The 72,089-nt window shown below is 39.8% G+C and overlaps 1 protein-coding gene across 6 annotated transcripts; it reads left to right on the forward strand.

The window, feature by feature from the left end:
- The first annotated feature begins 12,506 nt into the window (after positions 1-12,506).
- Positions 12,507-52,333, forward strand: LOC117828974 (RNA-binding Raly-like protein). Of its 6 annotated transcripts, none has more exons than XM_034706406.1 (9): positions 12,511-12,711; positions 31,651-31,726; positions 32,750-32,797; positions 33,249-33,350; positions 35,558-35,736; positions 44,621-44,734; positions 46,962-47,131; positions 49,449-49,487; positions 52,009-52,333. In XM_034706406.1, the coding sequence occupies exons 1-8, from the start codon at positions 12,675-12,677 to the stop codon at positions 49,479-49,481; spliced, it is 759 nt and encodes a 252-aa protein (XP_034562297.1). In that variant the 5' UTR covers positions 12,511-12,674; the 3' UTR covers positions 49,482-49,487; positions 52,009-52,333. The 6 variants fall into 6 exon arrangements, with proteins under 6 accessions (XP_034562302.1, XP_034562297.1, XP_034562301.1 ...); XM_034706405.1 differs by having other exon boundaries at positions 12,514-12,711; positions 44,618-44,734; XM_034706411.1 differs by lacking the exon at positions 33,249-33,350 and having other exon boundaries at positions 12,507-12,711; positions 46,965-47,131.
- The last annotated feature ends 19,756 nt before the right edge of the window (positions 52,334-72,089 follow it).

The following is a 72,089-nucleotide window of genomic DNA, read 5'->3' on the forward strand; positions in this document are numbered from 1 at the left end:
TCACACCTATGGGCAATTTAGAATGACCAATTAACCTGGTAAGCATGTTTTTGGACTGTGGGAGGAAGCTGGAGTACCCAGGGAGAACCCACGCATGCACAGGGAGAACATGCAAACTCCACACAGAAAGGCACCTGCCCGGCCGGGGATTCGAACCAGGAACCTTTTAGCTGTGAGGCAACAGCGCTACCCACTGCACCACCGTGCCACCCTACAATGTGGAAAATAATTTAAATAAATAAAAAACATTGAATGAGAAGGTGTGTCCAAACTTTTGACTGGTAGTGTATATGGATAAAAAAAATGTATGGAGAGTATATGGATATTCTAGAGTAAATTTTGTATGTCAGAGTTAATGATAAATACATTATGTAGAAATGATATTTCCTCTGTACTCAGTGGAACCTTAAGTTGCAGACCCGTCATGCTAAGGTGCTATGCATGTTGGAGAGAGGACTGAGGAGAGAGGAGGGAAATCGAAGATGGGATAAGCAAGGATGCACAAGGACAGCCTTTGCAGAAGTCTTTTAACTGGCAGGCACACCCCTGTTTCAAATAATATTCACTGGATTGGACGCTGCAACATGACAAGACCATCATCATCTACTAAAACTTCACAATAGACAGCATGGACAGATCAGAGGGCTTTACTCTACTCTCTCACATGTCCACTACTCCAAATCTGCAGACATTCACTCATTCACATTCATGCCAATGCTGCTAGACAGCTATATAACAAAATAAACATTTTGAAAAGGCAAATATATTTTCATTAACATAATAAATATAGCAATACATCCCAACCAAATTAAAAAGTAAATATAAAAATGATCATGCTGGTTTCTCCTAAGAGGGTTCTGCTCATAATGCTGGTCTGTGCTGCTTAGTGGCTTATTGTAGCTTATCCAACTAACAAGTTGTGCCGAAGTCAGAGAGAGGTTTTCATCAAACTTGACTCTGCACCACAAATGCTATTGTTGTAAAATATTTACACACTTACAAATCCTTTAACTTCAATTGTTGATGACAAGAATGAAGGTTAAAGTTAGGAGCCAGGGTATGAGAAGCTAGTTTAAAGTTCAACACACTGGGGAACAAGAGAGCACCAAACCATAAGCGATATTGTCATTGTAATTATATATACAGGTTTTAAGAGTATTTTATCATTTAGATTAACCTGTGTTTTGCTACACAGCGTTCAAAACGTGATAAATAGAAAAAGCCCAGCTGATTATATCCCAAATGTGAATGCAAGTGTTGAAGCATTTTCATTACATCTCTGAGAATATTTTGACCGATAGTGACCCCCTGAGGAGCCCAAAGGAAATGCAACACATCATCTACAGACACTAACAGCTGTGTAATCACACAATGTCCCATGATGTACCATAAAAAGTGGATTTTTTCAGCGCACTAATTTGGATTTTAAATTGCTGCTTCCATTACTTATTGAATGAAACTTTTGTATGCGGTCTAAACGCTTCCCAGGTGACTATAAAATATGGATCTATTGTTAGTTTTATGACTTACATAAGTATACTTGATATGAAATAACTAGTTGAAGTAGACTTCAGAGTGGGGCATAATGGATGTGAAGATGAGCTGGAGTCCCACTGTGGTGTTGTTTAGTGTTCTACAAACTCTGCTTTTGTTCCCACACGCAGATAGACGGTGCCTATTCTTAAGTTTGTATCAAGATCAATGGAAGATAAAGTTTGTCTGGAACAAGTCAACAAAAGTTCAAACTTGGAGGTGTTAGATATGATTCGACTTTCTAAATTTGCCTCTTTCTGTTGGGAAGCTTGGAAAGTATCTCCGAGATGTTGTTAGAGTTTGTCAGAGTGCTGAAAACAGATCTATGTTGTCTATATAAAGAATGGAGAAACTGAATAAGTGACAGTGTGAACATTCAGTCACATTCACAGTCATCGACCATTTCTTATAGCATGTATCGAGCTGAAATCCTCCAGTTACAACATTTTAATACAACAATCTAAAGTATTTGTCTCTTAAAGCAAAGCTGGCACTAGAGCTGGGCGATATTTAAAAATATGTTATCACCATTACCTTTTTCATATCAGTCGATATCGATAATTATCACGATAAATATGAAATCATTATTTCATTTAAATTTAAAGGCAGATTTTTGGTCCTGAGTAAAAGTTGGAGAAACCAAATGGTTTGTTAGCTTGTATCTGGATTTAGTTCTCTGATAAACTTCTTGAATCCATCATTTTTTACAGTGCAAACAGGAAGCAGGTCTTTAGTGTAAGATGAGATTTTTGTGAAGTTTTAGTTAGTAGTGCATTGAATGCATCACTGTTATTCAGTGTTCAGCTGTACTACAGCCACAGTGGACATTGAACATGTTCAAAATACACAGCAGAAGTTGTTTCTAAACCCTTCCTTTACCCACATCCTGAAAGTAGCTTGTATTAAGTGTATTAATTCAGTAGTTAATGCTGAGTCAGCACAGTGTCAGATAAACGACTCTGCTTTGAGCTGGTAGGTTTTGAGTTTTCTTCAGTGTCACTGTTGCTTGTTACATTCTGCTGCAAACGTCTTTAAGCCTTCCCACCTCTCATGCTGCAAAATGATTGGCTGTTAAATGCTGTCAATTAGTGTTTAAGGCACATAAGCGCCCCATCCCTTTCCAGTGGTAAGGGGCTGTAATTAGAGACATGAATGTATCAAATTTGTATCACACATTTGTTATATTTATATTCAGAAAAAATATATCACGATGATTATCGTTATCAAATTATCACCCATCCCTAGCTGGCACCCTGCCAATCTTCATTCTCAGTGCATAAATCACTCTATTGTTTATTCATCACAAGGTCCACGTTCCAGCTGAGGGCAGAAAAGGTCACAGCATTTGAAATCTCAGAAGCAGTTTGTGATCAAAAATGAGGTCAAATCCATCTTTCAGTTCTCCCCTGTATGGGTAAAATCATGGTGCAGTTGGGGGGACAGCTCAGTCATAACATCCAGGAGACATTCCTGTGTCGGTATTGGGTTTTTTTGTGGTTTGTATTATCTCTGCCGGCTGGGTGAACAGCCGTGGCACTGATAGCGTCTGAGCTGAATTAGATTTGGCAGCCTTTAATGCCTGTATGAATAGCAATTGCAACCAGTTCAACATCTGAATGCTCCTTAATGTGTTTTTTTGCACTGGTGACCCTGGCAGATGGAGAGAGAGAGAGAAAGAGGGAGAGGGGAGCAGAAAGAGAAAGAAAACAGAGTGAGTGATAGACGTAGGAGGAGAGAGGGGAAATTAAGGGAAGGGAAAGGAAGTAAACAGGAGGGAGGGATAACGCAGATTAGGGCTTAAATGAGGTTTTACTAGAGAGGATGTACGTTGGATAAAAGTAACTCATGTGTAAAAACCTGATTAAATCCACGTACAAGGAGAGGTGATGGTTTTGTGTTTTCACTCTTCAGCCTTTGAAAGTTATCCCTTAATCAAATAAAAGACCAATTATCTGTCTATTTAAAGGGGATTTGTACATGTTTTAGTGGCACGGTCGTGTTTTTCACCTAAATATGAACAACTATTATTCAGCTGCCCTTAACTGATGATTGAACACCAATAAAATAGCACTCTTCACTATTTAATTGCATTTTACTGAAAAAATCTGGGTGTCACTGATAAGTTGTTAATGCACCAGTGTGTTTATTTAACTATTAAATTAACTTATATTTATTTATTTGTTTTAATCTGTTTCAATTTATAGATATAACCTTTCTTTTTGACAGTATACAATCTGTATTGACTTGGTTATTTGGTCATTTTTTATTATTTTAATTTAGTGTGTATATGTTTTAAAAATAGGTATGGATGCATGTATGTACAAATACATGATTCAAAGCATACATACAATTCTTTTTTTGCTGCTGCTACTGCTTCTGCTGTTTCTTATTTTTGTTTTTTATTTTCTAAAATTTGTTTTTCTTATTTATTTTATTTTTTGTTTTTTAAATTATGTTCCTATTTTCCTTGTTAAGGTAAACAGTTAGAACTAAATGGGCCCATCTGTGCAGAAATGTGCCTCTAAGACCCTTAAAAAGGTATGGTGCATCAAATGTCAGCATTTATCAGATCAGACTTGGTAAAAATGGGATATGATATTTATCAAGTATGTTTCAGTTATTGTATAATCACCTGAAAGTTTTGTTTTTGTGAAGTTAGAATGAGTCTTTTATATCTAGATAGGAGCAGGTCCCCTCCCATGGAGGCTGCCATGTTTCTACAATAACACAGAGCAGCAAATAGTAACACGAGTTCCTTTTTTTTTTTTTTTGGTGAGTGGCCATGTGAAATGCACCCATTGGAAGATGAAGAAGAAGAGTGTTTGTGCAAAATACTTTGTACTGATATACATTCTAGATGGTAAAAACTTGGGATACTTTTAATCACATTTAAAGCACAACATGGACTCGCCCCTCAAGACATTTCTGGGTTTTTATCCCCCTATGAACCAGGACGCAGTCTGAGATCTGCTGGCACTGCTCCGCTTGTGGATCCACGATCTAAACTGAAAACTAAAGGCGACAGGGTCTTCGCTGTCAGAGCCCCCTAACTGTGTAACAGCCTGCCGGAGGAGATCAGATATGCAGAGCCTGTCCCTAATTTTATTCCACTACTCAAGACACACCTTTATCATAAAAGACATTATTTTGTGAATTTATTCTGATTTTTAAAGTTTTACCTCTGATTTTATTGTTTTTGTGAAGCACTTTGTTACTTGTATTAAAAAGTGCTATACAAATAAAATTATTGTTATTATTATTATTATTATTATTATAATTATATGGAGAATCAACTTATCATGCATCTCAGGTGCTTCTTCTCCTCAAAGGCTGCCGTCAACTCACAGACAGAGGGGTGAGCCAGGGAGCATTTCAGGCTACAATCTAACCACTAGATATAACTAAATATTCCCATTTCTACACACCATCTTTAATGTGCATCAACATTTTCATATAAAAGTTAAAAAAGAAAGCTCATCACAAAAGTTCTAGATACAAATTAAGTATATGATTTTGGAGAAAAAAAAGTCAAATATAAAAATGTGTTTGTAGGAAGGCTTGGATTGATGTGATAAAAGAGCATTTCATCTAGGTACATTTACCTGACAGCAAACAGGACAGCAACTGAATTCACCTGCGCTTCTGCAGGATTTACGGTAAAACGAAGTTAACTAACAGCAGATGAGCTGACTGTGGAAAGGTTTACCTGTATTGACCACACAGGACTACTTGCAGCTCAGGTAGGCTACACCCAGACAACATTCCCTTAATGAAGTCCTGTGTTCTAACGCGTGCAAGTTACACATATTTCACTGCCCACTGTACCTGCGTGTTTCACCTGTTCGAGGGTCCTTGTTGGTCCTCTGTCAGTCTCTCTCCTCTGGAACCAGCATGCTGTTCCTGTTCATGTGTCCCGGGTACAGATAGGATACTAATTTCATCCTCCTCTTCTTCACCTGTCTCCTGTCCACGTTTTATGGTTTCACAAACATAACTTTGCGTGGCACTAGAATCCTTCACGGTAACACTGTTACACTTTTCAGGTGTTTTATATACAGTCTGTGGTGTTTTCCAATTAACTCCTCTCTGTTTTGATTATCTCCCGTTTGACCACCTGGATTAAAACACGGACCGAACCATTTAAATAAGAGGAGGGGTGTTGTGCTGTGAGAGTGCGAGACCCGCTGCATCTTCCAAACTGTGCGTAGAGGTGGCTGAGCTGTGTCACCCCCACAGTGTTAGACTATTCCAGCAACAGGTGAACACGGCTGCTTTTAATTTCTTCCGCCAACATTTCTGCTGATAGAGAGATAGATAGAGAGATATCTCTCTATCTATCTATCTCTCTATCTCTCTAGAGAGATAGAGAGATAGATAGATAGATAGATAGATAGATAGATAGATAGATAGATAGATAGATAGATAGATAGATAAAATGAATAGCCTCGAGGCCCTGTTGCTGCACTGGTAAATCTGTAATTAGCCTAAAGAAATTGCCCAAATATTGTCAATAGAACTGTCACCTAAAATAGATAATTTGTATTCATTATTTTTTGTTTCATTTGTCATTTTACCTGAAGTGCATTTGGATACTTATTGTTGGCAGTTAATTTTAGCAGGTCAAATAAAGCACGCTCAGGGTTGCCAGGTCTGCAGTTCTCCTGTGGAATTAGGCGAGGTGCTGCTATGGGTAGATTTTTTTTGTCTGTTGTTTGAGTGAACCTATTTTTTAATGTCAAGTAAATTAATAATAGTTTTGAGCTGGTTTTGATTGGCCATTGTGCTTAGTTTAACAAAAAGCATAAGGAACCCACACCAGGAAGCTTAATTGTTTTGGATCCTGTGCCGGGGAATGTGCGTCTCTGAATTTGATTTTCTATATCCTATATATCCTCTATATCTCTATATTGTGCTGGTTTTGTGTCACAGACCTGGCAACCCAGCACAGCAGTAAAATAATAGTGAATAATCCCAAACATAATATTGTGTTGTGACTTTAATTTTTGACTATGAAGTATTTTCAGTACCTATAAACTATTTGAACTGTTAGTTGGAGCTGGACATAAATTGACAAGTTTGCTTAGTGACAGTTCACTCGTACAAATTGCATACAGGTTCAAACAGAGCTCAATCCTGACTCAAACAGAAGTGTCATCCTTCTTGACTATTAATTTATGATTTGCCAACACAAACAATTATCTTCTTAAAGTTAAAGTTAAAGTTAGAACAACACATCCAGTGAGTTGGCCCACTAACCCTGATTACTGAGAGGCATGATATCTGTGGGAGGTCTATTCCTGTGAAGGGCCTAATCAGCTGAAAAGGAGAATGCATCCATGCATTTAAATCACTGCGGCTGCTCTCGTCTCTTTCATTATTCACCGTCTATGGAGCAGTAAGGGTTTCGTATACAATGCCGTCTCAACAGTCTGGCTCCATGATTTCCTGCATAAATTGAACATCTATATATTTAGCAGACAATATACAAGTATGAAGTGAAGCTGGATTTTATGTTCCCTTTTGTTCTTTTAGTTGTCATGCTATTTGTTCTCCACTAGAGTGTGCAACTCCTCTTCCTAGATTTGGCTTGTGTCCACAGCTGCTCCTGTGAGGACGTTTCCTCTGGTTTTAGCTTTCAGTGCAGATGCTCAGAAACTAGTTGCGACATGTTTTTGGAGGATAGGTCACATCCTTCCCATCAAAAATGTTGTTAATCTCTGTTTAAACCAGGGGGTTGTTGTTTCTCCTTCCTGTATAAGGTCCTGTTAGAGCATTGAGCTCCTTGGGGTAATTGGGGGTAATTTGCATGCATGACCATGAAGAAGCAAAGTGTGAAGCTATAAACTGTATGCAAAAATACTGCTAACAAGACAATAATGTGGCACTGGGTTATTATAGGGAGCATCAGCAAGTTCTCACTGTGAATGCAGATACTATAAGTGTCATCATATAGCAGTTCATCAGAGAAATAACTTGAGTGTCTGTTTTTTCTGTGGTTTTAGTTTTTTATACCATGAACCTGACTCTGGTATGTTAGTGGTTCTGGCTCTGTAGGACCAGCATCAGCAAAGAGAGGCAGTTTTGTGTCACAGACTGCTAAGCAGTTGCAGCGGATATGTTTGCAATTACTCAATGCCAAAAGCATCCCCAGTCTAATGAGCTAAGAGAGGCTGTAAGTCATTGGCCAATGAGATGTGATGGCTTGAGCAGATTTATATCCATCATGTAGAAAATCTTCCCCCTGGGCATCCGCAGCATCCCTCCATCTCTTAGCTTTAAATGAGGGTCATTTGTTAGCAGGGAGCGTGTTTCAAATGCCAGCGGAGAACGCAGAGCACTTTAGATTAAGTGCACGCACATCTTCCAGGAGTTCTAGGTATCTTAAAGGGTAATGATGTGCTTAGTGGTTTGAGGGTTTATGAGGTTCCATGGAAACAGAGTAGACTCTCCTTAAGGCATCCCCAAAATCTAAGTTAACACAGGTTGTTAATTTCTCTTTAGTCTTCCCTTCTTATGAAGAAAAAATGAGCACCTAGACTAATATGTGAAATCAGTTTAACTAGCCCCGAGGTGGAAATAGCAGTGACTGCTAAAGGGAGGCTATAAAAAAGATTAATTTTCACCGTGGAAATCTGACAATGTTGTGGCCTTTTGGAAAGATTTTTCAACCCCATATTCCAAAAAAACACAGTTTTTATAACCTTATGCAAGAGAAAGTATATAATTCACTCTTCTTTTATCTCTGTTTTTGGTCTCCACCACCACGGATAAGAAAAATATGTCTATGTAGCTGCTTAGTGCGACACTGGCTGTATCCAAAACCAAAATCCTTTCCACTATATGACTTCATCTAACACATATTTACAGTCATAAGTTACAATGGCTAAGCTAGCTAACCCTCAGGCTGTATGCAACAGTAATATACAATCATTCGTTATGCAGCTACATTAGCATGGCATTGCCGCACTAATTCACCTTGGGGTTAGTTCATTTCTTTTTTCCAGGGGAATTAGCAACAGCTGCATGCAGGAGGGATTCTGGACCAATCAGAGCAACTAAGAGAGTGACATAGTGCTGAGTGGCAGAAAATGTAGTGTTAATGCAGTTATTTTTTCTTGTTTTAATGAAAATATATCATCCAATTTGTTCAAATCAGCTGCAAAATGAGATTTAACTGACCAACTAGTGGCAGAAGCTGCTTTCTTGGTTGTTTAGAAAAAGGCTGAAATGACACTCCATTGTTGCCATCTTATAAAGCCCGCCTATTACTAAATAAAGGGCTATGATTGGTCCAGTTTATCTGAGGTTGGAGGGAAATTGGTTAAAATGGCAGCAGCTGTGGTGAAAATGAAAATGAGTTGGCTGATGGGTCTGGAAATGCCACGCTACAACTATAGTTATTTGAATGTACGTATCTTTAACTACATATAAATCATACTAGTTAAGTTGAACACCAGATGTAGCTGGCTAGGGAGCAATTGTATAGTATGAGATGTCCCTCTGCATTTTGGGGCAGCTGAGCTCCAGTCTTATAATTCTTGTCACTCTATATACTGTAAATCCAGACATTTCTAATAACTTGCTTGCTGTTATGATGGTATGAGACATAGCCACTATTTCACCAACCAGTTACTGTTTTTCTGCAGGGTCCTTGGACTTCTTCTGGTGACAGAAATTGGCTTTTAGGTTTGAAAATGACATTGATGAGAGCGATAAGAGTGAACATAATGGTATATCAGATAAAAATTAGCTCAAGATTCAAATAAAACTCTTGTGCTGCAATATTGTGTCATCAATCTCTGAGTTTATCCTCCACTTTACCATTGCACGTTGAATCACTGAATCTATTGTTGAATATTTAAATGGATGCCATAAAAGCTTTGTTGACATCACAGAAGGTTATTTTCAAGCTGATATACTATATCTCCAAGCGTCTTCTTTGAGTTGGTCTTAATTGAGGCATTAAAGTACATTTGAAGCCCTTTGATCCTCAGTAGTTTTCAGTTATTCATTATTAAACTTAAGGAAATGTACGTTTTCTCAAGCATGAATACCGTGCTGTTAAATGTCACATGTAATTGGAAACCTTGTAAGGATTCTGAGAAAAGAAGTGCTGCTTTTCCGAGAACCACAAGGCCCCTCAAAGAAACATTTCATTTAAATAAAAAAAAAATGTCTTACAAGTTAAAAGAAAAATCATATGCAGAGCCTTGCTTTGCTCGGGCGCTTATTCTGTTGATTCTCATTATAAAGTCCTTTAATCAGATAGAAATTACACTTGCTCTGCTTCATTTTTAAAGAGTCACTGTATGAGGTGAAATTAAGGGTTAAAATGTTCTCATTTTGTGCTTGTCGATGCCTCCAATTGTGTTCTTAAGGTTAGTTGTATAAATCTATTACAGACAGCAGATGTCCCTACTTTACTTTTGTATAAAGACTGGATTTATTTGCTGGTTTCTGATTTTATACTGTCTTTTACAAATCCCTCATCCCCAAAGAAATCCCATCCCATGTGAAGAGATACATTTTTTGAGGCATCAAAAATCAAAATTTCCTCCAAATAACTTTGACCTATCTCCCATATTTCATAATGTTGTATTGATTCATTTGGTTTTTCACAAAGTTCACTTGGAGAGGATCCGTTGTTTTCTAGTTTTCAAAGAGCAAACAAAAAGGCAACCATTAGTCATTCTGGGCCATCTGAGCAGCAGCAGTTTCAGAGGAGAGCAGTATGGATTAAATTCTGCAATCAGCTCTCAGAGTTGTTTGTTTCCACTGCACACTTCATCCTGGGCCAAACAAAAAAAGTGTTGTTATTCAACCCACATAACAATAATGTAATATAGTGGGATGAATCGCATAAAATCAGCATCCAAGCCACTTCCCTATCCCTGTCTCCTTAGCAACGCAATCCCCTTTGCAAGTAAGATGAGATGCACCTTTTCTCAAGTGTGCCCAGAGGTTGTAGAGGGAATGGATTATTATTTTTTATGCCAATGTCACTGTATGCCTATATGGAGTAAGATTTTAATCAGGGTATTACAGTGGAGAGTGGCTGGCTGCAGGATGCTGTCTCCGTCTCGTCTTGTTCCAGAAAAAAACTGAAGTTGCTTTTTAACGTGATCAGTGTCACCTTGAAGGTCAGACAGTCCTTGATGTCAGGGTTTGGTCCTCTTTGGCAGAAACTGGTAAGAAAAGGGAGTACACTTTGAATTACTCTCAATTGAATTACTGCAGCAGTAACTCTGAATAAATGTGAAGCCTTTTCCAGGAATGGTAAGCAGCAAAGAAAGGAAGAAACAATCAGAGCCAACTCATTTTGCATTTAAGCCATGCTCGCAGTATGGATAGCAATGCAAGTCTAAGTCCTGGATGGATCACAATGGGAATCTAAGAAGACATTTATTGCCCCCATTGGAGGAACACTGACTTGAGTAAACTTCTTTCCTCAAAGGGTTCCTTGAAGTTTTTTGCCAGCTAGCTAGACACAAGTCCAAAAACCAAATGGTTAGAGGGGGGCCTAAGACCAGGGACCAGATGTTCAGAAGTAATCTGACTGGTTTAGAATTGTCAGATTGAAACAAATTGGAAAAGCTGGTTGTTTACCAAAAAAAAAAAAAGGATAAAAAAACAAAGTATTTATAAATCAGGTAATTTACAATTGTTTTTTTGTCAGGATAAAACCTCCAGTTTGTGTTGTTTAAAGCTTTTCAGCAGGATTAGGACAACATGGATCCAATCCATGAGGATTACCCTGATCCCAGCTGAGAGGTGGATTCAGGCTGAGTTATAGGAAAATATATAATTGTGAATAAAAGGTGAAAACAAAGGCTCTTTCTTGTTTATAAATGGTCATTGCACTTGTACTTATTTAGCACTTTTCGAGTTTTTCCAACCACTCAAAGCGCTTCTACGCCACTTGTCACATTTCCCCACACAACGTACACAGTCAGGTTGCTTTAGTAGGGGATCCACAGTGTTAATTAATCTCATTCATATGCATTCAACACCACTGCCTATGTCAACAGGAGCAAGTTGCGGTTCAGTGTCTTACCCAAGGACACTGTATGTGACCTCAAGAGCTGGTATCAATCTGTCTATCTTCTAATTGGGAAACAACCCCCTCTACCACTGAGCCACAGCCTCCTAGCCTCTCTGTTGATACATTAGACTGTTTTAGTATTTCACTATTGAATTGCTGCACCGAATATTAACCATAGAGCATAAATACTTCTTTAAAACTCTGGGCAACTTTTTGTTTGTGTGGGTTTTAGTGACCTCTGTTGGGGAAAAAATGAGGTAGTCCGAGTCAAGGCAGTCTGGTTTTCCAGATTTGGTAATCTTCTAGTCTGTTTCAGGATCTGGTAGAGTAACCAGGATCCTGGTATACTCAGACTGAATCCACAATAAAATTGATTGTTTGAGTCTGCATAGGGAAAACATGGATTTAAAAATGTGTATAAACCAGATACAGAAAAGATAAGACAAAAAAATAGAGTATTGACTACAGATTATTGTCGTGTACCTGATTTTATTTCTATTGTTTGTTGTGTTATTTTAAATGTTAACTCCTTTACCATGCTGCTATTGTGAAGAGCTACTTAACTGCCTTTCATAGTTTCACAATGACAAAAATGATCTGTTCTATTCTGAAGCTGCGATTGAAAGGTGCCACAGAGACTAAGTGGGCTCGTGTTTGTGACGCGTCTTGCCATAAATCAAAATCAATCACTCCTCTTAAATCCAGTGAATCCATTTTACAGTCGCGATTATATATTGAGGGTACACATGATTATTATTATTAATAAACATTGAAGAACTGTTCGGTTATTTGTTCAGATATGTATATAGATTGCTCATTTTCTGATATTTCCCCCATGATAAAGTTGATATATGTTGATCACCCCTCACATCTGTGCATGGATGAGCCGCTCCGTCGCCCGGCCCCCCGCCCCCTCTCCCCTCTCTAACATTGGTATGATCCTCGCTCAAGCAGCGCCTCTCATTCCTTGTCTGAGGAGCTAAATTACATCCAGTCATAAAGTCTCCCAGCAGCACGCTCAAGTCTTGTCGCTCCGTGTCTCTGTGGTCTGGTTGCCTGAAAGCGGATCTGAAAGAGCGCAAAGCTGGACCCATACATAATGACCATGTACAAGGGGAAGCGTCGCAACCATCGATGTGAGTTTACACAGCCTCTAAAAGCCTTAATGACACACAGCTGATGTTATCTGTATGCAAATGTTGCTTGAGGATACAAGTTGAGATTACTGAGCCGTGATTCATGTGTGGATAAAACGCATTAGGATTGCTTTTAGGCCTTTTTAACTTTGGATTATTTGCATTATATTTGGTTTTACGCAGACGCAGTTCCAGTGTGCCAAAGTTAAAAAACGCGTGCTGATGAAATCTTTTTTTATTTGACTGTAAATGTATGTAAATTGATTTCCATATCCTCATAGGCTGTTTACCCGTCTCATAAGAAGTCATGTCACCTGCTGCACGCTGCCTGATCACTGTTTGCACAAAGTGAAGCCCATCCAGCCTGCACCTGCTCTGTTGTCTGCTGTAATGCATTCATTCTGCCCAAGTTAGCATACATTACCAAGAAATATGTCGACTCATCAAGGCTACGAGGTCGCTATAAATAATGAAAACAGTAATTTTAGGTTCAGTTCACGTTCATCCATCACTTTTATATTTAGAAATGGGAGCCTACATTTTTTAGATAAACAGCAGCTGTGTGCTCCAAAGTGCTGCTTCATGTGAATCATGGACTGCTGCTCTGCTTCAATGGTGTTTTATAGTTAATGCACATTTTGGTCTCAATGAAGAACGTCACTGTAATGCCAAGAGAGAAAAATGTGGTGATGATGTTTAACAGTTACCATGGGGAAGTGGTAGCTGAAAGGAGATTTTTTTAAACAATTAAATCACTCTTATTTTTGTCATTTTGGTTTAAGCCTCTTGATTGTGAGATTTTGTTAATTTAAATTATCTTTAGGTTATTGATTGCGAATCAGCCAAACCCACTTTTTCATGAGGCCATCTTGTGCTTCAACCAATTATTCCAATGAGAAAATTCTGATAATTTTTTATATTTGATGACAGTTTGAGCCAAATGTTGATATAATTCATGAGTTATTTAAAAAAGTTGTGAGAAAATGTATTGACTGTCATTGTAGCTGAATAAAAAGGATGGTACGACTCCAATTCCCCAAAAATTGGGACACAGTGTTCAATATTTGAACAAAATGTGATGCTTTATAAATCTTTAAACAGCATATTTAATTGAAAATGGTGGAAAAACAACATCTAAAATGCTAACACTGCAAAATTGTATTGTTACATGAAAGATATTCTCATTTAAGGGACAATTAAACACTGAAAAAGCTGTTTAATGCTAAAAATGAAAGGCTACGTTTTCTAGATCAAAGTACTGCCAAACCGTTTGGCACGAAAAGATGTGATTAGTCATATGTGCTTGTTTACATCCGGGTAGTAGAGCATTACAGCAACATGGCATTTGCCAATAACAAGAGCTGCAGCCCCATCTAGTGGTGGCTGGCTGCAATACAGCTTAGACACAACATATGGCTGAGATTTCAGGCCTACTGGCAAAAACATTAGGTAAGTCGTTCATCCGTACATAACTGTCTGATTATTTTAAAAGCGACAAATGTACATATATTTATATTTTTATGTACAGTAATATTTTAAGTACCTTTTTTTTTTTTTAAATCAGATTGAAATGCTGCCGAACAAAGTTTCATTGTATTTCTTTTTTACAATGACAATAAAGTGCAACCCTATTCAACCGACTAGATCTGATGCCCAGGTTATGACATTTTAACATTTAGTCCTTTATGTGGACACGCCCATACTCTCAACTCTTTAAGTTACTTAACACTAGGTTAGTCACATGACTTTGTATAAAACAGGCATTCAAGAGAAGCTTAGTCTCTCAGAGATGAGAGGGAAAGAGGTTCAACACTGTGAGAGACTGCGTGAGCAAATAGTTCAACAATTCTAAATAGTAGGGAGTTCATCATACACAGCATCCTGACTTTTTTGGCATTGGGGTCAAGCATTTGGGTTGTTGTCTTTCACTAATGGTGAACTTTAGACTGCTCCATAAACCCTTGACTTCCATCTTTGTGTGACTGATGTCTGCAGAGTGTGATACAGGATTCAGAGAGCTAGTTTGTTGTCTGCTCGGAGCTTTAATATTCTAAACAGTGCTTTGTACTTTGAGGAGGTACAGCTTGTTATGTAAAAGATGAGGCGAGGCAGAACCCAAATGCAGAGAGTGCAGAGAAATCAAGAGTTCTTGAGTCAAAGAAGCAGAAAATGGTGAGTCCAATGGATCTGATTAGGGGTCTTAAATTGGTGAGGATGCTGGAGGTGTTCAGGAGTTCATCTGTTGGGTCTTAGAACAAGACTGCAAGATAAAGCCAGTGGTTACAGAGTGAAGGTCCAAGCACTTAGTTGTTGGACCAGCTTATGGATGCATGAAATATGGTAATGCTATGTTCCTACAATGATAACCTGCAGTCATGGGTGCATATTAACACCCTGAATTCAACATCTAATATAGTGTAAGCATGCTGTTGAGCTCATGTGTAATGTACTGCTTTAAACAAAGCACACTTGAAAATTTGGGGATTAGGATTCTTTTTATGCAACAATTGGGACTCACTAAACTGCAGATTCTTGTTCTCAGTGGGTGAGATGGTGTTCGAAGGAGGTAGTCTCAAAACTGGTTAAGACTGCAGCATCTTAAAGTTGAAATTTCACTCCCACTAAAGGTCTTATACTTCTTTTTGCCGCAAGTTAGAGTGGGATTTCTGCAGCATATACATGCTAGAAAGATGGATGTAAGAGTGACATATAGCTGTGAAGAGGTGTGTGTAGGTGTGACTTTTTGGATGGGTTAGTTTGAGACTAAAGCAGTTTCATTATTTCTTTCTTGGCACTGGCAGCTCTTATTTTGAAGGGTGCTCTCTCGCAGTGCTGCATAGGTGTGATAAAAATGTAGCACATGAGAAGATTACACACATTTTGGTGGTTTATAATTGGTTAGTAGTAATGATCCAGGGAAGATGTTTTCTTTGTTGTTGAGAGTGATGAGCAAAACCCATCCCAGCTCTGTAATACCAATCGAAGAAATTCATCTTTGTTCTGTTCGCTTTGTTCCTCATCAAAAGGTGAACTCTGTGCCTGAGAGCTTGTTTATGATGTTGTCTTTTGTGATTAATTTAATTAGAGGAAGACAACCCTTCAGCCTCTTTTCCTGTGAGTATACGCACAAGTATTTGAGTTGAAGTCCATAAATATTTTACGATTTTGCGGCTCAGGAATCTTCGGAGATCAAATAGGGTTCCAGCCCTCTGCACCACAGAGATTTGTTTTTGTGTGTGTGTGTGTGTGTGTGTGTGTGTGTGTGTGTGTGTGTGTGTGTGTGTGTGTGTCATATCTTTGTCTGTGTGCGGTATGCAGTTATGAGATTTCATCTTCAGGCTAAAGGAAGACTTTGAAGTCTGATACGTGACATTAAGATTGTTCATACTGAGAAACTTCCTGTCGACACACTCTTTAGGCTTGTCTCTGCAGATTTTTTTTTTTAAGGCCTGTGCTCTTCTTGTTGTCGTGATTGAAGGATGCAGCACATGACAAATGAACGTGTGTGTTTGTATGTGTGTGTGCTGCAGATGTTGGTTTGTGTGTGCTGTGCCACTGATGTTGCAAGAAGGGGAGGGGGGGGGGGGGGGCACAAGAGGCAGGCTGTTACATCTTCTGTCAGATGTCCTCCATGTTCCTCAAAGCATGTGTCAAGGGCGGTTGGGGTTTTGTGTGTTTGTGTGTGCGTTTCTGCTTTCCAGACTTTTCTGCTTAGCTCCATTTTGCTCCGAAATTTCCGTTTGCATGTTCATGGGAAGGAATACAAATTATGCACAACACAGTCCATTGTTGAACTGTTCCTGCTCCGCTTCTCTTCTTTAAAAGAAACCCACTTTGAATCCTCTCTTTGCCGCTTGAAATGCTCCAGCTTCAGTTTTTTCCTCCTGATCTTGACCCACACCAGCACCCCCCCCCCTCCACTCCATCCTGAAAATGTGATTCTTATCTGTCAGAAAAGGGACCTAATGAGACTTCTCCGTCGATGTTCGATGATGAAATAATGTGACAGAGTTGTCACAAGATGTCGCCCCCCCCTTCCTCCTCTCCCCTGAGTCCACCTCATCCGCCTCATCCTCCTTCACTCTACCACTAGCAAAAGCAGCTCGGCTCACATTTTAGTGGAGCAAAGGCTCTTTGGACTGCTGCCGAGTGAAAAGCCAATCAGTGTGAAATAAAGACGTGCATTCAGTGACACATCTGCACAGAAAAAATACTCACACTCACAAGTAAATGACACCTCATTATCCATGTTCCGTTGTGCAGTGAGAGACAAAATGTTGCAAAAAAAGGCTGATCTTGTTTGTCTTATCATGAAGAAGCAGAATATTTAGAGCAACAGGCTTTGGTGAATGGCGTTTTTCCATATTGGATGTAATGTGCACAGTTGACAGATGTGAGAGCAGCAGTGTTAGGATGAAAACGAATTTCTGTCATGTCTCATGACGAGTAAACGGAAATAATTAGAGAACTTGCGACATCTTCCTTATCATCACTCATCTCTCACACCTCAGCTAGGATGTGTGAGCTACATTACATCCCATATTCGTGCATGTAGGCCAGTCAGTTGAATCTGAAATTCCTCTCAATAAGTCATTCTCTTTATTTCATGCTTTAAATAAAATATAAATGTCTGAATGGGAATTTTTGGAGCAGCATGATGTTCAAACATCTGAGATATCCATCGTGGGTTCAGGCTAAAGAGCTCAAAAGGGGCCTATTTTTAGAAAAGAGGAACGTCAATGGCAATAAACTGATTTGCAATGCTTGTCATGATTGTTTCTCAGAGGAGATACTCGTGTTTGTGTGTTTTGGTGTTTGTTTCATGCCTCAATCCCCGCTGCTAAGCCTCTCCCGCCGCGCTGTGTTCAACCGTCCAGCGGCGCGAATCGTCCGCTTTTTGAAGTGCACCGTTGTTGACTGGCGTGAGACGGCTTGCCGGGTTTTACAGGTCACACAGAGGGATGTGATCTCAAAGCAATGCTATGCCTTTATCTGTTCCGCCGGTGCCTGAAGGGGCCAGGGATTATGAGCTGATCCCCTCCGACTTTGGTCCGTGCAGACGCAGAGAGGCGGCGAGGCGGGACAGCAGACAGAAAGTCACACTCGAGTGTTTACAGTGGGGGGAGATGCTTCAGTGTCGTAACAGGATGTTCACTGAGATGTCGTAGTCGCATATAATGAAATGGCTGTTTAGTGAACTCTGGTCTGTGTGGAGGGATGGAAGGAGGGATGTGATTTTTGAGGCAGATGTCATCTTTAATAAAGAAGGGGAGAGGTGTTTCTGAAAAATCCCTCAAAAGTAGAACTCGGAGAAGTTTTCAGCAACTGTTTTTAGAATCAATTATTCATCATGTCAATTTCTAAAGCAGAATATTAAAACATTTACTCTTAACAGCCACAAGAAATGCAACATTTACTAGTAGCTGCAGTTTTCTGAGAAAATAAACCAAATATATTCAGGCTTTAAATTGCTGGTTAAAAAGTAAAGGCATTTTAAAGTCATCCTACAGTTTGAAATACTTTGGACAGACAAAATAATTATGTTTCTGAACCCTTAAATATGAGACAATGCTACTTTTTGCTTTATGTTATTGAGAATCAAAGCTCCTTCTCAGGTTTTGAAAACATTTTTGGTCATAAAGAAATATTTTGAATGCCTAACCTTGGGATTTGGAAGCTTGTAATTAGAAATGTTTTTCTCTTCTTGAAAGGAAGTTAAATAGAAAAAATTGTCATCATCACACTTTTATCAGGTAGACCAAAAAATAAGAAAATACTTGCCCTCTGGTAAGAGTGGCCTTGGTCTCTTAGGAAATGGTGAAGGATATTTAGGAACCAGAAAAAAATTCACTGATATTTTAGAGCCTGTGTCACCTTGAGCATTAATATATTTTAACACGTATTCATATTTGGGATATTCAATCCACCATTCATGAGCTACAAAACAGACAAAGAGGTAGCTGTTTCCATCAAAACAAAGTAAAAACACTGAGTATGATTGTATTACAATTTAGAATTTCATTCATCAGACACTTTTGTCTAAAGCATCGTACATGGATGAGAGTGAACTGAGACAAAGACTGTTTCATTATTAATGAGTGTCAACCTCTTCTCATCTGGTCTAATGTCTGCTCAGCTGTGATGTTGATGTGCTGCAGACAGTGCTGAGAGTATTCTATGCAATCTGTGCACTCTACTGGACAGAAACCTCATGATGAGACCATTCCCAAGCTACCAAGGCATTAATATTTATGCACTTAAACAATAGCTTTCACACCAGCGAAAAACATATACAGCTCCAGGAAAAAAAAGGGACCATACTATAGTTTTCTGAAATCAGCATATCTACATGCTTGGAAGCAGATCTATTCCAGTGTATGTTTGATTTCAACACAGGCACACTTCATTCTAAGTAATGAGGTGCTGATTTGGCAATCACCAGTGAACGAAGCTCGGCTCCTTGAATCACACAAACACCATAGACTGTATAATAAATGGACATAGTATCCGTGACATCATCCATCTGTTTCTGAAGCGCTGTTTTGAAGCCAATCATCAGCGGGAGCCATATTGAAAATGCCGAACTCAACCTAACTGCTGTCAAGCTAGCGTGAAGTAAAAAGGTGGGATTTGAGCCTCCTCGCCAACAGCTACAGTGTTCCCACCTGTCAGTCAAGTTAGCTCTGCCTCTTATTATTGAAAACTTGTAATCTCAATATCTTCAAAATTGCCGCGTTATGAAAAAATTCACCCCCCATACAGTGTGTGCCGATCGAAAAATGAGCTATCCAGACTACATTCGTTTTTTGTACCAGGCTGTAAACATGTTTATTTCTGCTGTAAAGATCGTCTTTTTTGAATTGGTGTGTATGTGGTTTCCGGTACTTCTGGAGCCAGCATCAAGTGGACACTCGGGGAACTGCAGTTTTTAACATTTCTGCATCGGCTTCAATTCTCACAACTCCATTGTTTCACCAAATATTTGTTCCTGGACTCTTAAAGATGAATATTTTCTTTGCATTATTTGCAGCGTAAAAACCGGTTTATGTTTTTGTCAGTTGACTTTATGACCTGAATGAGAGTGCTTTATAAGGAAGTTGGAAAGTTAATTTCAATATCAAAAACTAACCTGTGAATAGTAAACCAAAAGCATATTTTTGCTGTGGTATCTAACATTTTTCTAAAGCAGTAGATGTATCTATGATGGGCCCATGTTGGCCTAATAATACCAAGACATTGATGTTAGGTTGGGCTGTATTTTAAACATGACAAACAAACCCAAATTTAAAGACTTTTAGCAAATTAAGTAACAATTAAAGCCCTGCGATAAGTTGATGACCTATCCAGGGTGTACACCGCCTTCCGCCTGAAGCCAGCTGAGATAGGCTCCAGCCCCCGGTGACCCCTAACGGGATAAGCGGTCAAGATAATGGATGGATGGAAGTAACAATTAAATAACTCAAATATTTAATCACATTTCAAACTTATTTCTACCAGTGATCACTTCAGCTCAAAAGTGGTTTTACATCACAAAATATTTATACCTAACACCCTTAAGATCCAACAAGGTCAGTAAGCAGTATGATGTTGCTCATTGATTTTCTCACACCTGTACAAACAAGTATCAAAGTAAGATATCAGTGTATCGCCGTTTGATGTGAAAGAATACAATTTGTAAACAAACACTGATTTCAAACAGAAAAATGTAGACCACTACGTCACCTCACCTTGAACTTTGATTCACGCTGCTCCTGAACGCCCCCCCTTCTGATGTTTGATCTTCAAAGGACGGCACCTTTTGATATGCAGATGCCCCCGCATTTCTTCGCCACTTTTTTTTTTTTTTTTACCATGTCATTAGTCAACAACTGTCCGCATGGATAGCCTGCTGTAGCTCTCATGTTGGAGGGGCAGCGGTACATGACCTGCTTTTCTAAGCTGAATATGTCTCGGTCCAGAGAGGACATAGTAAATGTTTATTCCACTTCCAAGAGACCAGAATGCCTCGTGACCTTAATTTAAGGCTCACAGGGCATGGGGATGCAAGGACACGGCTAACGCCTGAAAGTGAAGTAAATGAAATGTGAGGTCTGATTGCGCATGGAGTAATCCAAACCTGTGGACAGACAGCAGGGATCCACTCCGAGCGGTATATTGGACGATATTTCACTCTGAAATGTAAGGGAAATCTTAGTTGTCAGTCCATACCTGCAACATGACCTTCTTCAATCCTTGGAAGTATATCAGGGAAAGCAGATCAGCAAAGATGAAAGGAGAAGCGTTATGAATTTTGATGATGTCCACATCAGCAGGGCCTCGTCTAAAGGTCTCTATATACAGCATTGGGTACCAGACCTGGGATTTCCTTCATGTCAGACTTCCAGCTTCACAAACCAGCCTGGATTTTGAGGACTAATTTCCCTCATCCCTAACAGTCCCCTCTGCGCGTCAATCACCTGCTTGATTCAGCCCCTTCACTCTGTTGTGTCTTTCTTTACATCTCTCCTGCTGAGGAACAATTTGCAGTATTAGATACTTTGTTCAATTAATTAAAGCATTGGGAAGATTGGTGGCAGAGTTTCTCCATGAGGAGTTGATCGACAGCTCCCTCTGCGTCCCGCTCCTTCAGTCTTTGTCTTTCTCCTTCTGTGCCTTTTTAATGTTTTATCTCATCGGATAGACAGTTGGCGTTTGCACGGCGAGGAGAATGAAATGAGAGGAAGCGCAAAGGGAAACGAGTGACAAATGCGTTGTAGAGTCATCAGCTCTGGTCTGTTGGGATTTTCCTCTCTTTTTTTGGGAAATAAAAGAATAAATTTCTCATTCTTTCAAGGTCCTGGCTGATATGTCTGTGAGGGAATTTATTGCAGTCAATCACCTGGCCGCCATGCTGCAGGTCTGCGATATGACTCTGAAGAGATACCAAAGCATTTTGGGTAATCAGGTGGAAAAACTTTGATGGCAGCATGGCTTTCAAGCTTAGCGGGTCTACCCCATGAATTAAATATTTCAGGTTTAATCCCTTTGACAAGAGTTCAGAACCTGTTAGGATTGAAATGCTCTTTTAATGAAATTACCAGTTTCCCAACCAAAAAAACTGGGGGAGTTTTTGTAGAATGTCATCACTAGGGATGTTCAAAGCAATTTATTTCGCAGTCCTTTTAATGGAAATTTAAATTCTGATGAACTGAACGGTCTAAAGGTAAGAAAACACTCAGAGAATCGAGCACAATTTATGTAGCACAGTCTGCAGGTTGAAAATGTCAAATTGATTGGCCAACTGTGGCTACAGATAGCAGAGCTAGCACCACCAGCTTTTGGTTCTCCTTACCTGATAACGTCCACATGCTTGTGCTGGTTGAGTGGTTATTTGCCAGTTTAACAAGACACAGCCTACAAACAACTTAATATCCATTTCTTGGATCAAAATATGTACTGCCAAACCATGCCACCCTATGGCTTCGACACATTATATGACCAGCATTTCAGGCCGACAGTGACAGAAATATTTGCAAGAAGTTTGACTAGTAATTCTGGTGCCAACTAGAGAGGGTAACACAATTCATCATTTTAAATGGGTTGGACATGACAGACCGCTTTAAATACAAACAGATGAGCCCTGTTATCTTAATTTAAGGTGCTATTTTAATGTTTTTTGCCACTGTAGCATTGGCAATAGTGTTCTTTCAGTCCATCACTTTGTCCATGGAACAAATACTACAGATGTTCTTACCTAGCCTATGAAATAATTCAACATCTGCCTGGCAAATATGCCTCAAAACACTGACATTATTGGTAACCAGTTTTTGTATCATGACTTTGGTGAGCGCCATCAATGTGTCAGAATAAAAGGTTACTGCTTTTTTATGGGCTAATTAAAAAAAACAAACTAATGGCATTCCCAGGCATGCTAAATAAAAGATGTTTGAAGCAAAACTTTTGACTCAGTTTGTTCTTGAAAGTAGAAAACCTCTAAAGAACGTTAGCTTCTCCATCATTAGTGGTGCATGTAACTCAATTTTGAGCTCTTGCTTCATAACAAATACGACTTGCTGATTTAACCTTTTGGTTTGCATTCATCTGGTTTGAAATTATTTTCACTTTTAATAAAGATTTGTTATCATATTTAAATATCCATCAGAGGCTCTGAAAAAAACAATAAATATCAGTTTAACCCTGAACCAGAAGATTGATTAATAAACAAGGTATTCTTTCAATCCCATCAGCCATTACAGACTCCATGCCTCCCCCAGGAGAACCTGTTTATTTTCAGTCTCTGTGTGAGAGCCCAGACATATGATAACTGACACACATCAATTATAGCATCTGTGCTGTGCCGCAGCGGGCGTCCAAGCTGCTGCAGACACCAACAAAATCAGCTGTGTTGTGATTGCTTGGCTTTCTAGAACAACTGATAAAAATGTACCTAAAAGCCCACAGATTATAGCTTTTAGTGTGTTCAGCAGCCTTACATTTTGTGGCCCTCAGTCACTGGAGCATGCTGTAAATTTCTGCTCTGGTTGATACGTTTTTAGCCTGTATGAGAGCAATGGTGTTTAAATATTGACAGTCGTCTTAATCGCTACATTTGAAAGAAAAGCCTCTGCAGAATGAGCTTTTGGAAGCTGAGTGATTGAATTTTCATTACTTCAACAGCACAGCGGTTTAGCTCATGAGAACAACATCTTAAGGGAAAAATACATCAACTTGTCTGTCTATCCCTCAACACGGTGCCTTCACTAATACTTTTCAACCTTGGGTGACCCTTGTTAGCTTTGTTTCTCTCTTCTTCTTTTGTGAGAGAAGGTAGACTGTCTCTCTCAGGAAGAAAATATAAGGCAAGATAAATACCCTTGTTGTTACAGCTTCAGAGTCAGTACCTTGGGAGTGAGCACTTTTGTAAAAAGTATGATAATGTTGAATTTTTTCTGATAATTAAAGACAATAAAAATAGACAATACAGGAGTGTAGGAGGTGGAGGATACTCCTATGTTGAAATTGGAAGTCAGTCAGCCGTGCTGCTGCTAACATTAATGTCAAGGTCAGACTGTACAATCCTTTCATCACGATGATCTCCTTATCAGTTCAGGCGATCACAGAGCCATAGATTCTTGCCCAACAGACATGACAGACTTCATGGTGGTCCACGAATAATCATTATGACCTGGGTGGTGACATAGGAAGGGAGAGAAGGGTTGGGTTAGACAACACCTGGAAAGAAGTCTGTTTGCTAACGGCAGTCACTCACCGGGTTTTTCTCTGTCTCACAGTTTCTTCCTGCATCAATTTCCTCATTCTTACTTCCCGTCGCCATTTTATTAACGCCCAAGACTTTTGAATGTTGTATTGAGACTGGTGTAGGTGGAAAGAGCTAGCGGTCATAGTAGTTAGCAGTCAACCCAAGATAGCGAGGTAGCATCAGAAATCTTCAAGACGACGGAGTGGGGATCTCCACACGGCGGTCTATTATACAGAACTTAATAGAAGTCAACCTTTAATGCCAGGTCTCCACAATGCTATACTCATAAATCATACACAACATACAGCAAATAGCAGTCCCTCCAGGATTTCGCGGAATTTTTTGTGATTGTTGCGGCCCAAAAAACCTGGATTTGCAACAACTTTTTGAAAAAATTTTGGTGAAAGTTGCGATTTTTGGTTTTGCTTTTTTCCCCCAATAACATCTCAGGGGCAAGTACATATGCTAAATTACAGTTGTTTTTAGAAAACATTCTTGTTGTGACCACTGTGACTGTATTTTGATTCTCTTGATTCACAGAAAAATGCCATGAAAGGTCTCTATTGCACATTTACGACGGTCCCTAAATGCACCTTGCAGCGACAGAGGCACAGTCAGTCAGTTCACGGCACTTTGAAATGAATCTGCATCTTTTGATGACGAGGAGTTGATCCAAACTTACTAAATGTGTCTGATGTTTCACCAAACTGGATTAAATCAAGCTGTAGACGGGAGCTTTTTACGGTCATAGCGACAATAACGTCAAATATTAAACAGGAGTCCCCCGGTTGTGTATTTGTCACTAACGCACACCGGGGGTAAAAATCATCAATGAAGATGAGACAGATGCATGGAGGTGAGGAGAGCTGGTTTATAAAGCACACCTGCTGCAGGTAGGTGACCAAGCTAACACTGAACCCCTCAGATAATAACTCTAGTATCTATATATAACAACGTTGTCATCGTCACTTGTCCTGCCTGCTGTCCCCTCTTTTCATCCGTTCTCTGCGCATGTTTTATTGTTGAAAGCTGTTGAAGGAAGTCAAATTGATGACCAAACCGATGACGTACAGGGGCTGAGATTAATGTAATTGGCCAAATTTGCGGGAAAGTTGCGGTGATTGTATAAAATTGCAAGGCCGCAAAAAAAACGCGCACATAGGTTGAATTTGCATTGATAGTTGCGATCGCGAAATAGCAACTTCCTGGAGGCACTGAAATAGGCACAGCTTACACCAACTCGTCACTAAATAAGAGTCCCCTCTGGGTCGAAACTTGACAAAATAGCAATTGTTTGTATAATGAGACCGCAGACGGCAGAAAGAAGTAACCAAACATGCTAGACTTTCTGTGGTGAGGTCGGAGGCATCTAACATGTGGTCTTGATTGTCGTTCACTATGACACGGGATACAATGAGTGATTGTTAGGACTGCCTGAAGGCCGGTAATTTGGGGGCTTTTTGCTGTTATTGGGAGGAGAGGACAGATCATAGGGTAGAAACTGGGAAGAGAGAATGGGGAATGAAATGCAGCAAAGGACAGAGGATCTGATTCAAACCGCCTGCTTCAAGGACTGTAGTCTCTTTTACATAGGGCGCATGACTGAACTGCTGAGCTTAACAGGCACCACAATGTTTTATCATTGAAGGATGACTGTAGCTTGCTTTATCCCTGTTCGTATACCTGTTATCACTATTGAATTTGTTTCCCATAATATATAAACGTTATTGTTAACGTAACTTAATTGCAATCCCCTTTAAAGATAATGCCATTGCCTGACTCAGATGTTCATTCTTATCCCTTCCAGGATGTCCTTCTGTTTCCCTGCATCCTCACAAGACTCAGCCTCTCCTTATGTTTTTGTGTCATGTTGGTTTCCACCGGAGCGTTTTCTCTTGGTAGTGATTCCCCTGCAATATGTCGCCATATGGCCCAGTTTATAGCTTTGATTTATTCAAAGCCTCGACATCCACTGCTCCACTGTTACTCATCCCTTTCTAATGAAAGGAGGAGAGGAATACGACTTGTAAGGTTTTCATTGGTGACACAGGTCTTGAGTAGACAAAGGCCCCACAGGTGATGCTCTGCACTCAAACATCTCATAATGATCCTCCTCGGTGCGCAGAGGCACAGGAAGATGTATGTGAAGTGCGAGAGAGTGATGGATGGAGAGGTGGAGTTAGATGGCGTGCAAGGGAGAATGAGGCGAATGGATAGAGAGAAAGAGATGTTGAGGGATAGGTTTAGGCCGACGGCAGAACAGGGAGCCCGAGCGAGAGAAGTCTGAGGGAGACAGAGATGTAAGGCAACAAATGAGAGCAATAAAACACATGGGCAGGTTGCTTCGGGGAGTCACGGATCCTTGTTTTCTTGACGGAAGAACACAGGTCTGTCCTCAGTGATTACTTACGCTGCATGCCTCTGTCTTTCCACTGCAATTTACCTCCACAACCCTTACCCTTCCTCTCCATCCCTCAGCCAATAACACCGTTACCTTTAAATATTTATACATACCTGGACTGTTTGTTCAGTATAGACAAACAGGCAATGTATAGAGTAGACAGAAAATAGAGGTGGCACAAAAACATATCTATAAATAATTGCAGGGCTGAAAAATTCAAATTGCATCATGTGTACATCCACACAGCTGCAAGGTCAAGACCTTTTGTTGTGTTGTGCTGCCCAGACAGAAAAAGCGCAACCGTCCAAAAAGAAAAAGCCCTTTGTAGCCCGTTCAGCACCATGGACAGCTCTGCCTTCATTCCACTCTGACTGAGCTGCAGAGCAACAAGCAGACAAACCCACAGTCGTAACACACGGGTAAGCCAAAAACAACGGACAAATGGAGGTAATTAAAGCTCTCAGTTCTGGGCCCTGACCAAGGAAAGACTTTGCTGAGCACTTAGTCCTATAGCTGCCCAGAAACTAAAGTTTCTAATAAAAGCTGCATCAGAGAAGTTCCTTGATGACATGTCTTGCTTTTAGTTCCTCTTAAATGCTTTTCATAAAAACATAAATGAGGATATTAAGGAAAATGTATGCATATCTTAAGCACTTATGAGAGTTCGTTTTCTAAAGGATTGAAGTAAAAGTGCTCTGGTGTTAAAGCTGCCTCGAGACAATGTAAGTTTTATTGGACTTTTTACCCATTACTAAACTCTCAAACAACCCAAAATGTGGTTTTAGGTATTTGCAGATAAAAACCCTAATGCACCTACATAACAGCAAAACTTATGGACACTTTAAAATATCAGCAATCACCATAAGAATATAAGGGATGATAACAAACAACAGCACTGCAGTGCTTGTCCAAATATAAGCTGTGTCCCTATAAAATGTAATGCTTGTGTCACCACCTGTTTCCGCCCCTAAATCAGCGTAGCATAGCACTGCCTTTGTCACTTAGCAATGGTTTAGCTAGCTGGCTAACAAGCTAACATAGCAATGCATCACTTAACCTTACCACCATCACCAACATTTAAAAGATAATCTCATGTTTAAAGACATCTATTCATTTCAACATGTGTTCAGCTTTCTGTGGAGTTGAAACCAAATACTGTAATGTCCGCCATCTTATTTGAAGTGTCGCACAAAGAATCACAGGATATGTCGGGTCCCAAAGGATGCACATGAAGCATCCTCCGAGTCCTGGGTGAAGTAATAAATACTCATCGGCTGCATTTAAAGGAGCCTCAAAATTGGAAAGCCTTCAACGTGCTGCTTTGACACAATTGGTCTTTAATTAGCTTTGGAAGGACACTGAATCCCTGTCCCTGAGTTGTCAAAGTAATCACACTGGTATTGGATGGGGCTTTGTATCAGTTAATACTAAAGTCTATATAATGAGTTGGAAAACAAAATGTATTATCAAGTTCCAACTTGATTGTACTGTATTCCTCTGTCACCCCTTTTCCACTCAAGTGGCTCTGGTGCTAGAGCTACTTCAGAGTTGGTTCAATTTTGAGAACCTCCAGAGATTTGCTTTTGAACAGACTAGGGCCTCAAGAGAGCCAAGTCACAATTACATAACTTTGCCCCCAGCCCCTGATGTAAGCAGCTCTTTCAAGGAGTTGGTGCTACACTGGAACCATTTGTTCTGGTTTCCGGCCAGTTCTTAAGTTGTCGGAACCCAAAGAACTGGTTCCAGATTAGACATTGGCTCCAAACCAGCCTTGGAACTGACTTGGTGGAAAAGGGATATGTGTGATTTGAATGGGCATTCTCCAGATTAATGATAAAATACTGAATAATAACAGTCAGGATGGATTAATCATTGAAGTAATGTACTGTTTAGATGTATATCGTAGCAGATCTCTTGGAGGGGTTGTCTTTCGTGGCTGAAAACTCTTGAAAATGTTCATGTTTTATCAAACATGATCGTCTTCAGCTCCTAACCTTGCTTTTTACCATGCTGAAAATGTGGTGTTCAGGAACACAGCGGGCTCTTAAACCAGGCTCCTCGTCCATCAAAGGGGGTCTGAGCCTTCGTCTGCAAAACCTGCCAGGTTTATCTTAAATGCCAGGATAGAGGAGTGAGGATTAGGCTGTCCTGCATGCTGTATTTGAACTGTTGAGTTATTCTGCAGGCACCAAACAGAAAAACTATCTGGGGTCAAGGATTGCTCAGTGTTTCAGACACTCAGTATATTTAGCCGGATTTTGAAGCTAAACTTCAGGTCAGTGAACACAATCATCATTATCTCTGACTTGGTTCATGGTCAGTTCTACTTGTAGCGTACTCACGCACACACATCCTCTCATCTTCACTCAATTGGTCATGCAGCTCTCTCTAAAACGCCTGTATTTTAGCATGTCTGAGTAGGTAGTCTACAAGCAGGCCAGGGTTTAATCCTATTTCTTGTGAGAGCAGCCACTGGGAGAAGGAGGCTGCAGTTTTTCCAGAAGCTTATTTTCGCCCCAGTGAAATTCCACTCCCGAGGATCGGGGTGCTTCCACATGTTTTGTGTTGGGAGGGGAGGGGAGAGGCATGTGTAATTTCAGAAAATGCGGGCTGCTAGAGAGGACAAAATGATCCTGGGAACATGAAGGAAACTATTTATTTGAAGTTGCCTTTGAGTGATCTTTGTACCTGACAGACTTTTATGCACACAAGGTTTGAGTTAAGTCTCCCAAAGGAACCTCAGTGATGGGTTTATTATTCTTGGTGTTCAACTTTACCCCAGCAGTGTCATAAAATAATCTCTCTGTGTGTGCTGCTGCTTGTAAACATGCAGATAAATGCAAAAGATATCAAAGATGACATAAAATAGGAGATGAGTCTGCCTTTGAGAGAATTCTTCCTGCATATTTTGACCACGTTTTGCCCCGAGCGATCGATATTCTTCATAATCCTCCCCGCCTTTTTTGTAGAATAATGTTTGCATGGCTCTTTCCCTGACCTCAGATAAGGATGAGAAAGCTGCTTTGAAAACTTAACTGCAGTGAAAGGTGTTGGATTTTCTCTGCTTTAATAAACAGATGCCACCTCACGTCCACATCCATAACGTTTCCGGACTGTTTTCATGCTTTTAAAGGGACATGGTGCGTGTTTTGACCTACTGGCTCCTCTCCCAGAAGCCATTTAGGCTGTGCACAGAATGCGAGGACCTTGCAACACCCTTGGCAATGAATGCACAGATAGCGATTTGGAAAAAAATTCTGCATCACCGACTCGCTCTGACACAGCAGCAACATTTTGCAACACAGGGACAAACACCCGGATATAAATCATCCTGCTTTTGTTGTTTTTTCTCATTTTGACATGCTTATTCTTCTATATTGTTTTACTGTTTTCAAGGATTCTTTTCTGCCTTGTGATGAGAATTTCATTTTGTAATCTTTTCTCTGCACCATACCAAGGTCTCCTTTCTTGCCGTTGAAAATTGGCTCCCACAATGCATCTCCACATTAGTGAATGTGTCTGACGGTACCGCCGCTTTGTGTGCTGCTTTATTTAAAACGCTGAATGAAAAGTTCAGCTTTACAGAGGGAACAGCAGAGAGCTTCCTGACTACTTGAATTGATATTTCACTCTCTTCATTATGCAGTGGAGCTTTTATGTTCCCGTGTGTTCAGGCGCCGCTTTGAGTTTCACACGGAACCATCGGTGCCATCGAGAGCTGTCGCTGTGTGTGAGGAGCTTTGAGGAGACGAAGTTGTTTCACTTTCATTGACACAGTTCTCGGCTTTAAAAGAGGTTACCCTGCAGCAAAGGAAACACTGGTCCTCAATGAAATCCTTTAAACTTACCACCAGTGTAGGGTAATTTTGTTAGGGGAATATTTATGAATAACTATAAATAATAAACTCTCTTTAAATCTATCACAGATTAATAAGCACTGTATAAAATGTTAATAGTTTCTAACTCACTTTAACCCACTTACTGGCAGTAACAAGATCCTTATTAAATGTTAATTAAAGCACCAGTAAGGAGTTTTTAACTGATGCTGAAACAGACTGAAGTTAAAAGTGATGTCTCTTTGTCACCAACCAAAGAAAACAAGATGGGCAATTTCTATATCGGTATCGCTCACATATTTATTACAAAAATTCTTCACATTTCCCTCTCATAATATTAGAAGACCAATTTATTTGTTTAAAAATGTGAAATATTATGTTGTATGGTTTTGAATTGTAGGATTTAATGAGAAGAATTTGTATCCAGAACTGAGTTTATAGAAGTATGACATTTTACTTTTAAAACCATCCGTCCGAAGTTCTGAGATACTACTTTCTTTTATTGAAATGTTTAGGTTTCAAAAGAAAAAATTAATACCTGTTTGTTTTTTTTACTTTAAATTTTGGGGGTATTTTGCCTTTTATTGGATAGGACAGTTGAGAGAAACAGGAAATGTGGGAAGCAGAGGGCGGGAAAGACATGCACCAAATGGTCAAAGCCAGGTGTCTAACAAGCGACCGCTGCGACGAGGTCACAGCCTCTGCAAATGGGGCGTGCCTAAACCCAGATACCAACGTGCCCCAACTTGTTCTGAATTTAGGTAGAAAATACTTATAATAAATATAATATATATATATATATATATATATATATAATATATAATGAATTAAAGCTCATGTGCGGAACTTTCCATTTGTGTTGATTTTGGCGCCCCCTCTGGACAAAACAGTACTTCTTACATATTTGCCGAGTTTGTCTTGTACATGAGTATGTTGCAATTTCTGTCTTTAAACGGTCAAATGCATTACTCACTGATAATATTTGATGCTGAAAAAGTAAAAAATGGCCGTTTTCTGTATGCTGTATGGTCTTATCTAACACCCACCATTTCACAGGGGATCAACTATTAACATGCAGAAGTTTTCAATATTGTCCTTGATGGCCTCATTTACTTTTCCTCATCATAAAAAGCTCCCACTGTTGATTTCAATTGGTGTCATAACTAGTCAAAAACTCCTGACTGGAGCTTTAAGTCTGCTGTCTGCTGTAAAGATACAACTTAAGTCGACTACATCAAGTTGTTTGTGTGACTTAAAAGCAACAATATTTAAACAAGCAAAGTTTAATCATCACAGATTTCCTTCCACGACAGGGAAGGGACACTGAGAGATATTTACATGTTCCGACAAATTATTTGTGATAACCATTTTTCAATCTTTTGTAATGAAGAGGCACAACAATATGTTTCCACCACTGACTGATAAATGATGTGTCTGTGTGTTTGTGCTTGTATGTTTTACAGACATAAACATGGCAGGTGAGCCAAAGCCATACAGGCCCAAAGCGGGCTCCAAACGGCCGCTCTCAGCTGTTTACAGGTGAGACTACTTCAAACGCTCTCTTTCAGATGCAGAGGTGCTGCTCCTGTCATAAATATTCACTATCTCTCATTTCCTGCTCCTGCTGATGATGTAAATGTGGAGTAATATTTGAATAAGAAGATTCCTCCTCTTCTGTTTTTTTTTTCTTTTTTGTCTTTTGAACTTTGAATTACTAATTGAGTTTTTGATGCTTTCCCAACCTTGTATGAAGTTTATTTGGCACGGGTCTGCAAAGCTCAAAGGAGCTGCTGTTGAATAAGCTTCATTAAGCATGACCCTGATTTTCTGCCGCGCACACACTCCTCTCCTGGTCACAAACAGATCAAAGCACTGCGTGTTTACTGAAACCTAACATGACACACAGAGAGAGGTTTTTATTTTTTAATGTGGACATTTTCTTTTAAAGCAAAGGTTATATTCCTTCAATTTATTCCTCTCTGAAGAGTTCTTTTGTTCCATTGCATGTCCTATTTTACTAATTTATTAGTTGTGCATTGTGTTATTATAAACCCTCATTTGCATTTTATAGCTGCAGCTGGAAACAGCCAGGATGTAAAATGGTAATTATGGAGCAGGAACAGGAGAAGCAAAAACCAACAGTACACTGCTCTCAATTGAAAAAGAAATACATTCATCCTAATTAAAATTCCTGCGGGAACGGTAACATTTCAACACCTCCTCTACTCCTTACTTTATTTCTCTCTCTGAATTTCAAATAAGTTGCCATCCTTAGTGTGTACTTAACATTGATTTTCTTCTCCAGGGGCTGAGGAAATATTTTTCTTTCCTTCTCTGGCAGTAAACTTTTTTCTTCTCTGTTGATTTGTGGTCTTACGTGTCAGCCTGCTTAACCTGTTCTGAGCTGTAGGCAGAAACTAGAGTGTGTCCATTCAAGTAGATAAAACAAGAGTTTGATCTGCTTACTTTTGACAGATCCAATATGGATCATCTTACTGTAACCTGTCTCATGTCTTTGTCCCTGTCTCCTCACCTGTCTGTCTCTCTGTTTGTCTCTCACAGTGGTTATGAATTCGATTATGAGTACTACAGGGATGATTTCTACAGCAGGTACGTACCATTGAATTTATGATATGAGTTTTGGGATATCTAGAGAATAATAAACTTAGACCCCATAGAGGGTTTTTCCATGTTCCCAGGGTCTGTTGTTCCTATGGCTCTATATTCTCTTTATATTAGCAAACCATATTGTTGGAGACTGCCAAGAGTTATCTTAATATTCATACTTCATAAAGAGAGCAGGAGAAAAATCTGTCATACAAAGTTTTAATGATCTTAACAATAAAGTTAAGAAGTGTGTCTCTTGGAAAATGAAGATTTCAGCAGTGTGACATTACTTGGCTAGAACTCTAACAACCAAATTCCACCAGATTCGTGTTCGGTCCTTCTCTAAACCTGTCACAGCACCGGATCTGATTGGTTTCTTTTCTTATTCTAGTCAATGTGTTAACTTCCACTGGATCCGCTCTGTTGTGTTCCGACTGTGTCTCTGATCCGGCAGGTCGGAGCCCTCTGGATCAGATACGCAAGATGCCGGAGCACGACGCATCAATCTCAAAAGAGCAGATCGAGCGGGACAGGAAGTCAGGCACCGAAACAAAATGTAAACATCTGGTTCATTTTCAGATTAAAACACTGTGTTATCACCAGATCGTATTTCACTGAACTACAACAACAAACCGTCATAATGAGCGGAGCCAGGCCTGGAGTCAGAGGCCAATAAGGGACACATGGTTGAGGGGAGGAGTCAGAACCTAGGTCACATGACTCCAGCTGGCTGGCGGTCCTGCTCCATGCTACCTTCTGAAATCACAACTTGTGAGTGTTGATGGATGAAAGAGCACGGAGCTGGTCCTCAGCATCTGTTGGAAGCCGATGTATGAGGATGATTTTAAAATATTGATTCAAGGAGATAACATAGTGAGAGCATAAAGTTCTCCAATGTGTCAAACAAAGAGAACGTAGAGATGGGAACAAAGGTGAGCTCCCCAGCCTTGATCTCCATTTTCAAACTGTATGCAGATGATACTGTGGAGTCAGATCTCAAAGTCTCATTCTAAGTTAACAGAAACAAAATATTTTTTATATTCAGGTGATTATACACCAACTGAAACATGCATATGAATACAATATTCCATTTCTAAATCTGTTCTGCTAAATGCTGCTATTACTACACGATGTACCTTTAACCCTTTTTGACTGCTTAGCTGACATGCTGTCTTTCAATTTCCCTTTCCATTCATTTCTTCCAACTGTATGATTAAAAATGTACATAACATGAGCCAAGACATTCATAAAGAGGAATGAATAATGTATTCAGCAAATGTTACGCTGTAATTGGCAACCTTGGCAGGTGTTGCTGAGGAGAAAATGCCTTTAGAAAAGCAGGACAGAGATGCTAAATTTAAGTTAAAGCTATAAATCCTTCAGAATGAGATACCACAATGTGAAGAAAGGAGTAAGTAGTGAGTGTGCTACATTGAAAAGGGCATTGTGATAACCTCAAACTGCAGTTGTAATTGACATGCTGTCTTAACTCAGAAGTTATGGCTACGACTGTAGTTAGGTAGTTTGCAAGTGATACTAACAGAGGGAAGACCATTTGCTCAAGACTTTCTTTACACTCTCATCATCTTCCAAACTCTTCATCTTTCACTCTTTTCACTCTTATTTTAGTCTTGTTCAAGCCCTGTATGGTAAGCTAAGCCAGGGGTTCCCAAAGTGTGGGTCTGGACCTCCTGGGGAGTCGCCAGACACAAAGGGGGGGTCGTGAGATGTCTTCCAGAATGTTTTTTTTTTTTAATTTATCTAGAAATAGTACATTTAACCCATTATAGTAAAGAATAGAGACAAAAATAGAAGCTAAACTTGAAATAAAACCTTGAAAATAGAAAGAGTTTTCTTCCTTTTTTTTTTGCCACATGACTCCTAAGTTTAGGGTTAGTGAACAGTTAATAATCAAAAACATCAGTAGCAGTAGGTTAATTCATAATGGCACAGGAAACACATCCACATGCTCATATAGGAAGGCTAATTTTCTGCAGACCAGCTAAATGAAGCCACATGAAATCACTTTGAGGGACAGTGGGGGTCGCAAGTCTCTGTCACCTATATTTTGGGGGTCGTGGGCTGAAAAGTTTGGGAACCCCTGAGCTAAGCTATGTTGGTACTTTGTGTAAGCGAGGTTTAGTGAACAGCCAGTACTTTCTTTGGTAAATGTGTGTCCTTGTCAGATGAAGACTCAGTTCTCCTCCCACAGAGGAACTTTTTAATAGTCAACGTCTCAAAACGGCTGAGCAGATCAAGCATACGAGTGTGATTAAGGGACACTTGTTTTCTCTGTTACTTATCTGCCTGTGATCAGAGTGCATATCTGTGGAGGCATTTTCTAAATGTCAAACTTGTTGAGGTCCATGACAGACGTCCACTGTCACCGAGAGCAGTCCGAGCCGGCACCTTCATTTGACATTTAGCAGCCTCTTCTTTCATCCTCTTCCCTTTTAAAAAGATATGTGAGGGCGATTACTTGCATGGAAGAAATGGACTTGAAAGTTTTGCAGAAAATTGGATATTTGTAGATTTGAACTGTAATGTCTCCCTTTTGTTTCATGTGTATGAGAGACAGGACCAAAGAGAAATCCATTGAAAATCAGTCTGAAAAAGAGTCCTGAGAACAGATAATGGTTTTTAGAAAGTGGAAAACCTTTTATCTTTAGCAGATGGACTCTTTTTGAATTCTCTACACCACCTCAAATGAAAGAAAAGGTGTACAAAATGGAATTTAATATAACTGTTTTTTCTTTTCTCCAGGCTTTTCGACTACCACGGCAGAGTGGCCCCCCCTCCCAGAGCCGTGATCCCCCTCAAACGCTCCAGGGTGCTCGCCCCCTCCTCCCGCCGTGGGAAGACCTCCTTCCCCATCAAAACATCCTCCTCCTCCTCCTCTTCGTCCTCCAGACCTCCCACATCATCCTCCTCTGGGTTAAAACGTACGTACAACAGGGAGCTTTTTATTCGTTTTTCATGGAGCCGTGAGATTTCTCTTTTATTTGATTCTTATTTTGAAAAGACACTTCTTAATTACGCTAATGGCATTCTCTCCTTTTTCAAAAAGCTGAAGGCTTAAAGCAAATCTCAAAGCCGCAGCTCTGAGAGGAGAAAACGGCGGTGTGATTCACTGTGGAACAAAAAAAAAAAAAGAAAAGCTATATAATTCACTCCAGCAGCTCAGAACAAGCCACACTGCAAGTAGAGCAAAATCACAACCACAAATATAATCCCAGCTTTATGGCGCGGCCCCCTTTTCAGCAAACAGTGCTATTCCTGTCATCCTGGATCTATCTGGATCTCACTCGGTTTGTCTGATTAACCGGTGATGCATTATAACGTCCGTAAATGTAATTAAAGTGAGATTGGGGGCATCTCTGTGGAGCTGTGGTCAGCTCTGTTAGTCTCTATCCGTAGCCTGTGTGTAATTGGCTGCAGTGTTTGTTTCATTGTTGCCCGTCTGGGCCGGTGTTATCAGCTCGAGCAGCTTGGTGCGGTCTGTCAGGAGGACCCAGTCACAGAGAAGGGGAGGAAAAACCCATCTCCCATCCTCTTTTTGGACGGACTCAATGAGTTCTCTCCTCTGTCTGAGCGCTATGTTTGGAGACTAATTTGGATCTGCCAGTTCTGTGAAAAATCACTGTTTGTATTGACTCTGGCCCCGGATAGATTGGACAGCAAAATAAGGTTAGCCTGCCCAAACAAGAGGGCGGGTCAGTGTGTGCAGTTTAAACCACTTTGGTTGTACAAGTAATTATTCACTGGAGGGGGGAAAGAAGCAGAAGTCAGACGCATGGATTATGAGGATGGATGGAGTTGTGTTTCCTTCATTAAACCCTCTTTGACACACTATCTTGGCTGTCGGTTTATGAAGATGGGATTTGGATTTTGGCCTATTTAGACTATTTAGGAAAGACTCTGAATGGTGACTCAAGCTTTGAGTTGTGTTCCTGCTTGTGAAGCTGCAGACTGAAACGGATACAAGCATCGTAAACAAGGCTCTGACCCTTAATCTAATATCAAATACATAGAGGGTAGATGATTAACCCTTTGCATGCCCCTTTTGTTCCACAAGCACAGCATGACAAGATAAGGTTGTTTTGTTCTTGGACCCATTGATGAAATTCATGAGTTCCAACATCAGAAAAAAACGTTAAAATTGGTCTTTAAAGGATATTAAAATCAACTACTCACAAATTACAGTGTTTTCAGCTCCTTATATAAAAATATCTTGCACTTTTTCTTACATATTTTTGATCTTGAACTTTATATAATCAAAGTCATGATATTTTTCAGTAATCAAGCATGAGTATCAAGGACATTTCTCACCATTCACTGAAATTTAACAGGCCAGTTAAATCATATTTGAAGAATAATCAGTGTATTTATTAACTTTGTCACCAAAGCTCAAGTAGAAATACACTCAGTTTCCTGGATCGGCTTCAAAATGAAAGCCGGTGCTTGTTGTGCCTTTTTGAACGCCTTCAAGGTGAAACAGCATCAACAGCAGCAGCAGTATAAAAAATGATCAGCCTGGGAAAGGGTAGGTTACTACAGCTCTCATATGGCTGTGAGAGAGTGAACAGAGAGGATGATATCATTGATGTATAATTTAAAATGGCAACAGCAGACTATTTACTGAAAAAACTGTGTGTATGTGTGTGTGTGTGTGTCAGTGTGCGTGGGCAGTATCAAACCAAATGGCAAAGGAAATGGTGGACTCTAAAAATAAAGCATTATATAAAGAAGGATTTATAAGATCTAAGTACATTTTTAATCTTGAAAAAGAAGTGCGAGCACGACCAGATTCATGAAAATCTCAAGAATAATGTCTGAAAGCTCTTACCCTACATTTACAATATTCTAAAACTATACCTACGCCCAAGTTAGAGGCGCAATAAATAGTTAGATTGTTTTTATTACTTGCATGGACTTAGATTGAAAAGTAAGTCACTTTTGCTGCACTTAAAATTATGCACACTGATAGTCATGAGGTTCCTTGTGTTCAAGGTGAGTTGAAATTATAGGCTGCATTAAACATAGACGTAGACGAAGTGTCTGCACTCATTTAACTAAGAAGTGACGTTCTGAAGCTCAGAGATGACAGCCCCCACACTGGAAAGGCTGACTCAACCTAACTTCAGTCAATGTAGAAACAGGCAAAGGGTAGAGTTGAGGCGGGCCACCTGAGAAGCTGCGACAATGCACCCACCTGTCAGTCAAGTCAGCCACGCCCCTAAATATGCAAATGTGTGTATACCTTTTAGCCTCAATATCAGAATCAGAAGCCTTTATTGTCATTGTAGCTACAACGAAATTAATGTTTTCACTCAAATCCGATGATGCACTCACACACTCAAGGACAAAAACAATACACTCATTTAATCATTCAATACCAACAGGACATTCCATAAAACCATTTAAGAACAGATGATATTGAAGCCCTGTGTAGTGTTAACAGCCTGAATCAAAACTCAGTTTGTGTCTGTAGTTTCTTTATTTAATTATTCGTAAACATTTTTAATTTCACTGCAAAAACTGTCAAGTTAAAATGGGTGCTAAAGGGGCTTCCTTCCATTTTGGAGCCAGCCTCCAGTGGTCACTGAAGGTACTGCAGTGTGTTTAGCCTCAACATTTTCTTCACTTTTGAACACTGGAGATTACCGCCTTAGAAGAATCGACTTGATGCCACCCTAAATCATGTTAAAACACTCCTTTGTACCTTTCTTTATGAAACCTGCTGCTTTCTAAAAGGGTTTTAAAAGCAGATCTCATATTCATGTGAAAGTAAATACAAAATGTTCATCTATTTTTTTAAATTTCGTTCAATCTGTTGTCTTAAGTGGATGAAAACCTCCATGAAATAGCACAAAAATTAGGGTTCGTACATAACGTCATAATAATCCTTCTAATATTCATGTGTTCAAGCTGCCAACCTTTCATCAGCTATTCAGAGTCAAAGTTACGACAGCCGTTCCAATCCCAAAACTCTTTGTCCGGTTTAATCTTCATGAATCAGCGAGTCAAGAGGTCCTGGCTGTCCCTGACATAACAAGTTCATCACAAGGTCCTAAAATTAGATCCATTACTCATCCCTAAATCTTCCTTAATGCTTATTAAAGAACAATACGGTTTCCCCCACTCTTCCTTCAACCCGTGCTATTTAAAGATGCAGCCGTGATGAAACGATGTTGGATTAGGATGTGTACGTTTTCTCTCTGCAGCTTAGGGGACTGATAGCACAAAAGGAAAAAGTGCCTGGAGGCGGCGATAAATTAGAAACTGTTCCACACTTTCTTATCATCAAAGGATGACAAGTAAGCTGCCCAGAGCGAGCGCAGATAATGCTGGAATAACCATGTGCGTATGTGTGTGTGGGTATTCAGGGACGATGGTTTGTACACATTGCAGGCAGGTGATACTGAGAAGGAGATGGAGACACTCCCTTGTGTCTTACCGATGAGATATCATTGTGTATGCTCTGTTTTCTGCTTTTTGCTCATCCAGAAAGGTCAATTTTCTGCCTCCGTGGAGCTTTGGGGCTGAAGCCTGCTTCACGAAACAACACGAGACTCCATCTTTGACTTCCACACACATATTGCTGCCTTCAGGGCAGCATTACAGACCTCTTTCTGTCTTTTCTTCATGCACATGAGCCATCCTGCTGCATTTTAAAAAAGTAATGTATCGGCAGAAAGCATACGGTATGCATTGGATCCTGTTGGAGCTCCATTTTTTATTTCTTACATTAAATTCTCGTGAAAGATTAAAATGTCCTTCAAAGGAATCTGGTTCACAGCGAGCTAATATCTAAAGAATTTCTATCACACGCTGGAATCTCTATGTTTAATTCATATTTAATGCTCATACATGAACATTAGCACTGACATATGTCAGACTGTGCATTGAGATCTGCTGTGGGTGTGAATAAACATCAAATTAACTTAAAGAGCTACATGCAGACGCGTGATGTTTATATTCCATGCATGTCTCCATGCCTCTTTATTTTCCGTCTGCAGCTTTACAGGAAGTCGTGGGTTTGTTTATCCTTCCTCTTTCCAGCAACTGACAGAATCTGATAGGTGTCAGAGAGAATTTTCTGTTTTCCTCTCAACTTCTGCCGCCTTGTTTTCTCTCCCCCTCCGCTCCAAAGATGACACATTTAAGCTGCCGAGGGTTAAAGAATGAGATTATCTTATTACTTCATGGACTAAATTCTCTAATCTGCTCAGTTCAAGCCGCTGAGAAGTACGACCGCGTTTCAGCGGCCGTGAGACGGGCCAGATTGAATTAATGGCGGCGTCCTTCAGATTAATGTTTTCTTTCTCTTTCAGTCGATCTCATTTGCATATCAAGGTTTTAGACTCAAACTTTGACGTGATGCAGTTACGCCACATTTAGCCAAACCTCAGAAATGTATTGTGAAGTAAACAGCGAGCAGAGCGGGAGGACGGGGAGAGCAATTATTCATGAAGCAGTAAACAGAAGCAGAGGGGGGGCATATTGTGCCCACTGTTTCTCTGTTACTGAGGCAATGATCACACTGAGTTGCATTCATGAATTGTAAAAAACACGATTGAAACACTGAATTCAGTTTGTTTTTCTCATACACAGATAACAGTTCTAATCACCAGTGTTGTGCATTAACATTAACTTGTAATCTCTTTTTAGACACCCGTAATTACATGACAGAACCACTATTATGAATACAGGCCCCGCTAATAAACAGTCATGCTTCAAGGTAACCTTTAGCAAGATTTCTGCAAGTCTGTTTTTCTTTTGCAGTTTGGTTCAATCATTTGAATCTCATTATGTTCTAAGCTCTTTTTCTTTATTTATTTCACACGAGGGAATGGACTAAATAAGAAAAGGAAAATCTGTGTAGAAACAAATAACAGAATTATTCGGACACGCAAGCTCTGGGATTCTGACACTCGGCCTATCAGGAAGTGATGCATCTGTAACGTTGTGTATGGCAATCAGAAACAAACCACCTAGAGCAGAAACAGGTCTTTTCAACCACAAGTTCAGCTTCAATCTTAGCTCATTTTAACTCACTTTAAATGCAAATCTTAATTTATTTAATAATTCATATTTCTAATTTTCCTTTTCTTTTCTATTTGTCATTTTCGTTGTGTTCTTTTATGCTTGTCTGAATGTTTCCAATGATTTTAATGTTTTAATGTGAAGCACATTGAATTGCCCTCTTGTATGAAATGCGCTATACAAACAAAGTTGCCTTGCCTTGCCTTCAAAGCTCTGCCAGGTAGATTTCTGGATGAGACCAGAGTTATTCACAATTACTGTAGATACGAACAGAGTTACCACCAGAGTACTTTGAGTCTCAGACACCACCTGCTGGCCGAACACACAGCTGACGACTTTTAACAGAGAGAGCTAAATAGGTGGTGATAGTGGGGATAATGTTCCCACATTTCGACATCTATACGCTCTGCTTCAGCCAAAACCCTTTTCGATCAGCCTATTTTATTTTCTCTAGTAATGATTGTGATTGTGACGATTTCTGCTGCTGCTGATCTAAATAAAAATACTCATTCATTCATTCATTTACTATAAAGTGCTTCCAAAAAATCTTGTGGGAGGATAGGGCTTAAATTGAAGGGCAATGTAGGAACACAAGACCTAATTTTGAAAATGTCCTAGGCATGTTGGAAGATAGGGCTGTGGGACCATTGGGCTGTGGGAACAGGGATGACCCCATAGTGGGCTGTCTGATTAGCATCGCGGTGAACGATAATTCACATCCCATCTAACGACTGCACTGATGATTGCAGAGTCAGCCCCTTGTTTTATGTTGTTACTCAAGACACATTTTTACAGAATAGCTTCTATTGTGTGACTTTATTTAATTTTAACTCTATTTTTTAAGGGTCTGTTTTATAAGCTTGCATGCTTTTTAGTTTTTATTTCATTTTATTTTATAGCGCTCCATTTTGCGCTCCATTTTGCTTTGCACAAGTATTATTATTATTATTATTATTATTATGGATTAGCTTCTAGAGCCTCCAGTTTAGCCAAGGTCATTTGATGCCTAAATCAAGTCACTGGTAGGAATAGCTTCACGTTATTTATATGCACTAAAAAACTATCTTCATATACAATTTTAAATTTAAACGTGATTAAACACACGTTAATCGGTATCTACTTTGGAGATTCACTGATTAATCATAATTTTATAAAAGCATTGTTTGGCAGCCCTTATATAAACATGTGTGAATCTCAATAGTCTCATGTTTGCCATCATCATCACGAAAATTGAACCGTACTCTGTCGGAAATATCGTCCAGTAAAATTCCACCGAATATGAACATTTCTGGACACCACCCTCTCATGCGTCCACCACTTCCTTTAGCACAGCGGTGCTTGAAGTATATCGGTTAGTGACCATAGGTTTTACTCGACTATACTAAGAAAACACACTCCAGTTGTCATGCTTGTCATTTGTTTGAAAAAGTAACTAAGACAGGGATCTATTTTTTAAGAAATCCATGCAATGACATCAGCCCAAAATGTTTCAGTGCAGGAACAACGAAGAATACTAATGATTCAACATCTGAGGACCAAGGGTTCACTTCCAATGTCAATCTTTTGTGAGGGACATCAACTACAGTTTATATCACAGATGCTCTCTACAGATGGGTTTCACTGACTTTATGAGCACTGAAAGAAAAACACAAAAAGACTGTTTCTTTAAAGCCACCTCTTTTATAACTCTATTATAAAGCTCAGGTCAAGTTCACCATGTCATTCACTTTGACTCATAGTTCTGTTTTCACATCTTTTATCCCACAAGTTGGCCCTCAATTCCAGCGCTTTATGTGATACCTTTGAATTTTCTGTTCGAGACTATTCGCAATACAAAAAAATATCTACACAAAGAGAAATACCAGAGAGTGCACAGTGAAACGGATGTTTGAGGTAAAGTTGGTTTTATGGAGTTTATGAAAAGCTGTCACTTTAAGCGCTGTCCTTGAAGATACCTCCGGGTAAAAGCAAGAAATAAGAGACGAATGTTTCTGATTTTTGAACATTTTGATACCTCCGTTTTTTTGAGTGTGCTTACTTCTTGACTATTCTAACGTTGCATTCTGTTTATCTGACCTCCTGTACATTAAATGGAACACTATATAATGCTATTTGATGCATTTTTAAAAATATGTTCCATTCCTCTTACTGCTTCCAAATAAAAGCCAGCTCTTGTTATTGCCTATTGAACCATTCTTAAGAAAAGCCTTCAAAGTTGGAAAATGGAAGTGTTGAAATAAAAATAAATAACTAAGGCTTGAGTATAACAGAGCGCCAGTGTAGTTCTGTTAGTAGAGGGTAGGGATGCACCGATCCGATCCTGGTATCGGATATTGGCTAGATCGGGCTCAAAAAGCTAGATCGGATATCGGTGACAAAGGGCCGATACATAGTGCCGATCCATATGGAAGATCTATTCATCTCAGTTCTATGCTTTGCTGTGTTTACAACAGCCATGTGCGTCTCCTACGTCATCAGCGCTGGCTGGTCTGTGCATTTTTTGCCCGGCGGAGCATGATGGAGGATAACTACAGAGGCTCTGTGGTTTAGGTGCATGTCACGCTTCTTTTGCTAACAACTCCTGCAACATGTGCAGCGCTTATGTTTCGGCAGATGGCAGTCACACTGAAAAATATAATGGGAGCCCAAAGGAGGAAGTTTACGTCAGCTGTAGCCTACTGCAAAGAAGCAAGAAACCTTCTATAAATGGATTCAAAGTGTGAAAAAACAGACAGGTTCTTGGATTTAATTGTTCCGGATCCTTGAAATTAAGGGATTCCAGACTCTGGTTTAGCACTTGGAACCCAGGCACAGTTCACCATCAAGTCAGAAAAGCCTGAAGTTGCCAAAACATAATTCTATCCTCACATTAAGGAATCGAGATTGGTAAATCAATACCAGGATCGGATCGACTAGTATCGGTATTGGTAGATACCAAAGCCCAGGTATCGATATCTGTACCAGGACCTAGAAAGTAGGATCGGTGCATCCCTGGTAGAGGGTGCGCCCCATGTACAGAGGCTACAGCCCATGTCGCACAGATTCAAGTTCTGATGCATTTCATCCCCTTCTCTCCTCTCCCCACAATATCTGTCTCTTCATCTGTCCTATCAAATAAAGGGAAAAAAATGAGGCACAAATATAGATACCAACTGCATCGTTTTCTGTCAATCCCTTATGCATGAAAAGGCTATGGACATCCAACAGAGGAAGAGCAGATGATGGAATCTGCTATATCAAGAGGTTGTAATGAAATGTTAATGCACTTCATGGCTAGTGCTGAAAACTTTGAGACCACAAGTACAATCAGATCCTGCTGTAAGGGTCATAACTTTAGGATACAAGGCTGAAATTTATAACAATCACGAAACCAAGCAAACACTGTCCAGAAGCATCAACAGCCTCCATGTTTTATATCATCACCCAGTACCGACTGAATAATAGCATACAGTTTGTTTCAATATTGACATTATTGAGACAAACTTGAGCAGCTCTGCACAGCACCGTGGGCGTACGCCGAGCACTCATCTTCAATTTGGAAGCAGCAGGTCCACAGTTTTCACTGAGTAACTTTGCAGTTGGCTCGATTGAGATGTTCTTCCCCGAGGAAAGTGTGACTCAGAGTGATGATATGCCATCCAAAGCTAAGAGTATTAACAGATGACAGCGTGCAGACTGTGATAAACTGTGTGAAGCAGCTTCGTTAAATGAAATTTGGGCAGAAAAAACAAACTTGAAGTCGCTATAAATGAATGTTTCTGTGTTTGTGTGCCTCAGCAGTGAAGACGGACCAGCTCCAGACCATCAAACGGGAGCTGACTCAGATCAAGATGAAGATAGACTCTTTGCTGGGACGCCTGGAGAAGATCGAGAAGCAGCAGAGAGCTGACTCTGGTGAGAAGCAGAAAAAAAAAAGAGGGAGGTGGGAGAGGGAAAAAAGGAAAAGAGGAGAGGACAGCAAGCACTGAGGGAGGGAAATTAAGAGCAAACAGTGGCCATAAGTCACAGTGACAGTCTGGGAGATAAGAGCAGTAGAGCTCTCTGTCATAACGGCCGACAGGTGTCAGCGCCATGCTGACTCACTTCATATGAGAGGTCGATGCCCTCCTCTACAAACTGGTCTCAGAGTGCAGCTCAGTTTGAAGGTTATTCAGACTTTTTGTTATCATTTGCGTGTAAAAAAAAACTTCAGCAGGTATCTTTATTTTTAAAAACTGGAGCTTTTTCTCTGAACGCTCCGACAGCTGAACACTGAATAAATCCCACCTTGTCTTGGTCGTCCTCCAGGCAAACTGTTAGGGGATTTATTCAAAGTGAGAATGAAACTGAACCACTAATCTTTACTGCATGATCTGTGGGGGCTTTATATTTAATCTTTTTTGTAATCACTTCAAAAAACAACAGGGAGCGCATGCAGGGACGGCAGGATGAGTGAAATTAAAAGGGAAAATCCAGGTGGATGAGTTTTGTACCTGTTTCAAACTGAAGAGGATAAAAGCTTCAGCAGAAAAGTCAAATAGTCCAGATAACAAAGGTGGGAAGAGTTTTATGTGTAAAGGGAGGAATGTTGATCTTGAAATGCTTTGAAAATGAAGGGAAAAACAAGACTAAGCCCTAGATTTCATGTGCTTATTAAAGCTTAGGCGGGGAAATATGAAGGCTGGGTGGTCTGTGTTCTTGGAGAAAATAAAGTATGCATGGTTTAGTAACACGATGTGGTATCTCTAAATGAAAAAGTAAAGCATAACATTAAAAAGTAGGAAAAAACCTTCTGGTACTGCAGTGTGAATAAAAACATCAGCCAGACTCTGAAATTTAAAATCTGAATTGAACAATTAAACACAAACCAAAGCAGCATTTTTCAGCTTTTTACATGAGTTGATCAGATTTTCTCTTTGTTTTAACTAATAACTCCCAAATTAAACTAAAACCAACTTAAATAAAAATGCCCACCTTTTCATTATATGAATATTGTGATTTTAAAGCAGCGTTGAAACTGCTGCGCTACTCAATCTTGTCTCCTTTCAAGTGTTAAGTCAGTGAATCTATCGCTCATAAGGATGCCCTTCTGCCTGTCTCCTCCTATGGTGTCATCTTCGTTGAAGGGACTTTGTCTTTGTCTAACGGCCCTCTACTGGTCTGGTGGTGTAGCGCAATTATTATTATAATTTTTTTTTCTTCATACGTCACTGGCCTGATTTGCGTAATCTTTCCAGGACTTCAACCCCTGGTCGAAACACAGACAACTCTGGGGCCACAGAAACCATTTAGTTCCTGAAAGAGTAGTTCTAGGGGCAAAAAGTCTCTGGAACTTCTGGTCGAAATTCACCTGTAGGCTACGAGCTGCGTACAGACAAAGGAAAGCTGACTATTGGGAGATTGTATCATTTTCATAATTAACAGAAAGTTAAAAATCTGTATTGGGCTCGTAAATTAGCACAAAGCTCCATCCATGCTAGTTTAAACTGTTTTGACTTGGACCTACCATAAACACTAGAATATAAGTCTCACCATTGTATAGGACACAACCTGAATTCATGTGGCTCCAGACCAAGTGGCAACCTCTGGTCTATAATATGAGTACAATGCGGAAGTGCTAAAAACTGCAGTTCCTTGAGTGTCCGCTTGAGGCTGGCTCCGGAAGTACAGGAAACCACATACACACCAATTCAAAAAAGCTAATCTTTAACGCAGAAATAAACATGTTTACAGCCTGGAACAAAAGACAAGTGTAGTCTGGATAGCTCATTTCTTGATCAGCACACACTGTACGGGGGATGAATTTTTTTCTAATGCAACAATTTTGAAGATATTTAGATTACGAGTCTTCCAATGAGAGGCACAGCTGACTTGATTGACAGGCGGGAACACTCAAAGCCCGCCTCTTTACTTCACAATCGCTCAACAGCAGCAATATGGCTGCCACCGAGGATTGGCCTCAAAACAGCGCTTCAGAAACAGATAGGTGACGTCCCGGATACTACGTCCATATTTTATACAGTCTATGATACAGACAAAGGAAAGCTGACTGTTGGGAGATTGTATATCCAACAACATTTTGTGTCTGTCCAGCAAAGGGCAGCCGAGTAAACTTTCCTCTTTGCCCTTCATTGTCACTCAGAAGCTCAGAGAAAGTACGAGGACAACTGCGACTCTCTGCATGAGGAGTCCGTGTCAGAGACAGCGGAAAACTCTGGGGAGGAGGCCGGCGAGGGGGCGCTGGACGTGGAGGCGGGAGAGATGACCGATGGAGGCGAGGACGACTACGACGAGGAGGGCAGCCACCATCTGGTAAGAGTAACAGTTGACAGCGCTGACAGGGAGGCAGAGAGCAAGGCACTCTGGGAGATCTCAAGTGGGCAGACAGTCTTCGCCTTCTGAAAGTTAATTTTCCAGAATTATTCATGGTCACAGATCTGAGAGAGCCGAGCTTCACATGAGTGAACGGTGAGGGCGCCCGGACTGACAGTCTCTCCCTGTCGACCCCGGCTCAGTGAAAAGCTCTACACTGGCCCACACACAGACACACACTCACAGCATACAGGCTTTAATTAAAGCAGAGAGCATTTAAGACCTGCATGGGCTGGTGTGGATCTGAGCGTGAAGTGTGAATGTAGAACAGTTTGAAGAGTCACAAGGTCACTGAAGAAGTAGAAAAGCCAACAGGAGCTGAAGTTCAATTCTTATATCAGTATTTTGAACAATCGCTCTCTCAAAGGTCAAAAAAGGTTTAAAAAATCGTCCTGTTTTCAATCAAGAGCCTAAAGTAATGTCTAAACGGTGTTTGTTCTTCATTAAATCATGTTCAAATGAGGAAAAAATGTAAAGGCAGAAAATATTTTGAATATTTTTTCAACAGGAAGCAGATTTTTTCAATTTATCTCAATCGACTCAATCTGTTTATCTGAGGAACTGTTTACTTTCTAAAGTTCAGTTCGATCACACTGCTGAATAGTTCAGACTGTTTAAGACCGCCATTTAGATGGTTTTCCACCAATGTGTTGAAAATCAGTTTTCTATTATAGACACTACTTAAATGTACCATTATTCAACATTAACGAATGTCTTCTTTCCAATATTTAAAAAAACAGTGTTACTTAAATGGTATACTGTCACACTGCAAAAAACTGAATCTATCTCATTTTGCTCAATATTAACTGTACTGACTGGACAATTCAAGATATAAATCTTATTTAAGACATTACAAGCCAGAAATAAGGACTTGATTGGTTGTAATGAGTACAAATGGCTGCCAGTGCAGCAAACAAACTTCCATGATAGGTTTCTCAAAACAAGATGCAGCACTAGTTTCCATAAGAAGTATCTCAAAATAAGATTTATATCTGATCTAGTGAGCAGAATTGGACTTATTTTAAATGTAATGAGATATTTTGACAAGACATTTGGCAAATATCGGGGCACTGGTGGCCTAGCGGTCTAAGCGCCCCATGAACAGAGGCTACAGTCCTCGTCGCAGGGGTCGCCAGTTCAATTCCCAGCCGGTCAGTCAAATATTTCCTGCATGTCTTCCCCCGCTCTCTAGTCCCCACATTTCCTGTCTCTCTTCAGCTGTCCTACAAAATAAAGCCAAAAAAAGCCAAAAAATATGACTTTAAAAGAAATTTGGCAAATATGCTGGATAAGATCTGATTTTTTGCAGTATAAGTAGATAACAACTGTTTGTTTTTAGGCAGAAATATAATCTATATTCATGATCAATTCTCAATATCAATCTAGAATGATTAATTAGATTATTCTATGTTGGTTAAATAACAACCAAAAGTGAAAAATCTCAACTTACAAACAGCTCAAAGATATCCAGAAGTAATCTTCCATCTTTGACCTTATTGATGTGCCAAATATCACACCTTCCAGCATGTAACCAGTCTGAATGAAGGGAGGGACTGTTCATTTTAAAACACTGTTGACAACTGTTTAGTTAAACTTCAACTTTAAGTGGACTACTGTCAAATTGAGGCATTCTGGGTATAAAATAGCATGCTGGCAATATTTTTAATTAGATTACTGTCCCTTTAAATTCAAGCATTCAGCCATTTAGCTTTCAGGCATTAGGTTTCACTCTTTAGTTAAAGTTATCTGTAAGCTGTGAGCTCTAAAACACCCACATTGCCCTTCATCTTGCAGCATCAATGTTAATTACCTCTATACTAGCATATGCTTTTTCCTTTTCATTCCATACTGCCCTGTAATTTGCGTTAAGGTGACATCAAAGTCCTCAGACTCACCTGGGTTCAGCTGGGCACAGTGGCCATGCTTTCAAACACGCTGTCTATATCATGCTGTATTTATTAGCCATTAACCAGGTGAGTATGAGCAAACTATCCTTGATAAAAGCTTGGCGCCCTGGCTGATAGAAGACATTATTTTTCAGAGAGACTGTGGGGGAGATTTATTTGTTTCCTGAAGGTCACAGTGATCACAGATGGTGATAATATACCACGCAGACATTTCTGCAGGTTTGCAATGCTGCTCTTGTTAAGCATATTTCAGCTGTGACCTTTGGAAATGATGAAATAGACCAATGTGCTGAGTTTAAAAGGCTATATAATATCTGTCATTTGAACTTCCTCTATCTTTTCTCTTTCAGATAGAGAACCACGTATCAGACATCGACAACTGAGTACAGGTGAGAGATTTGGGTTTCTGTTTGTTCCAAGTGTCACAGCACATTTGAAGGTTCTCTTTAAGAATGGTAAAGCTCCTGGAGGCCAGTCCTCGTTATAGGCCTTACATCCGGTCTTCATTAAAAGCCAGAATCACTGAACTGTGTCTTAAGCATCTTCAAACATTCGTTAATCATCTCCTAAGTCATAAGCTGTATGACATTTGAAAGAGCAGCTCCACTGAAGGGCAGCTAATGCCGAATTCAACACAGGGAGCTATAATGGCATTCAAATGGGCCAGAACTGCCCATAAACAACATCCATTTAATTGAATTGTGTGGAAGGAGGTCTGAATGGCGAGGCCCAAGGTAAAGAGTTTCCTGCCTCTCGCCTCTCAGGGTGTTGTGGGTAATGATGCGGCCACATCATCAGTTGGCTCGGTGCTGGCCGGCTCCTCGCAGCGTGGATGTTTAGCAGTGTTTATGATTCACAGACGGCTGGTGTAACAATGAGTTAAGTTCTGTTACAGTCTCCCATTTTGCTTCAGGCAGAGAGGAAGGAATCCAAAAAAGTAGCTCTGTTCTTCAGGGACGGAGGCAGTTTTAAATTTGGCACCTGAATTTCATTTAGCTTCAGTCATTAAAAACAATGATTTGGTTTTAGCTGCATTTTGGTGTTTGGTTGTTAGTTTCAGTCAATTATCAGTAAGGATTTGGCACACACTGTTTCAGTCTGCTACCATCTTTAATGGCTAAGTTACCATGGTGACAGTAATTTTATTTTATCTTGCTGCCAAAAGAAAAAGGCACAGTTATCCTGTTTGTACCAGTAGTTCAGACTTCCAGACAGGTTTATTCTTTGAATATAACGGCTACTCTGACTCTTATCAAGGGTAGGAAAATCTGCTAACCAGCAACACCAATTCTCATCAATAACAAATCTGACATGATTGTGAAGAGAAATAAAAAAGAAAGAAAATTGGGATGGTAAAATCATTTATTTATAAATCTGTGTCCATGGCCTACATTTATGAAGCTATTGGTGCAGCAAGTCAAACACTTCACCAACTTCTTCAAGATACATTTTTGTTAGGTTTCTTTAACTGCAAAAAAAATGCAATATGCAGATGTACAGGATGAATGTAATTAAATGAAACGTAGCATTAAAGCATTAAGGGCCTGTTTCCACTGACAGAATTTTTCATGCAACCTCAATACAGACTGCCTCTCACTGATGCTTACTGTTCCTAGGTCATGAAAGTTGTCCAGCAGCCCTTCTTCTCTCCTTAGTAGTAACCATAAAATCTCTTTTAAATGTTTTGCTTCATATTTTCTTCATTTCAATGGAATTTTCCAACAAAAACAGATAAGATAAGATAAGATACTCCTTTATTCATCCCACAATGGGGAAGTTCATGGAGTTACAGCAGCAAACAAGAAGGTGTACAGTGCAAGAATATATATAGAAAAAAAACGTCCATCAGAGACGACAGCTTGGCCATAATTCTCCTGTCAGCCACCACCTCCACAGGGTCCAGGACTGAGGTGGCCTTCTTCACCAGTTAGTTAGTAACTGTTGATATAACATCCTGACGTAGCAGCAGCTGTAGACCTGGAAATTCTACCCTCAAATATTGACTGTGGTTGGTTCCTCATTTGTGGATCTCCACCAGTGTTGTCAAAAGAGTTGATATTGGAAGTCCTGCTCCATTTTGATCAGTCAGTGATAGAGATTTGTGTTCCAAAGGGCAAAATATTTTCACCTGAAAGCTTTGTGAATGCAATGCTGAGATCATTTTTGCACTTCTGACACTGAAAACGGTATAATGCATTGGTTTGGTGCATAAAATAGATGTTACCTGCACAAAAAAACCCTGTCAGTGGACACAGGCCCTCATGCTGTCACTTAAAATCTAAACTGTAATATTCAGTTATTTTGATTTTCAGTTGCTTTTATTCTCCCTTTTTTTCTTGTTCAATAAGAGGTCAGAAAAGGAATCTAACACCATTAACACACCTGTACAGTTCTTTTTAGAAATACGAGCCAAAAAGTTGACAGCTTACATCACAACTTCTCCTTCATGCCTTTCTGGTCTTATGGTACCCCACTTCTATCCACTTCTTAAGAGACAGCATGTTACACTTCAGTTTTCCATTTCCTTTCCACATGTATGCCTTTTTGAAATTCTATCAGGAAGCCAACTCACAAAAGCACCTCACAGCGCATACATTTAAAAACCAGAAAATCCCACTCGAGGTTGCTCCGAATGTATGAATGTTTTGCTCCCAGGCCTACCAAGGATAGAAAATCAGCGTGAGAAGAACCTCCATAAGTCATGTCCAGAAGGATTACAGAGGCAGCTCAGGCTACCAGAAAATATATTTCAGCACTTCCCAAGATATTTCTGAGGCCATTCAAAACGGACAAGCTTTAAAATTCCCCCTAATCCTCATCAGATTTACAGCTTTATAAATAACCACCATGTTTGAGGAGGAGACACGCTCCTGTAATGTGTTTCATCAGTTTTCTTCTGTATCACTGCAGGAAGAGGCAGCAGACACTCCTTGGTCGGTGGTATTAGAATTCATCATCACCTTCAAGAGGCAGAAAAGGATCTCTGAAGGACCAAGACACCCATTCTGGACTGTAAGTTGTGTTCAAGAGATGCTCAATCACATTTAGAAGCCCAAGTGTGCAGCACAAGCCAAGTGTGATATGCTCTCTAAAGAAAATGTACTCAAGACCCATTTTAATGCAGTTTGCCTCGTGGATATTTTGTGCAAACTGTTGTTTTTCATTGCAAGAATAAGACCAGATCATTCTCTTATCCTGTTCCTGAAAATAAAAAACAGATGGGAAGAAAAAAAAAAGGCTTTTTATTCTGATTTATAAATTGAATTAGGTGGAAAGAAAGGAATTTAAGTTGTTCATCAATTGTTGCTGCTTTTATGAAATGTGTTTTGCGCTGTAACTCACAAACCATTTTTTTAAAGAATTCGTTGTTGCTCAGAAATCAAACGAACAACTGACAGAACAATCTGTGACCGCTGTGTGATATTCAGAAAAATGAATGAATCGCTGGTGCCGTCTGCTCTGGATTTGACTCGTACATAAGCCAATAGCTGTAAGCATAACTTTATCCAGCTTTATCCATTTATCACACAAATACCCCGAGGGGCTGTTCCATCATATATTCCTCCTCCTGCCAAGTTTGAGAAGCAGAAAAGGCTTCCTGTGGTAGAGAGCCAACACTGGCACAGGCCTCCTGCCAGGGAGCAGCGCCCCAATATCTCAATGCGCTGCTCCCTGCTCAGCCTGCACATCCCAACATGCACTTCTGCTGTTCAGCCAACGCCCTTTCTCCTTCTCGTCTACCATCTCCCTCTGCGTCCTGAAATGAAGAGGAGGGATAGAGGCAGTGTTTTGGAAAGCGGTGGAAAATCTATTTTCAGTTATGTAATATGTTGGCTGATCAGATTTCAGAATAAAAATGGGATTATCCAACATTGTTACATTGACTACTGCTGTCTTGAAATAACTTAATTCACTGGTGGGAGACTGAAAAAACTTCCCCAGTTAATAAAACAAACAGAACTTCAAACCTCTGACAAACAAACTAAACTGTCCATCACTTGAGGATTTCTCTACTCATCTATTTTCAGGTTTGTCGCTCACATTCTGAAGCTGCCAACATGCAAACATTTCATTTACAGCTTGAGCTGTGGCTGAGCGATTTATAATTAACCTCATTATAAATAAATAGACTCAAAGTAAATTATGTCACCAATGACTGGGTGTCAGCGAGCTCTGCTGTACATTATTCTCATCACATTTGTCTGTTTGCCTTTTTCACCCAATATGTAACAGAGTAAATTTACTCAAGTAATGAAAGAGACTGGTTTGTTGCCTCAAGCTTTCAGCCCTAATTAAAACCACTCGTAGATTGAGGTGGGCGCTGTAATGCCTCAGGTGTCACAATGTCAGCCAATGTTTTGTGTTTGCGTCGCCAGCATTCAAACTGATTTGATAATACTTAAGTTGCTGTTGTTAAAGCCACAGTCAAGTTTCTAAGCAACCCACTGGATATATTGAGTTACTAATGAGTCTAGAAGTAGAGGCTGAAAATAGCATAAATAACTCTGAGCATGAACTGTAAGAGGCAGCAAAGCAAGTTAGACGACAAATGAAGAATGCAAATAAGTCTCTAACCTTTGGCTCATTTTTAATTTCAAGGGAACATAATCGACAGGAAAAAAATTATCTGAACACTACAATCAATCAGAGCACTTAATTAAGTTATGTTGTGGTAGGCTTCTAAGATAGGTGGGTAGTCTCAACATCTAATATATATGATTTATATTTAAAGTAAACAGATGTTCGGTTTGACATGATTAAGTGGACTGGGAATCATTTCAATAAACAGGTTCAGAAAATAGACTGTATATAAAATGGACGTCATCGTGGCAGCCTCGAAGTGAGGCTGCCACAAAAACTGCTCCCCCTAGTGGCTAGCTGCAGTATAGGTCAAAAACTTTATTCATTTGAATGGGGCTGCGGTCAAACTTTAAAAATCAAATACACGTTGTACAAATGTTTCTCACATCCATATGCTGTGGTGATATGTAGTTATTATTTGACTGTTTTGTGTTCAAGGCCTCTTTTTTCTGAAAAGTTTCTTTTTCGTTAGTTATTAGAGGTTTAAAAAACAGGGTTTTACATCCAGGTTTTACTTTGATTGACAGCTGCTGTAGAGAGAAACTCTGTATGACCTTGTGACTGTACGCAGTAGGGCAGAGCTTGTTACCGTGGAAACATACCAAGTCCCTACAGCGCAGACTCTGGCTGCAGAAAATGTACAAGATGTCAGCGTTCTGGAACGGGATATTTTGGCTTCAAAACCGTACAATGGGAAAAGGCGGAGCGATGCTATCCAATATGTATACAGTCTATGGTTCAGAGCAGTTCACATTAGAGTTGGCCATCTTGTTTGTTGGACAATACCTCAACTTCTTAAAACTGTGCCAAAATGAGCCACATTTAAAGTTGACAAATACACTTAAAAAAACAACTTTTCTTTATTGGTATAAGCAGTCACTATAGTAAGAAGTCAATTAACCCTGCTTTCTTTGGCTACCAGTTTAAACTTGTTCTCTAGTTTCACTTCACTCTTTGAAGCATTAACATCTACTATGACTGCTCCACGAGGGCCTGTGTCCACTAACAGTGTTTGTTGTTCTGGCAGCCCCTCTTTTCCAAACAAAGCTAATGAAGATCAGCATTTTTAGCTCTCGACATCCAAAGCACACAAACACCTTTAGCACCAGTTGATTTTTTGTCGCTGCATTCACAGCTCTCTCAGTTGAAAACCGCTCAATGATCCACCACTTGTCAATGTCACTTATCCCTCAACAACCAGTCAAAATCAAGAAGGGGTGGAACTTCTGATTTCAACTTTCTCAACAACAATGAAGGGGAAACTAATCACTCATATTTTGAGAGGTAGTATTTAGAGGACAGGCAAGTCAACTGTTTTAACCTAGAAGCACTCTGAAATGGAGAATGTGGGCGATGCCACGAACACTGTCAGTGGAAACAGGCCCTAACACCTCCTGATGGTAGAAAGTGAAAGCATTCATACCTTTTTCATTGTCTTAAATATACATTTCAAACTTCTACGGTTATTCAGTGAGTGCAAGAATAAATTAAAGTTGAATCCTTGAATTCAGTGGAGATGGTAGCTTAATGATTTGTTTCACTCATAACAAAAAAGCCTATTGGTATTTATTGAAGCAGACCATTGTTGATTTATTTTTCGCAGGTTTTGAGATTTCTGCCCCTGAGACTAGTCACCACCAAAGTGCAAACATGGTAGAATAAATTTAATTTGTGATCCTTGAAGCATAAAAATTGCATTTGTAAAATTCAACAGCAGAAACAACACATTCATTACTTGATTAAATCCACACCTTAAAAAACTACTCTATTTCAAAAAGTCTAGATCATTAACCCAGAAAGAGGGTTAAAAGTTTTACTTATTTGTTTCTTGTTAAGTTTTTTATTTATTTGTTTTGTAGTTAACTTAATTCATTCCTGTAACTTCTTATTTCCACATAACCTCCGTGAATAAAACTAATCCACCAGGAGAAAGAAAGGTATATTGTTTGGTTGTTTTGGTCGAAATAACCTTTTTCAACTGAGAATTCATTTTTTTGCACAGATTCATAAACACAACAATGAACCCTGGCAGTGCTGCCGGAGAAAATACATAAAAGAAAATGTCCTGCAGCTCTTTCAAAATAAGTGTCTGGTGAATGATGATAATGTGTAATATTTAGCACTATTTTTGTACCCTGAAAATACAGCTAAAGGAAATGGCTCTGCTACATGTCTCTTTTTTTGCTGGTGGCCTGTTAATTAATGAGCAGTATGGTGATGTGTCAAATATTTTGCAAAAATACTACAAAAAAAAAATGTCATTGCTTTTAACTGTTGTAATTTATCTGGGTCACTTAAAACACTTGCTTTGAATTCGCCATGTAAATAATCCTTATCTTGTTTTATTTTAAATATCAATAGACTGAAAAAAATAAAAGTTTTACTAAGTTCAAAATAACTCTGAAACTATATACTGACAGTTTGTTGGGCTTGTTGCAGGTTTTAACAAGAACAGTGGGGGCTTGTGGAGATGTGCAACTGACAGCTGTTGTATAGAAATGTACATTTTTTTGTAAAGATATTTTTATCAAAAGGCATGTTTACTGTAACTTTGTATTTTCAGTTCATGTCAAAAAAAAAAATGAAAACTGTTGTGAGGCTAGAAAAGTCATCGTCACTGTAGATAACTTTGTGTTCTAATCAGTCAATAAAATGTTTGTGTCATATTTCAATGTTAATCAACACTTAATTTTACAAATAAATCTGAACTGAAGGACAAAGAAACCTCTGATTTTTGTTGTGCCTGAAAACAGACGTAATTATCACACACAGATTGTTTACAGATGCATGTAAATATTTGGTGCATCCTAATGGCATGCCACTTAAAAATTCACTCTCTCCATTCATCACTGTACATCTTCCCTCCACACTGACAGCTTGTTTAATCATGACTTGTATAGTTGATTATGCAGCACATGTACCACAGCTTCCATCAAAGTGGCACTTTAACGAGTGGCTCTGCTCTGTGTTTGAATACATGTCGTATTAACGTCAGTCAGCGGAAGACCGAGCGGCGTGAAGGCGGCTTGTCATCTTCTGTTTCGCTAATGGAAGCCATCCTGCTGGCTGTGAGTTGATAACACTGTGTACTTAATACAATCGGACTAAGACAATATGTCCACCTGTGGCAGGTCGTTTTACACCTGAGTAATGACAGCAGATAAAAAGAAAGCGCCTCAGGACAAGTTTTATGCTCCTGAAGTTCAGAGGTGGATGTGCGCAGCTTTGAGGTTTCGCCCATAGACTGTATAAATAATGGACGTAGTATCCGTGACATCTCATCTGTTCCTGAGCACTGTTTTCAGGCCAGTCGGCGGCAGCAGCCATATTGCTGCTGTTGAGCGATTGTAACATAAAGAGGCAGGCTTTGAGCCTCCTAGTCAACAGCAACAGTGTTCCCGCCTGTCAATCAAGTCAGCTGTGCCTCTCATCGGAAGACTGGTAATCTCAATATCTTTGAAATAACCGCGTTATGAAAAATTCACCCCCCATACAGTGTGCAGATCAAGAAATGAGCTATCCAGACTACACTCGTCTTTTGTACCAGGCTGTAAACATGTTTATTTCTGCTGTAAAGATCAGCTTTTTTGAATTGGTGTTGTATGTGGTTTCTGGTTCTTCCGGAGCCAGCCTCAAGCGGATCCTCGATGAACTGCAGTTTTTAGCACTCCCGCATTGGATATTTTTAGACCGGAGGTTGCCGCTTGGTTTCGCCCTACTCCATCACATTTAACAAAAATAGTTGATAAATCAGCCTCTTTAGGTTCTGCAGACTGTGTATGGATGCAATTTTGGAATGAAATCAGGATGCATCAGAAATGAATTGTCTGCATTAGTAAAATCTGATCCTTTTAAAGCTTCTGGTAACCCAAATCAACAAAACCTTTCTACGTATGATATTTATAGTCATATGGACATTCTATTACATATATATATAAAAAAATATTAGAATTGAGCTTTATTCCAATTTTTGAAATATTATCAGTCAAGTTTTTGATAACATTCCTACACTGGATAAAAGAAGACGGGGTTTACTTGGATATTTAGGATGAAATAAATATCTAATAATCATAAAGAAAGCACTCAGTCACGGCCACACATGTTCATGTTTGACGTGTCAAATAAAATGTTAGCTGCCACGCCCACACAGTCCTTAGAAATGGTCTTAACTGGAAAATAAGCCCATTTTGAACAGCTTTTTTTCATGGTTATGGATGTTTGATGATGCTTGGTTAAACATAAAATTTGATATTCTACATGAATTAGAAATATTTAGATTAGATGTTTTGTGCATGTATTTAGAAATGTGGCAGACGCAATCATTAGACATTTTTGTCTGTTCTATTTTTCTTTTATTCCTCCTATGTTAGACTTTACTCAAAACCTTGTATGTACGCCAATGGTGCATATTGTGGTATTGAAGAACTGTGTAGGAGTTGTACAAAACAAACGGAGGCTGAGCAAGTAAATCTACCACCTGTGAACTTCAGATCAAAAGTATGGGAACACTACAAGTTTTACAAGAGAGACAGGCAACTTGACAAATCTGAGGCAATTGCAAAATGCGCCATGCTGCTCTCAAGGCCCACAAGCAGTAACCTTACTGCTTGACTGAAGCGGTGACACTGCATGACCATAGAGGCGTCTGCCAGTGCCCCGGGACCCCCCACCTTCATTTGGGATTCCTCAATGGCTACTAACCCTAAAATTTGTAAGCAAAGTAGTGCAAGTTTGTTCCACTCCTCTCATAGAATGACAATACCTGGTGCTATAGCTTGTAAAAATATCCAGGCTTATAGCAGACACAGTGTTCAGAGCATGGTCTTTCATATTGCTTACTTAATTGTTCTTGTTAATCTTAATTCTTTTTTCCAGGTGTATTAAAAGTGAGCTGTAAAGTTAAATCGTGTTGAATCGTATCATATCACTTGACATCGGTTGTTGCTGAATACGTATCTTTAATGTTTCCGATCTTTGACAGTGTATCGAGATGCACATTGTACCGGCCACACACCAGAGATGCCCAAACTCTACATAATAACCAAAGAAGTTTCAACCAGGATGACCAAAACAATATTTTGTATTCCTCTTTATCCAGCCTGCATGGGAAACTTAAGCCAGTATTGACAGGCTGCCATTATTCACTCAAACCAGAAGGAGCATTTGAATTATTAAACACTGTTTAATATGTAATGAACTGCAGGTGAAGAATTCAGACATTAATCACTCTAGAAAAAAACATTTTCAGAAGGAAAGCAGTCTTATTGTTCTGCTTAATTTAAAGGAGGAGGACAGATCACTCATACTCTGCATTTTTATCCTAGAGTGAGATTTTTACTGCTTCTGAAACAGGTTTAGTTTAATGCTGATGCTTCCATTTGACATAAAAAGCAAAGTGGCCATCAGCACATTTTAAATGCCTCTTACAGCTGTCACAGGATCGATCTGCGGTGGAGTGATTTACAGAACACAGACAGAAAGGGCCGAGGGAGGCGGCTGTAGTTCAGTCTGTTGGGACTTCACTCGGTAACTGAGGGTCGCCAGTCTAGTCTTAAAGTTAGTAATGCTTTGGTTATTCAACATAAGAGATTACTGTATTCCTAATTTATCCATACTCCACTCATTGATTAAAAGTGGGTGTGGCTTTGTTGGAAGAAGATGATGTCACATACTTTCACCTATCAGGATTAGACTTATGGTTGTTGGTGGATTTCTTATCTACTCTTCTCTATTTGTTTGAAATCCAAAAGATGGACACAGCTCTTGTTTTCTTCGTTTCAATGCAAACATAACTGTGCATTGCTCTTGACAGTCAGAACAGTAGTCGAAGCTGAAGAGTGATCATGGTATTTATATGTAAATTATGAAAACATGTGAGCCACAGATTGATCGCTCCTTCACCCAAAGCCTTCCAGAAATCCATTCTTGTGTTTCTGACATTTGAATCAAGATGTGGAGAAATGTTATCGTCCTTGAGACTAAGTTGAGAGCTGTATCGATCCATGTGGTGAAATATTATTTTCGTTTGCCGCCTTCACGAAGGATCAGAAGTGCTCAGTAATCGCTGTCCTGCTCAAGGACGCTTAAGCGGGGACTTATGGGACTTGTACTTGTGCCCTGTGATCTAGCAGTCGTCTCCAAACTCATTAAACTGGCCCTCAGTCAGATTAACAAACAGTCCAGTTTTTACGCTGCACTGGGGAGCGCAAGACGTGATTTAAAGGCTGATTACAACCCTGATTTAACCTTGGTTTCAAGATTGGGGAGAGACTGCAAAGCTCCACAGAGCAGTGTGGACGGTCTGCCAACATTGTCCTGTCTCTCATTTCAAAAATAAGTCTGAGAGCTGTGAGTCTTACAGCTGAATGATGAACATGTTGCTCTGGTTTGGCTTGTGAATGACAAACTGGACTAAACTCATCATGCTTTGAATGACTTTGATGCATGATTCCCAAAGTCTCTTATGCAAAATGTGTTTTTCTATTACTTCACTGTTATTCCAATAACCTTTTGGAAGCACTGTATCACTGCCTGGATCATGTTTACAGCTTTAGAGTTCATGGCCCATCCAGTCTGGACAGGAGGCTTTGTATTATTAATCTGGTCCGGCTCGAGGTTTCTGCCTGTCAAAAAACAAGCTTTTCATTTCCGCTGTTATCAATTAATTAATCTTTATTTACATAGCGCCAAATCACCTCAAGATGCTTTTACAAACATAGCAGGTCTAGACTGTACTCTATGATCTATTATTAACAAAGACCCAACATCAAGACAGGATAAGATCCAGTCCCAATTTACAGACAGGACTCAGTCTGATCTCATCCTAATCCACCATGAGCAGAGCACTTTGCAGTATTTAGCAAGTTACAGCGCCAAGTACAAACTTCTTTAACAGGCAGAAACCTCGAGCAGGACCAGACTCATGTTAGACAGACATCTTCCTCAACTGAGTTGGGGTATGAAAGAGGGATAGAGGAGATGAAGAGAGAGATGATAGTAGTGAGATTGATAATAACAGGCTGTCTATGGCAGCATCTCAAATGTTGCTAAGTGCTTGCTTAATGTGGACTTTTATAAGTCTCTATATGTAACATAAAAAGGTGTAAGGTTTAGAGCTGTTCTTTTTGTAAAGTGCTCTGAGATTATTGGTTTGGCACGAGGGTTGTAACAAAATCGAGCTTTCACCTCACGTTTATTGTGGCCAAAAGAATATATGATAACAATATTATCATTATTCCTCAAATTAAGGAAAGGAAGACAAGGGTAGAGTGACAGATTATCTCATAATCTCTACTAATATTAAATTGACTGACTTTCATGTCAAGATTCATTTCTAATGATATTCAAAGTTATGTTTCATCTGTGTCACCAGACCATGAGAGAAATGTCTTCATGAACAAAAACTTGCTGTCTTCTTAGCATGTTACTGCATTACATGTTGTCGACAAACATCCCATCTTTTACACGAAATCCATAAAACTCCCAAACTGCCAATTAAACGTTTCAGAGTGCAGATAGAGTACCTCTTTCATCTGACAAATCCTCTGAAATGATCTGGGCTGCAGTCGAAGCGAAAAAAAAAAGGCTAACTAGCTGATTGGTGAGTCTTCTTCTGCTGCTGTTGCTGTTTCATTCTTGTTTTCTCTACAATTTTTTGCAGGTAGCAACCTGCGTTAAGAACCACTACTGCCCCCTTCTATTAAACAATGCTGATATTTTATGTATTTAACATGGCCACAAAAACTTTTGAGCTATATTCCCTCAGAATCTTTGTTTTTTGTGGGTTAACACACTGTAAATACACTTTTCTCTTTGTAAACATTACACCTATTTCTTGGACTTTAAACATGTTGGGACTCTGCAGATACACTGATTACTAACATTTCTTTGATAGAAATATTTTTCAATAGGAAAAGTAATTTAGTTAGCATGATGTTTCTCACAAATTGTGTTTTAAATGGAACTCAGGTTTGAAAAATGGCATTCTAAGGAAACAAACACTCACAACCTTGATCACATCTCCTGAAAATGACCTCTTGAGCAATTTTCCTAACAACTGACAGTCCACTCCTCTCATCTCAAGAAAAAAGCATTCCATTAATAAAAAAACATGCTTCATGCTGATAATTTCAAAACATACGGTGCTTTGCAGAGGATCTAAAAACATAAAATCAACAGCTGCTGCAGTAAAAGCAGGAAATATTCAAAGATGAGAAGCCAAAAGTAACAAAAAAGCTCCTGAAATTAAAGGAAATCCTTTCATAAATGAGTGTTTAGAGACTTAAGAGATGGTTAACCGCTCTGAGCCCTCCAAGGCTTTAATCTTTGTGTTATTAAAGACATCCTCTTTGTTAGACTTCAATATTCCTGTCCTTGAAAGGTTTCAGGATGTCACTTCTGCTCTTTCAGAGACTGTGTTAAGGTAGCTGGGCGGTAACAGATGGCCGATTTAAAGCCCCCCATTTATCCACAGTAAAAGGTAACGCAGTGAGGTTAATGGGGGGCAACTGCTATGCCACACACAATTAGCCCGCTGTATTAAGTCCACAACACCCATGGCTGGCACGATCGCACACAGCTGTTCCTGTTTAACCTATATATGAGAAAACTTTTCACCCCTGCTTAATGCACCACAGTTTATTCATTTATACAGAAATGACTGAAGCCTCTGAAGTGAACGGAGAAAAAAAAGATTTAGCCGACATGGCAAGCCTTCGTATGAAACAATTTTGATTCCACCAGAGCCGTTCAGCTGCAGCGATATTGAATTTCTCCCTCTCGCAGCCCCGGAAATAAAAAATAGATTAAAATTATTGCTTCTCCTGCTGGCTGGCCAATGATCTCTGCAAATGTGTGTATATATTTTTAATTTAAACAAATCTATTTCTCAGTCTGGCCCAGGATCATCATCCAGTATGTGTTTACAACAGCTGACACATTCAATCCACCCACTTATTGCTTGTCTTGCTCCATTTTGGGAATCAATCAGTCAATTTCCATGCTCATTGTTTGGGTTCGCATAAAGATATGCATCTTGGAATAATCTCACTGAGGGCGCCCACAAAGATGAGAGTGATAAAGGATCATCATTTGAGGCAAGACCGAATTTACAGCATAAAGAATCAGCACATTGGGAGAAAACTTGTCCATGTCACACATATATTTGAATTTTACTTCATATACAGTATCTCACAAAAGTGAGTACACCCCTCACATTTCTTCTAAAGATGATGCACAAGAAAGTCTGCAAACAATCTGCTCAAGACGGCAAACTAAGGACATGGATCACTAGAACCGTGTCTTGTGGTCTGATGAGACCAAGATAAACTTATTTGGTTCAGAAGGTGTCAAGCGTGTGTGGCGGCAACCAGGTGAGGAGTACTGTACAAAGACAAGTGTGTCTTGCCTCCAGTCAAGCATGGTGGTAGGAGTGTCATGGTCTGGGGCTGCATGGGTCCTGCCGGCACTGGGGAGCTACAGTTCATTGAGGGAACCATGAATACCAACATGTACTGTGACATACTGAAGCAGAGCATGATCCCCTCCCTTCAAAAACTGGGCCGCAGGGCAGTATTCCAACATGATAACGACCCCAAACACACCTCCAAGACGGCCCCTGCCTTGCTAAAGAAGCTGAGGGTAAAGGTGATGGAGTGGTCAAGCATGTCTCCAGACCTAAATCCTATTGAGCATCTATGGGGCATCCTCAGACGGACGGTGGAGGAGCGCAAGGTCTCTAACATCCACCAGCTCCATGATGTCGTCATGGCGGAGTGGAAGAGGACTCCAGTGGGGACCTGTGAAGCTCTGGTGAACTCCATGCCCAAGAGGGTTAAGGCAGTGCTGGAAAATAATGGTGGCCACACAAAATATTGACACTTTGTGCCCAATCTGGACATTTTCACTTAGGGGTGTACTCACTTTTGTTGCCGGTGGTTTAGACATTAACGGCTGTGTGTTGAGTTCTTTTGAGGGGACAGTAAATTTACACTGTTAAACAAGCTGTACACTGACTACTTTACATTGTATCAAAGTGTCATTTCTTCAGTGCTGTCCCATGAATTAAATTTTTGCAGTTAAAGATGGCTTCATATGTACATGCATATGCTCTATTTTAAAATTGGTGAGCACTTGCTTCAATGCAAATCTTCATTTCCCCAGCTTGCTGCATGAATCTTAATTAACATTTATATGGTATTAGCTCAGGGGTGCATGATGAGCATATTTCCACGTCTGATTTGAAAAATATTTAAATGAATCTGCATTTGTTGCCAATAATCTGACTGTCAGGCAGCAAGAGCAGAATGATGAGTCCTGATTTTCATCTCTGCAGAGGCGAAAATTAAATCAGTAGAATTTATGACACCACTGAGGGAAAGGTGCTGCAAAGTCATTAAGTTCGATCAGATGCTAGCAGGCAAACATTTGCATGTTGGATAAAATCAGCTTTTTGGAAAGTGTGAAACAAACAGCTGAAATGAGTTGATGTATCGTCTTCAGACTGATCTTTAGGGGGTACATACAAAAGTCAAATTCTTCTAACATTTCCCGAGAAGACATTTTTCCAAAATGTAGACTCAGTGAGCGTTACAGTGAGGAATGGAGGCATTTAAACGCAACGGTACATCTTCCACAAATTGTTTTATTGCCAGTGCAATTTTATGCCTATTGGATGATATCGCATTGATTTAGGGGCTCGGAAGAACAATCAGTCGTCCTGTCTCCGGGCTGCGAAAGTCATCAGCTACTTTAGATGACATCCATCATGGGGTAATTTGAGATTGAAAACATGTCATGGTGATGTATAGCGATGGCGGGGTGGAGACACAGTCTCATCATAAAGGTTAATCCTGTTGGGGAAACAGACAGGCGGTGTGCTGTATGTGGACCTGCAGTTTCAGCAGAAATGAAACGTCCAAAAAGATCTAAAAGGATGAAAGTAGATTTATCTCTATGCAGAGACTAGAAGAGTGAAGGTAAAATCAAGAAATGAACATATATTAAAGTAACATGTTGCTGATAGAAAAGAAATGAGTGACAGTAATACATATCAAAGGGTATTGTTGAGTTAAAATCCTCTATGTATATTGTCCAGGCCTGCACTGGTAGAGTGTTAGTTATTCAAATGTTGTGTGACTTGGAAAACATGTTTTCACTGTTGGTGTACCATCAAAACACGTTTCATACTTTTGGCATGGTGAATCGTATTGTGTGAGATCTGAATTGTTTTAGATTTGAAAAGGTTTAGCAAGTACTCTGCACCGACCTGATAAGAACTGGGACCTTCCTGTGTTTGGTGAGATTGTTCCCCAAAAAACAGGTCTGGTCAGGTTGTAATGTAACCAGTACTTGTTTACGTGTGATATTTTTTTATGACAACGTGAGTTCCTTGAAACAGATGCTTAAGGAAGTTGTAAAACAAACAATAAATGCAGATGTCAAAGGGAACCTTGGGTACCTTAAAAGGTATGCGAAAAGCCATTTTAAAACAGATTATGGAACAGAAGCTGCATGAACAGATTGAGACTGGAATCTTAAATATAAATGATGCCTTAAAACAGACACCTGAATAGAATAGAATAGAATGCCTTTATTGTCCTTGCAACAAGTACAACGAAATTGAAAGGTGTAGTCCTCATTAAGTGCCATTTAAAAGAGACAAAAACAACAACAATCAAGATATAAAATGTTATAAATACAAGAATAAAAAACACTGTCATACACACACAACATGCAAATCAAATCACGGAGTCTTATCATTGTACAGTTTCTTATTATTGCCCTTGTGTATTGCACTTGACTATATTGCACAAAAGTCACTATTCAAAAGGCCATACTCAAGCTGTGTTGAGAGCAGTAACGGCTCTTGAATAAAAACTGTATTTAAGTCTGTTTGTTCTTGCTTTTAATGTCCTAAAACGTCTACCAGAGGGTAGCAGCTCAAAAAGTGCATGTCCAGGATGAGTTGGATCTCTTATGATGCTTAAAAACAGGTACTTTGAAGCAAGTGCTCTAAAACAAAGTACAAAACACTGTGAGGCGAAGGCTAATTAATCAATTTTTTAAGACTTAAAAGGGCCCTTAAAATAGATCCTAATGGGTACCTAAAAACAGATGCTAAAGGGGCACCTTAAAACAGACTCTACAGGTTACCTTAAAGCAGATTCAAAAAGGTATATTCAATAAGTGCTGTCAGGGTATCTGAAAACAGATGCCAGAGTCTACCTCACAACTGCAATTGCTAAAGGCCACCAAAAACATTCATGTATTGATACATAAATGTACCTTGACACGGACGCCAACAGGTACCTCAACATAGCTCTTAAAATAACTTTTAAATACATGCTTCAGGGTTCTGTTTGTGACATTAAAAAGTATCCTAAAGCACATGCTAAAGTTACTGAAGCGGCTCCTGATGGTATTTTAAAATAAACATGATAATCTTTCAACAAATGCCAATGGATACCTTAAAACGGACACTAGAGATTAGAGTTGCATGCACATTCCCTCACTCTCATTACGAGCAGCACTTTTAATATTGTGTGTTGTCTAATGTTGAAAACACTCATTCCAGCTTTAAAGAAGGAAAATCATGAATATAGAATACGACATATTTTACAGTAGAAGGTAATGGGGGAAATATTGTTAAAATAGAGTATTCAACTGAAAATATTCATGAAATCAAAAACAAACATCTCAAGTACAGACTCAAATAAAAAATTGCAAGAAGCCAAACCAAGAAGTGGAAGGAGGATGAAACACAAATCCCCATGCAGTGAAACATCTGACTGCTGGAAACAAGAAGGGAGTAATCCTCATTACCTATGCAGCTGTGTGGGCTGAGTTATCCCGTCAGTTCTGCACTAATTGCTCTGAATCAATAAAACTGTATAATCCAGGGGAAAAGTTCTCAGTCACATTCAGAGCTTCATAACCTTGGGAGCCCCCAAACATTTGAGAGAAGAGACACAAATGTGTTTTCTGCTCTCCAAGGGAGCAGGAATAACCAACATGAGAGAAAGAGGGTGAGACGGGCAGGCAGACAGGAGGAGATAAAGGAGGAGGATGCATTTTGAGTGATCCCTTTTGAAGCTGCGTGCATTGCTAGATGCCTCAAGGTGTCACTTCATAATTGAATCTTCTCCTTTGTACTTTGACGAGGCCGAGGAGGCTCGAGCAGGCTCGAGGACAGCCCGAGGTAGGCGACGTGAACACCTCCAGGAGCCGCAGGCCACAGTTCCCCCCCACTGATAACAGTGTGTGTGAGCTGTAAGACCACCTGATAACTCTCCATGGAGACAGACTACTAATGGAAAAAGTTATTATGCATCTCAATGGGGAAATGATAACATAGTACAGAGAATTGTCACAGTATAATTATGAGCATGAGTGGGTAGAAAAGGAACCCTTCAGGTTTTCGTGACTGAATCCGCTCCTGCTCCAATTATGCTCTCAAGAGGCCGCTGTCCATTCATGCAAAGCCACAAATTATTGTCACTTTAGTCCCAAATGTCGTAATTATCAGTCACATTGTGACAGAACTTTTTAATAGGGTGAAAAAAGGTAATGTGCTGTTGAAAAAGGGAGGAGTGTCTGTGAATACAGCAGTTAGTATTTTGGTGTTTGTACCGAGGTTGGGTAATTTTCACTGATAGAGGAGGGCAGGATGTTTGGAACAAAACAAATGTAAAAAAACACTCAAAGAAAAGCAGAGGTTCTTCAAGAAAAAGCAGAAAAGTGCTAATGCCAAGGATAGAAAGTAAATAAACTTATCCAACACATACGCTGGTGTGGGCTGTTTGTTCCTACCTTCTCATACGACTCAAAGGAGAGTTTCCTACGTCAGCGCTCCTAACGCTAACAGGCTGAACATTCTATTACATAAAGCAGGGGTTCTCAAACTTTTTGGGGCCAGGGACCCCAAAAAGTTGGACTCTTAGATGCCCTTGGAACTATTTGTAATGTAAAACTTATCAATCTAAATACTTCAGACCTGTTCCATAGTGATAAACAGAAAACATTTCACCATCTGTGTTTTCTGGTGGATGTATTCCTCGTCTTTCTCTGGAAAAAGTATTTAGTTTTGTCCTTATATTCCGGGTGATCAGATGTCGCTTTAGCTTGACTGGCTTCATAGCTTCGTTCGCTAGCATTTGAAGACACATGACTCATTTTGGTCTCCCGTCACTGTTCTCAATAAAACCAAACTCTCTATACCTGTCGTCATATTTTCTTGATTTAGCTAGCTTGGGTTTAGCATCACTTGACGATGTGAACTGATTTAGAATGGCTCCATGCTCACAAGCTAGTAGGCAAAGCTAAGTAGTAGTGGGAACAGTTGTTACCGGAGTGAAGAGTTAATGAATGATATGTGACAGATTGATGTGACGTGTCACAATCATATCACTTTCTATTTGCCCAAAGTTAACTAGGGTGGGAGTAATGGGCACAATATGCTGGTTTAATTGGTGGAAATGGTCCTCATCTGTATATATGCTGTTTTTAGTGACAGCACAATTTTATAATTTATTAGATATTTATTATAATAATTTCACGGCGGACCCCCACGCTATGGTTCCCGGACCCCACTTTGAGAACCACTGACCTAAAGGACGATTACACGAGCGTCAGGAGCACTGATAAAGACATGACAGTAGTTAAGAACAGGAAACAGTCATAGTATTGTGAGGCTAGGGAAAATTGTGGTCTAATAGAGCAAGTTCAAAATGCTTACATTGGACTTCCACCAGATCCGGTCCGTCTCCGATCCGCTGCATCTCCGTGCTCTTCCTGTCCCGCTCTATCCTCTCTGTTGAGAATGATGCGTCGTGCTCCAGCATCCGGCAAAAATAGAAGTATTGCGTATCGGATCTGGAGGGCTCCACCGTGCCAGATCGGAGATGCAGCCAGAACGCAACGGAGCGGATCCATTGACTAGAATAGAAACCTATGAACTCCGGTGCCGTGATGGATCGTAGACGGATCTCTTAGAATTTGGCCTTAAGCTGTTTTCCCAAATAAACTCTGGATTATATCTGAAGCATCAGATCCTTACTTCCCTCAAAGGCAGATTGTCAAAGTCAGATAAGTTTACAGCTTTCAGAATGCTTTTTTATTTTCTCCCCTTGAAGTGCTCAACAATGAGGTCTCTTCCATGATGGTCAATGGGGCTGCACTTGTAAAGCAATTTTCCTGTCTTCCACTCAAAGGGCTTTACACTGCATGCCACATTCAACCTTGCCTTGCCTTGCCTTTCACACACACTTTCATGGCACAGGCTAATTAGGCTCTTATCTTCTCATTCATTCACATTTATAAACCAGCGGCTGAGCCTTCAAAGCAATGTGGCAGTCAGTGTTTTCCCTTGGACTGCCAATGTTTCAACAGGAAAACAGCCTGCTGTACTTCAGAGCCACAAGGCGCCCACAATATCCCAGACAGATTGGGCTATTTAAAAAAGAAAGTTGAAGAGAGTATGAAGCATCTGCACTCCATTGTACATCAACAACTCCATTCAGTGAAAATAAAATAATGGCTCTATTCATTACTCAGCTAAAGTGAGCATCTTACTAAGGAGCTGGCGGGGTAGAGTACCGTCAGTGTCTGGTTCGCATGCCGGCACTTTGAGTAAAGTCTGAATGTGTGAAGGAGAACATCAAATTTGAGAGAAGCCCTTTAGTTAAGTTATCCATCAAAGTTGTGTTACATATGGGGCCGCCTTGGCTCAGTGGTAGACTCAGTCATCTCTCGATTTGAAGGACGGGAATTGAGAACCGGTCCCAGATGAGATCTGGTTCCAACTAGTTTGAGCAATTCATATAATTCGTCTGTACTGCCTTGCAAAACAATGGCGACACACATTTGAAGAGGCTGTCAGCGCAAACGACAACCAAGGAGTCAAGGAAGTAATCATGGCGGACAGAATACAGTAGTGGTCCAATGTGTGGCTGCATTTTACGCAAAATGACGTTAACGGCACAATGTGCAATGTCAGTAGCTGTGTGATTGAAGTAAGGGCAGAACATAGGAAACATATTGATGCAGCAAGGCATTAAATATTGTAGTATCCGTGGTGTCACCCATCTGTTTCTGAAGTGCCATGTTGGAAATGCTGAACCTAACTTCTGTTGAACTAGTGTGAGGTGAAGAGGCGGACATTGAGCCTTCTCACCAACAGCTACAGGGTGCCCACCTGTCAGTCATCAGCTGTGCGTCTCATTATGAAAAACTTTTGGTACTAGCAGTGCCCAATACAAATTCACACTGCCGCCCGTTGGAAGTACCAAAATAAAAGCTTCATAAAGCGATACAGATATCCCAACCATATTCTGTCAGTACTGGCTCCAGTGGGTTATAGCCGGACTGCCCACTGTAGAAATGCTGGATAGGCAGTTTTTAGAGTCCATAAAGAGATTTCTCAACGCTCAGAGACAGAGCTGACCCAGTCTATGGTACAGACAAGCTAAGTTGATAGTGCTAAGTCTGTATTGCTTTATGAAGCTTTTATTTTGGCATTTCCGCTAGGCAGCAGTGTGAATCTGCAAATCAGCTAAATATTTAGGATCGCAGAGCAATTTACCACTTAACATTTAGATTTAGATTTAATAGTTAGATTTACATTTAACATTTAGATTTATATTTAGCATTTGGATTTAACAATTATTTTAACTTCATATATTTTTCACAACAAAATTAAATGTGAAGAAGATCACAAATATTCCTCTAAATGTGATAAAAAAAAAAGTGACTTTTAAAAATGCACTTGGTGTGCACAACTTAACAAACGGCGCCCCATAATTTTTTGTACCAGGCTGTAAACATGTTTATTTCTGCTGTAAAGATCGGCTTTTTTCAATAATGTTTATGTGGTTTCAGATACATCCGGAGCCAGCCTCAAGTGGACACTCGAAGAACTGCAGTTTATAACACTTCCGCATGGGCTTCAATTCTCGTATCATGTGTTTGATGCTCTAAACCGCTGATGTTTCAGTTTAAAGAGTGACCCTGTTATTTGGTGAACGGCTGCCGAATGCATTAGTGGTGGTCAGATTCAACAGCTGTTTGTTAAAACACAAAGAGTTCTTGCGAATGCATCCCATAATGTCCTGTGCTATGTTAACATTAGCACAAAGCAGGCAGGTGGTAGAAAATCCACAGGAATTGATGAAGAATTGGATGAATAAGATGAATAAATAATTGCATTGCTATCAATAAATCCGTATCAATTCCAAACGGCAACCTCCGGTCTAAAAATAATGAGTCCAATGCAGAAGTGTTAAAAACTGCAGTTCATCAAGGATCCGCTTGAGGCTTGCTCTGGAAGTACAAGAAGTCACATACACAGCCTGGTACAAAAGATGAATGTAGTCTGGATAGCTTATTTCTCGATTGGCACACATTGTAAGGGGGATGAATTTTTTTCTAACGCGATTACGAGTCTTCCAATGAGAGGCACAGCTGACTTGATTGGCAGGCTGGAACACTGTAGCTGTTGTGTAGGAGGCTCAAAGCCCGCCTCTTTACGTCACAATCGCTTGACAGCAGCAATATGGCTGCCGCCGACGATTGGCCTCAAAACAGCTCTTTAGAAACAGATAGGTGACGTCACAGATCCTACATCCATATTTTATACAGTCTATGGTCAATTCCCATCACTAGTCTTGTTTTTGTTTGACTTTTCCATTCATCAAGAGCTCCTGCCTAAATTCAAATGATCAGAAAAACGTAGCATGTACAGCCGACGCAGTGATCAGGCATAGAGAACCCATTGCACACACATGTACACACTACTAAAAGAAAATGCATCTCTGGCCTAAGGGGCCTTCCATGAAATCACAAAGTAAATGCATTAAGTATGCAGGTAAATGTGATGGGTATGATTATGTATTAAATATTATTAGTTTGTTGAAGATGGCATTAGAATAAGCTAGTTTGAAATACTCAAAACTGAACAGTTACTGAAGGTTATGTAGTCTAGTATTTCCAAAGCCTGAGGTTTTCCTCTCTCAACAAGAAGAAATGTGAGTTGTGAGAAATGAGGTCAAACATATTTGATAAAAGGTTACAAATCGTATGCCTTTTTCTAAGCACCCTGAATATCACAGCAACCAAAACTGTAGCTCAAATAGAGATAATCTTGCAATCTCATCTGTACTGCCAAGGTTAGTCCTCTATGCCAGTGAGTGATTCACTCCTTTACTGTAGTGGTCGTGGATGTTCATCATACGTTTCCTGGCTTCTCCGAGCTAAGACAATGAGAAAAAAATGAATTTTCCCAGATCCATTCCAGCCTCATTCCAAGGCCGAATTGCCTATTGATCTCCGTCTCTTTGTCTATTAAGGGTGAGTCTTGCATGCCAAAAATCGGTCACAGCCATGGCTGCTGCCTATATCTCAATGCTGATTGATTC

The sequence above is a fragment of the Notolabrus celidotus genome, chromosome 17, assembly GCF_009762535.1.
Source record: "Notolabrus celidotus isolate fNotCel1 chromosome 17, fNotCel1.pri, whole genome shotgun sequence".
Taxonomy (NCBI): domain Eukaryota; kingdom Metazoa; phylum Chordata; class Actinopteri; order Labriformes; family Labridae; genus Notolabrus; species Notolabrus celidotus.

Excerpts from the sequence above, each read along its gene's own strand:
- LOC117828974 (XM_034706405.1), top strand. The coding sequence starts at position 12,675 with ATGACCATGTACAAGGGGAAGCGTCGCAACCATCGAT. Across the intron at positions 31,727-32,749 it reads CCGCTCTCAGCTGTTTACAG|TGGTTATGAATTCGATTATG; the intron begins GTGAGACTACTT and ends TGTCTCTCACAG. Across the intron at positions 44,735-46,961 it reads GCAGCAGAGAGCTGACTCTG|AAGCTCAGAGAAAGTACGAG; the intron begins GTGAGAAGCAGA and ends ATTGTCACTCAG.